Consider the following 72089-nt stretch of genomic DNA (forward strand, 5'->3'; position numbering starts at 1 on the left):
GAATCCACAACATCTATGTCGAATCAACGACTGCGCACAACTTTGAACTCCTTCAAATACTCCATGCTTGAATCTTCAGTTCCCATTAAAGAAGAACACTCTTGAAGTAGAACACTCAAACAACCAAACTCTTTAATGTATGTTTGTCAAACCATGTGAGTTTAATACTCAATCAAACATCAAAGACAACTTGCAAAATAGCCCTAGAAGAAAACCCTAAAATCCTCAAAGAAGATCTAGGAGCCGTACCCTAAAATCTGATTGAACCGCTTCTTTTATAACAAATAGATCCATGATCTCCACTCAAGCGCAAGATTGGCCGCTCGAGTGGAGTGATTAAAATATATAAAATATATTATGAACAATTGAATTTTTTTTCGTATAATAATTTATAAAAATAAAAATAAAAAGATTTATTTGTTAATATTAAAATTTGATATAATGTAGTAATAATTTTTAAAACAAAATATAACTTTTTGATAATTTTTCATTATGATTTATGATTTTTTTAATACAATATCATAATTTTTATAATTAAAAAAACATTATTTTACTTAGATTAAAAAGATTTTCATATTAATTGAGGGAAAAAATTGAGATAACATCCATTATGGAACAATGAACTTTTTGGAAATATATTATGAAAAATAGGACTTAATTGTCCGTATTGAAACTTTATAAGACTTTATAGTAATAAACAAGACTTATTGGTTATTTTTTCAAAAAAAATAAGATACGAGTACGACTAGGGTACGTCAAATATTTATTTTTTTCTAAAATTTGTAGCTAACCATCTTACCTACAAATCAAAATTCAAAAATAATATCTATAAAGAGAAATTACAAAACCAAAAATACATCAATATTTAACAATATCAATACATTACTAAAGTAAAATCTTGATGAACTCATATTCATAACCATTAAGATAATAATTTGTGAATTCTTTCATTTCATTTAAGTATATAATTTTTAAATATTTAAATAACAATTTAAAAATATCAATATTATGAAAGTAATAATGAAAATCAATATAACTTTTAATATTTTTATAAACATCAAATTTTTTTTTTTAAAATTTTGTATAATTATAATTACCTACTAAGTATACAACAATAAGTAGAAGAGGACAAAGCTACTCAATAACAGTCTAAAGAGTTGGTGGCTCTAAATTACATAAATTTTTTGAAGATAATTAAAGAGAAATAATATTGTAGATTTGCATCAAATTCCAACTTTTGGAAAATAAATAAATAAATAAAAATAAATCTACTGTTGTAGAGTACCCATGGTGTACCCACCGTGTACTCATGGCATACCCAACTTCCCGAGACCATATACAATGTATCCGGTACACATACTCACACCCAATAAATACTCGGTACTTGTACAATAATATTTTTGGAATACTCGGGTTTCATAGAATAAAACCCACTTACATATTTGATGATGAAGACAATCTACCAAAAGGAAAAGTCTGGGATCCCAGAATTAGGATCCCAAAATTTACCCAAGATGGGCATGTGTGAAGAAAATTGAATTGATGAAGTATAAGGTCCACGAATGAAATGAATTTAAAATATTAATTGTTGTTTTTGGATAAATTCTAGGTAGATAATTCTACGTAGATAATTCTGAGTTTGTAGTATATATTGCTGCCTACCAAAAAATAAATTAATAAATAAAAATTAAACTAACTTTCTTTAAATTAAAATTTAGAGAAAATACATAAAGTTTAAATAATTTGGACAAATATGTTCAAATATGAAGACAGGTAAAATAATTTAGACAAATGGATACTAGTTTGTTTTGGACAACTTTTTTTTATTTCATATATTTTGTTTTTGAGATTTGTTCACTTGAAATTGCCGAAGACAGTTTCCAGTACTTATTCTCACAACAAACACACAAACAAACAAACAAACAAACAAACAAAAATTGTTTTTCATTGTTTTAATTGACCGAAAAATTAATTTATTCACTTTTCTTTTTTTTATTATTTAAATTTCATATTTAATATTAATTTTATTCGAAATATCTCGAAAAGACGAATCTCCATATATCAATTTTGTTAAAAACGAATTTGTAGAACTCAAGTTCAAAATTTTTTAACATAAAGCAAACGCAATGGTAAGTATGTGCGTCTAATATAAAATGCATGTCCTTGAGGGTTTAGCGCCTGGAGTGATTGCCAAATAAATTTAAAAATTAGATTTATGATTTCACTCATTTGTTGGTTGTTTAGGGTATGGGTTGTGCTAATTTAGTTCATAAAAGACAAAATAAATTAAAAAATTAAAACAAAATAAAATATCACATTTAAATTATAATTATTTTATTTTTCTCTCATAACAATCACATCTAAACAACAACAAAAAAAAAAGGTCAAAAAATTATCTCAAATGAAACTCTTTTAACTAGGCTAAAATAGTCAAAAAAATCAAACTAAAAAAATTTATCCCAAACAAATCCTAAATTGAAATATGAAGAATTATTAGTAGTCCGAAATTAGAACAACCATGAAAATATGAGAAAGTCTAAGTGCATAGAGAATCAATCACAGATATTTCATAAGGGTGGGACCCACCTCTTATTAGACATCCGTGTTCATTTTGTATTTACTCCCATGTGTTCCTAACATTGTTGCAAAAAGATTTAAAATTAATTGCATTTACCCTTTAAATGATCCATCATTTACCATTTTCATTCACTTTCTCTTCTCTCTCTTTTCTTCTTGTCTCTTAAGAAAAAAGTCTTTTCCTTCCCTTCCGCTACCATCGCTAGCCATTACTCTCTAGACTATCACATTTTTCTCCATCATCTTCCGACCACCATTCACAACCACCACAATTATCATTACTGTTGTCAATTACCTTATCTGCAGCCAAACGGGAACTGACCACTACATCAACATCGCCGTTCACCACTCCTCATTTCTTTGCGACCCCAGGTCTTGTTCGATCTCATTTATCAGAAATTGAATGGTTCAGATTTGTTCCGATCTCCTAAATCTGGTTTGATATCTCTCTCCCTCTCTCTCTCTCTCTCTCTCTCTCTCGATTTTGTCTAAAGTGATGAGATCGCGAAAATGGCAGGGACAGATTAGAAAAGGACTTATTTGAGTGACATTTGGCGACAAGTACCGGCCACCAGAATTTGCAAAAGGTATATAGAAAGTTAATTATGAATAAGATAATATAGAATGGTTATTTTGCCTTCTCAATTAAAAATTCACCATTTCAACCATTCAATTTATGTTGCAATTATAGCTAACGTTTCACGGATTTATAATTAGGGTTTAGCTTATCTCAAGTTGGTCGTTTTAACTTGAGAGAACATTTAGACTTGGTAGGCCCATTTTGAGACCTATTTTAATGATCCACACCGTTCATTCTTTAGGACTCATTGAATAGAATATTCATGCAAAAAATCAAGAAGATCAGATATCGATAGCTATATATTTAAATCAAATTTATATTATAAAAAATGGATGGCTATTCTTAAATATATTTGTTGTTCATTTTTTTTAAAACAAATATAATTCAAATTTATAGTTACTGATGTCCAATCATCTTCATTTTTTGCATTATTATTATACTTAATGAGTCTTACAAATTAAACGGTTCGACTCATTAAAATTTGTCCCAAAATAAGCTTATCAAATTCAAACTTTTTTCAAGTTGATAGGACAACTTGAGCAAAACCCAACTCTCATGATTATTTTTTGTCTTTGCAAACTGATGTGAATTACCATTAGCATGAATATTTATACTTTATTGAATAAAAAATGTAAATTTTTGGAAAATATGAAACTTGTAAGTACGAATATTTTTATTTAAAGCCATGACATGGACATTGTAAGTACGAAATTTCATATTTTTAATCAATAATTTTATTAAAACATTATAACATCTTTAAATCATTTAATAAAAAAATACGAACATTCAAATTGAAATTGCAAAAATATTCAATAAAAAGTTTGAACATTTAAAAATTTTACACAAAAATTGTAAAAATCATCTAATGAAAAATATGAACATTTAAAGTTTTTGATTTTGAAAATATAAAAATCATCGGGTAAAATTACATTAACCCTTGAGATTTGAAAAAAATATAAGAAGTCTTATAGTCAGTTATATGAATGAAAAAATGATATTGTTGTATGTTTTATACTAAAATGTATATTTTCTTTTAATTATATTTGTATTTTATACTATTTGCATTAGTTTTGATCACTTTAATTCTACTACAATAAAGTTATTGTATTTAAAAAAAAAAAAAATTCATGAGAGAGTTCACTGTAATTGATGTGAAGGAACAAAATTCACATATCTTAGGGGTGAAAGTGTAAAATAAGGGTAAATTATATTTAGCATCCATGCACTTCCATTAAAATCTCATTTTGACTTCTTCATTTTCAATTGTAATAGTTAAATCCCTACACTTTTAGTCAAGTTATAATATCATTCTTTCATTCACCTACCGTTAACAAAGTTAACAGAACTTGTCATCTAAAAGATGTGACATTTTTTTTTTGTCTTGTTGTATCCTTACACTTTTGCTAAAACCTTACTTTAGTTCTTACATTTTCACAAAAATTTTACTTTAATCTCTCAACTTTTAATTTCTGTTTAGCTTTATTAACGATAAATAGACCGGAGGGTGAGATTGCAACTTGAATGAATTGTAAGAGGTTGACTATTACAACTAAAAGTAAAGAGACCAAAGTGAAAGTTTGGTAAAAATGCATAGTGTAATTTACAAAAAAGGGACAATTACCCCCTCCCCCCAAAAAAAAAGAAAAAAAACTAAAGATTTGAGTCTTGTGACAAGACAAACATTGAGTTTTAAATTTTATCAATTTAAATCCTAATATTTTGATTTGTTTTTAATTTAAACCATCCACCTATTTTCGTTTAGTAAAATCGATAAAAAAAAGATATTTTAACCATTAAACTCAATATAAGTATACATTACAAAATGCCTAAAATATCATTTCTATTGAGTTTAATGACTAAAATACTCATTTTTCATTGATTTTAATTAATGAAAATAGGAAAATGGTTTAGATTGAAAATAAATAAATAAAAATTTAAGGTTTAAATTGATGAAATTAAAAGCTTAAGAGAAGTTTTTGGGTGTGCAAGGTGCATACTATATGCACTTGCATAAACTCTTATAAATATACATAAGTTAACTCATAAAATTGTGTAAATTTTCATAAATATTTGTAAGTTGTGATTTTTTAAGTTTTTATGAGCTAATTTATATATGTTTGTAAAAACTTCTATAATTTTGTGAGGTAACTAACGTATATTTATAAGACCTTACGCAAGTATATATAATATGTACGTACACACTTAAAAATTATCCAAAACGTAATATTTATTTTGTTAAAAGAATCAAATTTTAGAATTTTTTTTTTTTTGGGTTGTAATTTTTTTTTTTTTTAAAAAAAAAACTTGCTTCCCAACCAAAAAAAAGGGAGTAGGGGGCTTCATCTGTCATATAGGCTTCATCTGACAAAAAGGTTGGTTATTTTAGTCAAAACAATAAAATAAAATAAGTTAAAAAATTAATAAAATAAAATGTAATATTTAAATCATAATTATTTATTTTTTCTTTCATAAAAATCAAAAAAGTTAAAAATTCTATTCTAAACGAGGCCTTTTAGCCCTGATTTAGCTATCATTTTGAGGGTTAAAAAAAGCACAAAATGACAAAATAAATTAAATAAGTTAATAAGATAAAATATTGCATCAAATTCATAATCATTATACTTTTTGTTTCACAAAGATCAAAAAAGTCAAAAAATCCAAACCAAACGAGGCTAAAAAAACTAGGCTAAAAAAATCTCAACACAAAAAATTTGGCTATATTAGCCAATACCAAACGAAACTTTAGTAACTTTTTGATTTTCTGATTAAAATATGAGGTAAAACAATTAGTATATTTAGAAAGTCTTTTTAATTTTTTACGAAAAAGATGTAAAAAAAAAAAAAATCTTTGACTTTCTATATAAATTATAAATTTTTAATTTTTTTTAATAATTATTTAACTTTTACACTAAATTTATTGCATACCAAACGAAACCTAACGTAGCAAAAAGTTAAAAAGTCAAGCCACACTCCAAACGAAGACATATATAATATACAAATCTGCCTCTTGCGGCGTTACGGTTGCTGCTGCAGAGTCCGCAGTATGTGAATCAAACTCTCGCAGTGGCGCTCCTTTGCCACCTCTCTCTCTCTCTCTCTCTCTCTCTGGTGCTTCTCTTTTCACTCTCTGCAATGCATTTTCTTCAGTGGTAATTTTTCCACTCAGTTTGCTGTACTTAATGACTCCTTAAAGCCCTATTACTTGCTAAAAAAGAAAAGTTGAAAACTACATTGAAATCCCATTTTTGTGAGCAAAACCCAACTACATTCTTCAACTGTGTTGATTTCTCTTCAAAGTTCTTTCATTTTCTCACCATTTCCTCTGTTTAATATTTCTTGTCTAATGCTTATTATTCATGCTATCTCTGTAGATACTCTGTTTTTGGGAATTTCAAAAACCCTATTAATTGCTAAAAAAAGAAAATTTGAAAACTACAATTTGTGAGCAACCCAGGTACATTTCTTTGACTATGTTGATTTGTCTTCAAATTTCTTTCATTTTTCTCACTATTTTTTAGCATAAACAATGCCATTTTCTTTGTTTTATGTATATACATGTAAATTTTATTGTATAATGTTTATTCATGCCATCTCTTACTCTGGGTATTCTGTTTTTTGGGGAGTTCAAAACCCTATTACTTGCTAAAAAAGAAAAGTCGAAAACTACATTAAAAGCCCATTTTTGTGAGCAACCCATGTACAGTTCTTCATCTATGTTGATTTGTCTTGCATTTTCTTTCATTCTATTGCTATTTTTCAGCATTAAGAATGCCATTTTCTCTGTTTTATGTAAATAGGTGTAAATTTTACTGCATAATGTCTATTCATGCTATCTCTTACTCTGGGTACTCCGTTTTTGGGAAGTTCAAAACCCTATTACGTGCTAAAAATGGAAAGTTAAAAACCCATTTTTGTGAGCAACCCAAGTATATGTTGATTTGTCTCACAATTGCTTTCATTTTTTCGGTATTTTTAAGCACAAGCAATGCCATTTTCTGTGTTATAGGTATTGTATAAGTGAAATTATTCTTGTATAATGTTTATTCATGCTGTCTCTCACTTTGGGTACTCTGTTTTTGGGAAGTTCTCTGTTGTTTACAGGCAAGTTATTTGTTTTGTTCTTGACATTATAATTGAATGGTTCGATTGTCTTACAGGTTACTAATTGTAAAATGGGTCATCTACGAATTTGACAATGTGATTTTAAAAAAAGGGAAAAAGAAAATACGAGGAATTAGCCACTAAAGGAGTGTTTGGTTGAGTTTCAAGAACTTTTTCTGATTTTTTTTTTTTTTTTTTTTTTTTTTTTTTTGAAAAATTGGAAACTAGGTTGACAAAAATAAACACCCAAAAAATATTTTTGATTTTTCAAAAATTATTTCGGCCCTGAAAAAGAGAAAATATTTGAAAATAATAGTGTTTTATTTATTTATTTATTATTTACTAAACTAGTGTTTAAATTATTATTATTAGTTTTTCAGGAAGCAGATTCTCAAAATCAACCAAACATAGATGAGATAAATTATGTTTAAAACCTTTTTTCATGTTCATTTTGTAGTTTAAGTTGTAAAACTTCTATATTATCAACCATCTGATATGGTTCTAATTACACGGCGCATATGTACACACTGATGTTTTATTATGACATTGTCATGCGTTAATCTACAATGTGGTGTTTGAAGGGTCTTGTTAATGAGTGCCCTAAGGCTTTGGTTAAGAATGCTTTAAATAGTTGTACATTTTGTACGGTATGCACTTTCATAAAGAATGTGCAACAATTTCAAGTTTCTTAACAAGTGCCCTTAGGACACTCGTTAACAATATTTTTACTTGAACTAGCCACTTGCTCCAACCTCAAGGCATGATGACTAGTAAACTAGCCACTTGTTCTGTGCTCCTATTTTAGTAAACTAGTAAACTTTTAGTATGCACAATCACAGAATGACTAGTTTTCATATAGTATCTCCACTGCTTTGGCAATTAAGATTTCATTATAAAGCTGCCTTTAGTCTATACTTACATTTTTTAATGTGTTTTTTTTTTTTAAACAGGTTAAGAATCATTGATTTGAGGAAACTAAAACCTGTTGAGAAATGGTAACAACCCTTTCTACTTTTGTTTTTATGTTGCAAAGATATGTTGTTGCTGAGGACACTTAAGTTTAACTGAAGTTTAATATCTTCCAATGTAATAGTTTTTATTTATTATTTTTTTTATAATACTGGAAACTGGTTATTAGACCATGGTATTTATCATTAATGTGCATATCTTTGCTGGAGCTTTTTCAGAATGGTAATTTCTGTAGGGTTGTAACCCTTTAGGCATTTGAGGTTGAAGTTGGTAGTAATGATAAAGTGTTCCTGTTAAAGTTTGTGAATTACTAGATGATGTTTCTGCCTATGGTATGATCAATTTTATACAAGATCACAACTTATCATTGAATAGGATTGAAGGTTGGTGTAGTTAATGATAAAGTGTTCCTATTATGGTTTGTGAACAACTAGATGGTGTTTCTGCCTATGGCAGAGTGTCACACACCGGTAATGCGGAAGCCTTGTCAAAGATATGTAAGTGTGTGTGGCGCTAGTTAACTCTCTTCACTAGCCCGCCAATAAAGCTCAAAAGGTTTGCAAAGACAAGCAAACACAATATTAGTTAAGTTGATGAGCCACAAATAGCAAGCAACAAGCTAAAATTAAAGCAAGCAACAATGGAAAAACTTTGCACAATTTAAAGGCGAGATGAACTTTTTATTGATCAAAAGTAGGCATTACAATAGTTGAACAATGCACCAAAAATGCTATAAGAGTTGCCTTACCATTGGCTATGTTGGGGTACTTTAAAGGCACAAGTGGTTTGGTTCAACACTTGGGTACCCCCTCCTTAATATAGCTTGTTATGCCTTTTCCTACTAGCAAGAGAAAACATCCATTATGTTTGAGAGTCATAATGGATTTTCAAAAATTCTACAAAAAGAGAAAATTATAATAGTTGGTCCCAAAACACCATTAATACTAAGGCATTTACATAAAAATTTACAAGACAAAAGTGCTACATTTGACCCTCTAAAATGTGCTTCAAAGCTGCTGTTGGACTAGCAAGGCTGTGGCCTGCTGTGGTTGGGGCTGTGGCCTAGCACTGCTGCTGGGTTGCTGGCAAGGCTGCAAGCTGCTGCTGGCCTGCTGACACTGCTGCAGCCTGGTTGGTTGCTGGCTGTTGCTGGCTACTGCCACTGCTACGGGCTGCTGGCTGCTGCTGTTGCTGTTGCTGTTGCTGCTGCTACAGCTGCTGTTAGCTATTGGCATGGACTGCTTCATGGCATGTCGTGGGCTGTCTTGCATTATGTCTTGGGCGTTGGCTTGCACTTGCTCTAACAACTTCTTGGGCATGATTTTGGCTCTCCAAAGGGTACAAATGACTGTGGCATCAAGGTAGTGACCCTTGGATGGGTGCACCTTGATAGTCTCCCCCAGTTGAACGTTCAACGCCCTCGACGACTTTGCCCAATAAGCATCAATCTCGTCTTGAAAAGCCAACAAGTCCGTCTCCCGTTCCTAGCTAATTTCGTCATCTCCAAGGCCTCTCCATTTTACCAAGTATTGCCTTTGTTTCTTCTTGGAAACCATTTTCATCCGATTGACCAACATAGATTCAGCAGACTTTTTCCCTGCTTTGGTGGTGATGGTTTGGCGTTTTAGCTCATTTCAGTTTGGATCTTCCTTGTCTGGATAGTAAGGCTTCAAATAACTCACATGGAAACCAGATGCACTTTTAACCGAGATGGAGCATCTATCTTGTAAGCACATTTGCTAATTCTCTTTAGAATGGTGACTGGTCCCGCATACTTGCGCACTAGCTTTTTGTCTCTTCTCGTGAACTTGCGTTGTGCAGGGTTGAGTTTGACAAGAACTTGATCTCCAACTCTAAACTCAAGTGGCCTCCTCTTTTTATCAGCCCATTTCTTCATTTTATTTGCTTCTTTTTCGAGATAGGCACGAGTAATGTCATGGTTTCTCTTCCATTCCTTAGCAAATTGATAAGCCCTGGGTGACTTTCCTTCATAAGCTCCATCCACTGTGTGGGGTAACAATGGCTGCTGTCCATTCACTATCTTAAAAGCACTCTTGCCTGTAGAGCTATTATTTTGAGAGTTGAAGCATAACTGTGCTACATCAAGAAGTTGCACCCAATTTCGTTGATTAACATTGACAAAATGGCGCAAATACTCCTCGAGCATACAGTTAAAACGTTCGGTTTGCTCATCCGTCTCCGGATGGTAGCTTAATGAAGTATTAAGTTGTGATCCAAGAAGCTTGAATAACTTCGTCCAGAAATTGCCAACAAAATGCGAATCTCGATCACTAACAATACTGTTAGGCACACCCTAATATTTAATAATTTGCTTGAAGAAGAGTTGGGCGGTCTCCTTCGCTGAAACATACTTTGGGGCAGTTACAAAGGTGGCATACTTGGAGAACCGGTCCACAATAGTCAAGATAGTCAAGATGTCTCCCACTTTAGGCAGTCCAGTGATGAAGTCAAGTGATACACTTTACTATGGACGTTTAGGCATGGGCAAAGGTTCAAGCAAGCCTGCTTTCTTCTTATGTTCAACCTTATCTTGCTGGCAAGTGAGACAAGTGCAAACATATTCTTCCACATCATCATGCATCTGGGGCCAATAATATCCTTGCTTTGCCAAGGCCAATGTTCGCTCCCAACCCGGATGTCCTGTCCAAAGTGTATCATGGCACGCCCTAAGAAGTCTTTCTTAAATCACCAGCCCTAGGTACAAAGATGAGGTTGCTTGTTGTCATTAATAGTCCATCTTGCACCCAAAATTGGCGAGTCTTGCCCATTTTGACAAGGTTCATAGGATTCTCTGCTATATCATCCTTGTCTAGATGAGCCTTGATTTTCTCCTTGATGCTAGTTGAAATGGAAGTAAGTAAACATACATGATGGCACACGGCAAGCTCCGCCTTCCTACTTAGTGCATCAGCAACGTGGTTGGTGGCACTAGCCTGGTATTCTAAGGCAAAATCAAACTCTGCCAACCTCTCTTGCCACCATGCTTGTCGTGCGCTTAACTTGGGCTGTGTTAAGAAATGGCTAAGCGCCGTGTTGTCAATCATTACAACAAACCGTGAGCCCAAGATGTGGTGCCTCCAAGTCCTCAGACAATGCACTACTGCAGGCAACTTTTTCTCATGAGCCGGATATCTCCGCTCGGCATCATTGAACTTCTTACTCTCATAGGCAATTGGGTGACCATCCTGCAAAAGAATACCACCCAAAGAAAATCAGATGCATCAATTTGTATCTCAAAAGCTTTACCTAAGTCTGGTAGAGCAAGAACAGGGTCTTTAGACATAGCTTCTTTCAAGGTTTGAAAGGCTTGTTGGCACTCTTCCGCCCAAACATATGGCTTGCCTTTCTTTAGTAACTCTATCAATGGGGAAGCTTGTCTTGAGTAGCCTTCAACAAACTTGCGATAATAATTAGCTAACCCAAGGAATGACCGCAACTTTGAGACATTGGTGGGTGCAACTTTGAGACATTGGTGGGTGGCTGCCCTTGACCTTTTCTTGGTCCATTTTGATGCATCCATGCTCAACAATGTGCCTTAGGAACTTAATTCTCTCTTGGGCAAAAGAACACTTTTCTAGCTTGACATAAAGCTTGTGCTCCCTTGACTTGTTGGATAGTGCTTTCCTAAGATGTTCCACGTCCTCTTCTAAAGTAGAGCTATAAATGACAATGTCATCCAAATGTACTACCACGAATTGATCCAAGTACTCTTGAAAAACTTCATTCATCATGATGCAAAATGTTGCTGGGGCATTGGTCAAGCCAAATGGCATGACTAAGAACTCATAGGAACTATAGCGAGTAACACATGTAGTTTTGGGCTCGTCCCCCTCGGCAATTCTTACTTGATAGTACTCCGATCGAAGATCTAGCTTTGTGAAATATCTCGCTTTGCTTAATTGATCAAATGAGTCTGTAATTAGGGGAAGGGGATACTTGTTCTTGATGGTCAGCTTGTTGAGTGCCCGATAATCCACACATAAGCGAAGACTACCATCATGCTTCTTTTGGAACAAGACAGGTGCACCAAATGGGGCCTTGGATGGCCTAATAAAGCCTGCTTCCAATAACTCTGTAAGCAATCTCCTTAATTCATTTAACTCAGGAATAGCCATTCTATAGAGTGCACGAGCTGGTGGCTTTGCCCTTGGCACCAACTCAATAGCATGATCTACACGTCGGCGTGGAGGCAACATCTGCAAATTGCCTTAAGACCTTCTTGACTGCGGCTGGGATAGGAGTAGATTCAAGAGCTTCATTCAATTTCAATGCGGCAACCCAAGTTTGTTCACCATGCCTAACACCCCTCTTGAGTTGCATAGCTGAGACAAACCGGTCAATGTTGTTGGTGGCCATAGCAGGAATAAGACATTGCTTATCCCCCATAACACACATACTATTAGAATAAGGCATGACTGTTGTCTTTGTGCTTCTCAAGAAATCCAACCCAAGGATGGCTTGGAAGTCATCCATGGATACTGCGGTGAAATCTACTATTCCTTTCCAAGTGATGACCTTCAAATGAACAGATTTTGCAACCCCATAGATGGGCTGCGCTGCCGAGTTAACTGCCTTGATGCAGTTGCCATCCTTCTCTAAAGATAGCCCAAGTCTTTCAACTTCGGTCCCAGCAACAAAATTGTGGGTGGCCCCAGTGTCAATCAAAGCACAAAGGGGCTTCCCATTGAGCTTTACATCCATAAACATCAAACCTTTGTTGGATGACTTGCTCTTGTTCAACTTGCCTGATGATTCCCCACTATACATGGGTTTCTTTTCTTTGCCTTCATCTTTGGACTCCACAAGTTGTTTACAATCTGAATGCTTGCCCACTTTGCCACTCTTGGCATTCTTCTTAGGCCTCCTTGTAGAAGCCTTCTTCTCCATGGCATTCATTATATGAACGGCTCTCACTCTAGAGCCAGCTGCCTTAGAACCCTTGCCACTTTGCTTAGATTACACGTCCTCTTCTTTGCTATCATCGTCACTTGGTTGAGAGACATGGTCAGACATTGCTGCAAGAGCATTCAAGGCACGCTTTTGTGGACATTTAGATAACCGATGTGGCCCATCGCATAAGAAACAAGAGATAGGGCCTTTTGCTTTGCTTGTAGAGAATTGTTGAGGGCCTTTTGCCTTGTCACCATGGCTCTTCTGTTGCCATTGTCCTCCACCCGAATGGGTTTTGGATGTAGAAGTGTTGGCTTCCCCACTCTTAGGTTTTCCATGGCCTTGGGACTTTCCACCTCCCCTACTCTTACGCGGGGAACCACTGTCCCATTGCTTAGGTTCAGTGTAGTCCGTAAGGCACTCAACTACTGCTTGTGCATGAGCTAAGTCTTGCACTCTTTGCCTTTGAAGTTCAACTTTGGCCCATGGCTTCAATCCCTCAAGGAAGAAGAAGAGCTTGTCTTTCTCTGACATGTCTTTGATGTCTAGCATAAGCCCAGAGAATTGTTTCACATAATCTCTTATAGTACCGGTGTGCTTGAGATCTCGCAAAGCACGCCGGGCATTTTACTCAACATTTTCGGGGAAGGATTTTTAAGCATGAACTTAAGCTCCAATTCTTATAGTACTGGACAAATACATTGTGGCCATAAAAATCCTTGTCTCCTCAGCATCGGTTTTCACAGCTTTGAAATATTGCTCCATAGCAAGGAGAAAGTTGCCTAACTCTTTAGCATCTCGGGCGCCACCGTAGGCATGGGGCTCAAGCACACGCACCCTAGTGAATTCCATGCCACCACCAGGTGCGTTGCCAAAGGCACGGGTAAGAACACCAACCCGGCCACCAAGGTCTTCAATCTCTAGCCTGAGTTCAGTGACAATATCCTCAAAATCTTGGCCTTGAGTAGGGCCATGAGTTTGCTCAAGATCATGAAACCGTTGCTCAAGGTTGGCCAATGAAGCTGCCATGACATCCATGTGGTCCATATGTTGCTCAAAGAGCTCAATTCTCTCCCTTTGCGTTGGTTGACGGTTGCCAGGAGCATCCATTTAGAAAGCCAGGAATAGAGAAAGCCAAATGGACTTGGCTCTGATACCAACTGTCACACACCGGCAATGCGGAAGCCTTGTCAAAGTCATGCAAGTGTGTGTGGCGCTAGTTAACTCTCTTCACTAGCCCGCCAATAAAGCTCAAAAGGTTTGTGAAGATGAGCAAACACAATATTAGTTAAGTTGATGAGCCACAAGATTGGAGACAAGCCACAAAATAGCAACCAACAAGCTAAAATTAAAGCAAGCAACAATGGAAAAGCTTTGCAAAATTTAAAGGCTAAATGAACTTTTCATTGATCAAAAGTAGGCATTACAATAGTTGAACAATGCACCAAAAATGCTACAAGAGTTGCTTTACCATTGGCTAGGTTGGGGAACTTTAAAGACAAATGGTTTGGTTGAACACTTGGGTACCCCCTCCTTAATATAGCTTGTTAAGTCTTTTCCTAGCTAGCAAGAGGAAACATCCACTATGTTTGAGGAAGTCATAATGGATTTTTAAAATTCTACAAAAAGAGAAAAATTACAATACTTGGTCCCAAAACACCTTTAATACTAAGGTATTTACATAAAAATTTATAAGACAAAAGTACTACATTTGACCCTCTAAAATGTGCTTCAAAGCTGCTGCTGGACTGGCAAGGCTGTGGCCTGCTGTGGCTGGGGCCACGGCCTGCTGTGGCCTGGCACTGCTGCGGGGTTGTTGGCTGGCAAGGCTGCAAGCTGCTGCTGGCCTGCTGGCACTGCTGTGGCCTGGCTGCTGCCACTGCTGCTGGCTGCTGGCTGCTGCTACAGCTACTGTTAGCTATTTGCATGGGCTGCTTCATGGCATGCCGTGGGCTGTCTTGCACCATGCCTTGGGTCTTGTCTTGCACTTGCTCCAACAACTTCTTGGGCATGATTTTGGCTCTCCAAAGGGCACAAATGAGTGTGTCATCAAGGTGGCGACCCTTGGATGGGCGCACCTGGACACAGAGCCAAGATTTTAGTTGAGACTTGAGAGGGGGCAAATACTGAGACAAATTATTGGGTTAGGTTGGTTTGAAACACAAAGTTTAGTTTGGTAAAAAAATTATGACTACAATAAAACAGTCTTAATCTATAGAACTGTCAAGTAATTTAAATTTGAAAAAAGGAATGTCAATTAAATACACATAATAAAAGGAAATGTTTTCTTAGATTCATTTGTGAATTAAAGGAGTCAATCTATGTCCATGTTTTAATTAATGGTGTGTTGAGTTTGTTGGAAAAAGAATGAGAAAAACAAAGGGTATATATATAATTTTAGAGGGAAAAAAAATTGAAAACATTTTCAAAACCTTAGCATAAAATGTAATTTCCTAATACTGTGTTTGGTTAGGGGATTTGGGGAGGGATTTGGCAAATGAAAGGGAAAAGGTGTGTGAAACTAGGTGAAATATAAGTATATTTTATTCACATTTCACCTACCTTTTTCATTTTCCTTTCCAAATCTCTCCCCAAATCCCCCAACCGAACACAACATAAAAGTTGAGGAGGGGCACGTGCCCCTCCTAGTCTCTTAGTGGCTTCATCGCTAATGCCATATATTATTAGGAAGGTTGTAATTCACAATGGGAAAACAAATGTTTATACATTTTTGAAGGCTAAGGTGAAGATAAATTCGGGTCCAACGTAGGAGAAATTGAGTCAAACCTTAATTACCAAATTTTTTCCTATGGCAATGTTTGTTCAAGAGTTGTGTTTTTATTTTTTATTTTTATCTGCAAAAGAAACCTTTATTGAAAAGGAATCAAGAATGAACCATCATACATCAATAAAGGAAAATGATAAGTAAACAAAACAAGAATCATGCTATAAGCATCATAGCAAATAGCTTTGATCCCAACTAAGCTGGCACTGAAGAATTTGCACAATCATATGCAGCACAATACAATGGTTAAAGAGAGATCAACCATAATAGAATCCAAAAACAAAGCATAGAAACAGAACAAAACACAGCAGCACCAAGATCTAGCCCCTAGTAGACTTGAAATTATGGACTAGATCATGAACTGAGTAATCCAGCTTCTGCCACTTGTATTTAGCCCATGTAAGAAATAATGTATAGAGAAAGAGAGAGAATAAATTGTATGTATTATTATTGATTGATATATATTGATATCTATTACAATGATTCATGATTCCTATATATAGAAGAGGGTGAGTGTGTAGTAGGTAAGGAGTAGGTGAAGTGGAGGTGGTAGTGGTGTAGTGGGTTAGGTTTAGTGGAGTAGGTGAGGTGGTAGTGGTGTAGTGGGTTAGGTTTAGTGGAGTAGGTGAGGTGGTAGTGGTGTAGTGGGTTAGGTTTAGTGGAGTAGGTTTAAGTGGGTGAAGTAGGTGGAGAGTAGGTGGATTTTAACAGCCCCCCGCAAACTCAAGGGGGATAGGAACTAACCAACTTGAGTTTGGAGAGAGTAACAAAACAAGAAAATACATAAAAATAAAAGAGGATAAGAGACACTGAATGGTCGTGTCAGACCATTGGTGAAGACACTGGATGGTGGTGTCATAACGTTGTAGAGGACACTGTATGGGGGTGTCATAACCATGTAGAAGACAGTTTATGGGGTCATGTCGGACCGTTGTAGCAGACAATGTGGTGACAGTTGTTGTGACAGTTTACGGAGTCTTGCTGGACCCTTGTAGAAACTAACCGGAATCAATGTCGAGACAGTTTACAGAGTCTTGTCGGACCCTTGGAAAAGCTAACCGGAATCAAATGTCGGGACAGTTTACAGAGTCTTGTCGGACCCATATAGAAACTAACCGGAATCAATGTCGGGACAGTTTACAGAGTCTTGTCGGACCCATGTAGAAACTAACCGGAATCAATGTCGGGACAGTTTACAGAGTCTTGTCGGACCCTTGGAAAAGCTAACCGGAATCAAATGTCGGGACAGTTTACAGAGTCTTGTCGGACCCCTAAAAAGTCGCACCCTCAAAAGGTGTGCCCAATCTTTCAAAAGGCGTGCCATCAAAAGGCGTGCCCAATCCATAAAAAGGCGTGCCATCAAAAGGCGTGTCCACTTTATCAAAAGATGTGCCATGAAAAGGCGTGCCAGTTTGTCGGGCGTCAAGAGGCGCGCGATGCGCGTGGCCGCCTTGGCTATATAACCAAGACGAAGGCAGAGGCTGAGGCAGAGAAAAACTGAGAGAAACCTCTGAAAAATCCTTCGTGTTGCTGAGAAAGAGAGTTCCTTGTGCTGAGAGAGAAACTCTGTAATACTCTGTTGCGAGAGATATTCTGTAACACTCTGTTGCCCAGAAAATGGCCTCGTCTTCCCGGAGTCTGCTCACTCTCTTTCCAGACCTCAACGAGTCAACAAGAGAGAAAACTGGTGCGGTGGCACTGGAACCTCAACCAAGCGCCCCGGAGTTTGCTCCGTTGAACTTTCCGATGCGGTCGGTGGAGCAAAAAATGGCAGTGCAAACGGATGTGGAGGCTAATCAGTATACTTTGAAGGCATGTGTGGAGTCCATGACGGCGGTCACAAACTTGTCGCACCGGCTGCAGAGTAGGACAAATGAGGTGCAGCAATTAAACTCCCAGCTGGCTCTGCTCCAACGCATGTATAAGGATGCGCGAGCAGAGATAAGTGTGCTAAAGGCGGAAAACAAGGAGCTAAAGCGGAAGGCCAGTTTTATGTTCCGATTTGGAGGGCCGCCATATGCTGCAGTGGAGGAGCAGGGAGTAGTGATCATGCCCAGTGGAGTGGGAAACACGGAGGCAACACCGGCAAGGGCCGCCCAGGATGGAGGCAAGAAGAAAAGACCGGCGGCAGAGTAGAGAAGAAAAAATCCCACCTGTGAATGTGGTTGTTTGTTTGTTTGTTTTTTTTTTGTTTTTTTTTTTTTTGTAAAATTGTGATCGGGGTTGATCCCTGAGATGAATAAAATATGGTTTGGTGTGCAAAGCTAGATGGTATGAATGGAATTGGAAAAAGATTAAAAATAAGGTGAAAGAAAAATAAAGAAAGAAATAATAAAAATATATTTGAAATCAAAAATGAAAGATGGGGAAATAAGGAAAGTGGTTTGGAGAAAATAAATAAAAATAATGGAGTTTGAAATCAAACGGAGGAGAGATGATGTTTTTTTTTTTTTTTTTTTTTTTTATAATAAAAAAAAGAGATATATATATATATATATATAAAATAAAGAAAGTGGGGAAAGTGGCGGTGGATGCAAAGTGGGTTGGAAAGTGAAAAGATGAGAGAGAGAAGGCATGTGGGTGGTTGTCCATTGTGGAGGACAAACATAGTGGGTTATATTATATTCAGAAAGTTGTCCATTGTGAATGATGGTTTTGATGATGGTGATGGAGGAGTGAGTGTGGAGAGTGAAGGGTATTGAAGAAGAGTGAGGAACGATGGGTCTGTGAGACATATGCTTGTGAGAGAAAAGGAATCTGAAAGAAAGAAGAGATGGGTGTTGTAGCTTTCTCTCTCATCCTGGCATTACCGTAAGGGATGAGCTCGGAAAATGGAAGACATGAACACGAATGGACATTCAGCACTCCACATGTCAACCTTGGCATCATATTGCTGAAATTGCAGAATTTCTGGGGCCATATACAGTGGAGACCTGCAAACTGTCTCTGCGTGATCATTAGGATGTAAAATTCTTGAGAGACCAAAAACAGCAATCTTTAGCACTGCATCACTGTGAGGGCTTGAAAGCAAAATGTTCTCTGGTTTCAAAGTGAAGGTATGTGTTGTGTAGAAAATAAGCGGAATAGGTTGAGGTCCGGCGGGCGGCTAAGGTGAGGTTGCCGCCCGCCGGGGAAGCGAAAATACTAGGTTTTAAACCAGCTCTGATACCATGTAAGAAATAATGTATAGAGAAAGAGAGAGAATAAATTGTATGTATTATTATTGATTGATATATATTGATATCTATTACAATGATTCATGATTCCTATATATAGAAGAGGGTGAGTGTGTAGTAGGTAAGGAGTAGGTGAAGTGGAGGTGGTAGTGGTGTAGTGGGTTAGGTTTAGTGGAGTAGGTGAGGTGGTAGTGGTGTAGTGGGTTAGGTTTAGTGGAGTAGGTGAGGTGGTAGTGGTGTAGTGGGTTAGGTTTAGTGGAGTAGGTTTAAGTGGGTGAAGTAGGTGGAGAGTAGGTGGATTTTAACAGCCCACAAAGTTAGCCTTAACTTCTCCAAATCCACCAAATCCTCTTTGGTCACAGAGGTACCTTGGAACCTGAGATCATTCCTTGCCTTCCACACAGACCACATAACAGCACATGGTACTGCCTTCCACATCTTCTCATGGATCTGTTTGAAGTTGAATCCACACCACTACTTCAGCAGCAAATCAATAGATCTAGGAATAACCCACTGAACTCCCCACCATGACATCAAATCAAACCAAATTCTCCATACAAAGGGGCAGTGCAGCATCACATGCAAGGCAGTTTCATCCTCAGACTCACAAAAAACACGAGATGTTGGTGGTCTGATCCAAAACTCCCACTCTTTGAAGAAAAACAGATGTTTTTAGCCTATTTTCCCAAGCTAGCCATCCAAGAATTGGGCCTTATAGGGGGCAATATTCTTCCAGATAATAGGGTGAACCTTATTGATGGCACCATTTTGCAGTTCAAACCAATTAAAAACAGAGTTAACTGAGAACTGACCTGATGACTGGCCATTCCAAAGCAACCTGTTATTGACATCAAATCTTAACACAGGTGACTGATCCAGCAGATCAGAAAGCAGAGCAAATTGATCCAATTCCCATGATATCAGTTCCCTCCTAAAGGCCAGGTCCCACCTAGCTGAAGAAGGAGAACTTCTGAGATAAAAATCAAACACACTTCCATTCTTATCCAATGAAAGCTGGTACAATCTGGGAAAGAGGTTCTTGAAGCAGTCTTCCCCAAACCAATTAGCAGACCAAAACAAGCTTCTGAGGCCATTGCCAATATGAATTGTGATGTTGCCTTCTAGAAAATGAATCAGATCTGGAGCAGACGAAGCATCTGACAGAATGTCCAGCCAAACTCTAGAACCCCTGAGATGGTCACTTAGAGGAGGCAGCCAATTGCTACCCAAGTACTGATATTTGCTGCGGATGACCTCTTTCCGTAGGGCTTTGTCCACACTTCCAAACTTCCACCACCATTTCACAAGAAGGCACTTATTCACCACTCTCAGATCTCTAATGCCTAGCCCACCCATATCCACACCCTTTGTTACCTCATTCCATTTAACCATGTGAATTTTCTTTTTCAAGTCATTACCACCCCAGAGAAAGGAGGATTACTTAATTTATGCTTTGTTGGATAAGGTCTTGCTAGTTAGTACCTAAACAATTTTGGATTAATGCTTTTGCCTTTATTATCTTTGCTAAGCTTCAAACTTATACTCATACAAGTTCGTTTTCTGCATACACTTCATGATGCATGCCATCGAGAAATGTCCTCTTTACATCCATTTGATAAAGCTTGAATCCCAAACTACAAGCTATGGCAACACAACTGTATGGATTCAAGTCTCACCACAGAGGCAATTTCTCATCAAAGTCTATCCCTTCAATTTGGGTATAGTCTTTAGCAACAAGCATAGTCTTATTTCTTTAGAATGTGGTATAACAAGGGTAGGCTTATATAAGACTACATTATTGGCATATCTCAAGGTACTCTAAAATGTGAGAGTGATTAGTTTGAAGAATTTGACATTTAAAGATACATAAATCTATTGTAGTGCCTTTCTTATATTTTACATTCTAAGTATTCTTATATTCAAATTAATCCAGTAAATTCAAATTTCTTTGCACCTTCTGTATAAATTAAGCTATTGATGCATTATGACCTCTTTTTGGATCTTCTCTTGCCAAAACCCTACTCCTAGATTTTGATTCATTGTACTTGATGTTTATATTTTTCATGGGAAGTAAATAGGTAAACTGTTTGGATGAGAACCATTTTGGAAGGTATGTTCCAAAATGTGGATCATTAGGTATTAGTTTTTTCTACTACCAAAGGCGTAGATATGTTGGGTTTACTTGGAAATGCCAAAAAGGATGACATTATATTTTTAACCCCCTCCCCCTGATGCATATTTGATGTCTTAATTTTGTGTATAGGATGGTAATACGGATAGCAAAGACAGCCTCAGTATTGATTGGGACACTGAAGATGAGCTTGAGATTGAGAGCATCCCCTATTCTTCTAGTTTGGGTTCGGCAATTCCTGGTCAAGAAGTTTTCTCAGGCTCTGGGGAGGTAAATCTAGACCTTGTTCAAAGATGTTTTTTATATTTTTATTATTTTCCAAAAGAATAGAATATAAAATATGAACCACACTATCATCTGGAAGTTGGTGATTTTGTGTCTGTTTCTGCTTCTATCTATCTATCTATCTATCTATCTATATATATATATGTCCAAGGTGTCATTTTAATGTAATTTTTGTCAACTTACGAGTCATATATAATTCTTCATGATTTAAAATTATTACTTTTTAAATAGGACTATACATAATGGTTAATTCAATAGAGCACTAAATTGCATATAAATTATAATACACAATTTTGTTTTGAGAAGGAAGAAAAAATATTGGCTAGAGAAATGGTTGGCACTGATAACCAGGGCCTAATTTTTTGCTCCATTTGTTTTTTGCTCTGTCTTACATATATTTTACGGTAAATGGCACTGATAACCAGGGCCTAATTTTTGACTTAAACTTGCTATAACTGTCCGTTTTCTGTATCCAGGCAAGTTCTTCTAATGGTTCTTCGAGCTCCAGGGTGATCCATCACTTTCTGGGAATGGGATTTTCTAAGGATATGATAGTTAGAGCAATGAAAGAAAATGGTAAATTAGCACTCAAATAACATTACTCTTGTATTTTTGCCTTGTGATTTGCAAGTTGAACTCGTATTTGTTCCAATACTTTGTAGGTGAAAATAATATAGAAGCAATACTGGAAGCTCTTCTCACATACTCGGTGGGTAACTCTTTCCTTTTTCTCAATTACCATTTGTTTTATTTTAAGTTAATTCTATAGCCTACCTATGTTCTTGTGCTTTCTTGTTTCATCATAGGAATGCATGACAAGCACTTTTTCTAGGAATCTCAGCCATTTGTTTCCCTTTTCTGTGGAATCATCCTTAATTGTATGTGAAAAGAAATTACAGAATAGACTGCAATGGCACGGTTGTGTGAGAAGTGGGACTTGGTTTGCACTTTTAAACTGTTGTGGTTCTATCAAAAAAGACAAAAAGACAAAAAGAGAAGCTAACTAATATTGGTTCATTTATGATTATTAATATTCAATTTCTAGACAAATGATGGAAGTTCATTGCAATAGCTTTCAGAGATATTCGATCAATGCCTCAGTACACAAGCAATATGTTATTTTCTCAAGCAGGAAAAATGTGTCAATAGCAATGACTACAGTTGAAGTATTTTTTTCCCGGGAGTTCACATATTATCGATTGCACTATGATGGCATTTCATGGAATCCACATTACATTTTGCATATGGAAGTAATTTTTCCAAATGTCAGCTTTGTGCTTGATTATCATCTTGATGGACTGCTTTTAGATTATTGGTTATCGCAAACCACACCAACTTGTCCAATTCATTCTCAAACTCGAATTCCAATAGCATGTGCACTAGACAAATGATAAGCAAATTACATTTTAATGCCTTCTGTTGAAAAAATTTATTCTTCTTTACTCAAATAGTTTTGAGTGTTGCAGGTTGTTGAGAACCTCCCCCAGGAAGAGGAACGCATTTCTGATGATCCAAGCATTTCCAATTCTGAAAGAAATGGCCTGGATGACCTCTCAGGCGAGGATAGCTTCCCTGAAGATGAGGTATTTTCTTTATTATTTCAAAAAAAAAAAAAAAAATCCCATAATTTACTGTGGCGTTTTGCCTAAATGCTTTTACCATGTTCATTTATCATGTACACTTCTTTACCAACTTTACCTGTTGTTTGACTTATATTTGCAGCACATGTGAAAACTATTTCTTTCTTTTCCTTTTCTTGGTAAGAGGCCCAGAAAAACTATTAACAGCTTACGTGGAACTATAATGACATTTAATGGGAACAATGACGAACTATTTATGGACAAAGGAAAGAAAAACAGATACAATTTGATGCACTAACTGAAGAAGATGAAAGCAAGAGAAACATGATAACAACCAATTACCAAGAACCTCAATGGGCAATATGGCCTTTTATGGGATCAGCAAGAGAAGCCCAATTCTCATTTTTTCCTTTTATGGGACCAGAGTTGGGTTTCACTCACTCTTACACGGACACTTCTACGGAGGAAGTGTGCCATGTCCGACATGACACTCTATGGACACTCTAAAAAGTGTGTCCGACACTCATTCAACATGTCTTGATTAAAAATTCAAATTTATAACATTGGACACAATAGTGACATTTCACGGACATTTCTTGAACCCTCCAAATACGTCCTATATTATGATGAATTCCGTCATTAAAACAATGGTTTCCATTATTCATAACACAACTTATGCATTCTAAATATGTTTTGAAATATTTATATGATGAATACATTATGTATAATTCAATGTCACATAATTGTTTTGCATTGTTTAGAATGTGATTACTATGTAAATAATATCTTACTATTTAATTTATGAAATATATAGCTTTTTAATGTAACAAATGTGTCGTGCTACATTTTTTTATTATCTTCGAATAAATTGTTCATATATCTAATATATAATAAAAAAAAAAATAACGCCCAATTAGTACACATTAATGTGTGTTTGGGAGGGAAAAGATTGAGTGCACACCTAACCTTTGGCATAGCGTGTCAATATCGTGCCGATGTCGTGTTGTGTGTCCGTATATGTGCCACGTCTAATTATTTGTCAAAATTAAGTTTCAACAACATGCATTTCAATTTTTTGGAATTTCCTGAAAGTTCTTGTGAACTATTTCTAAAGACAGCAGCTACTCATTTTTCAAAGAATTATTTCAGAGTTTTTGGTAATGTCTTCTGTGATTGAATTAATTGTGTTTTCGTTTGATTTACTTATTTGTCCAGGAAAGCACAAATGATTCATTAGAGAAGGACGGCACAGTGTCACTTCTAGTGGAAATGGGTTACGAAGCCGATGAGGTTTTGACAGCAATTGATAGATGTGGTTTGTATCTAGCTCTACAAAGATATGTAATTGCTTGTAAATAGTGTGTCAATACGGTGGTTAATTCTGAGGTGCTAGCTTATATACAACATGTTGATATGTTGTATTGATTTGTGCAATGCTTAAATTATGGAAAGTTTTTTTTTGTGACGTTCGCTCTATTTTTGATGATTTTGAATGGGATCCATATTTTTATTTTTCAAAACATTCAAAAGTAACATTCGCCTTTTCTTTTACTCATCTTTTCACAGTCATCTCTGCTAAATATAATTAGACCAAAATATAAATGTAGTTAATTACTATCATGGTTAGAATGGTCGTGCACATCAAGATTTTTTATTTTATATTTAAATTCGTATCAAAATAAATTTTTTCCCCTCCATATCCTAATACTATTTCACTTAAAATTGCAGGTCTAGGTACCCCAATTGCAGAGCTTTCAGATTTCATCTGTGCTGCCCAAATGGCAAAGGAAGCTGATTTTCTTCATCATAGAGAACTACCTCGTGAAGACGTTGAATTCTCTTCACATCGAAAGGTTAGTGTATGAATCCTCATAATGAATCCAAGTTCTTCTCTCTCTCTCTCTCTCTCTCTTTCTTTTTTTTCTTTCTTTGTTTCTTTCTATTTATTTATTATTATTTGGACAGCCAAAAAATGCTTTGCTTCTGAAAGACAAGAGGAAACTTCAGAGCAATGAAGCATGGAAAGGTAAACGGCAAAGGGGAAATGAGAAGAAGCCAATGGATCAAGAAGACGACACGGTGTGCCATCTTCCAAATCCAATGATAGGATTTGGAGTTCCCAGTGAGCCATGGCGCATACTTTGTAGAACACTTCCAAAGGCAGCTGTTGGTCCCCCCTTTTTTTATTACGAAAATGTGGCACTCACCCCCAAAGGGGTTTGGAGCACAATTTCCCGCTTCTTATATGATATTGAGCCAGAGTTCGTAGACTCCAAATTCTTCTGTGCTGCTGCCAGAAAACGAGGATATATTCATAACTTGCCAATTGACAACCGATTCCAACTTCTTCCAGTCCCACCACTAACCATACATGAAGCTTTTCCTTCAACCAAAAAATGGTGGCCTAAATGGGACAAAAGATCAAAGTTGAATTGCCTTCTGACTTGTGTGGGAAGTGCAAAACTCACCGAGAGGATACGAAAGGCGGTTGAAAATTCAGACGGAGAACCTCCTCTAGACGTCCAGAAATACGTGCTTGAACAGTGCAGAAAATGGAACTTGGTTTGGGTTGGGAAGAACAAGGTTGCTCCGGTTGAACCTGATGAGATGGAGATAGTGATGGGGTTTCCAAGAAACCACACGAGGGGAGTCAGTAGAACCGAAAGATACAAAGCGCTTGGCAACACTTTTCAGGTTTGACTCAATAGCATCATGATCGTATATTCTATACTGGTTTTTCCTTAAACTGTGTTTGAATTACTATTTGAGGCAAGATTTGTGGAGGGAAAGGATAGAGAAAAGTGAATGAAACAGATATTAGAAATTGAACTTTTGTTACGTTTCCTTTCCTTTTCCTTTCCCTCCATGGATCGTAACTAGAGAAAAGTGAATGAAATAGAAACTAGAAACTAAATTTTTTTCACGTGCGTATGATATAGAAACTAGAAATAATTTTTTTTTCACGTGCGAATGATATAGAAACTAGAAACTATTTTTTTTTCACGTTTCCCTTTCCTTTTCCTTTTCCTTTCCATCCACCGATATTGGTAAAGAAAAGCAAATGAAATAGAAACTTGAAATTATATTTTTGTCACGTGTGAATGAAATATAAACTAATTTTTATTACATTCCCCTTTCATTTCCTTTCCTTTCTCAAATGAATTTGTTGCAGGTTGATACAGTGGGATACCATCTTTCAGTCTTGAGGACTTTGTTCCCTGCTGGCATTAACGTCCTTTCGCTTTTCTCTGGAATTGGTGGAGCTGAAGTTGCATTGCACAAGCTTGGGATTCCTCTAAAGAATGTAGTTTCTGTTGAGAAATCAGAGATATGTCAAACCATTCTCCAGAGTTGGTGGGATCAAACGAACCAGAAAGGCAATCTAATTCACATTGAAGACGTGCAAGATGTGGATGCTCATAGCATCGCACAATGGGTTAAGTTATTTGGTGGGTTTGATCTCGTGATTGGTGGGAGCCCTTGCAATAACCTTGCTGGGGGCAACCGTGTCAGCAGAGACGGGCTTGAGGGAAAGCAGTCTTCTTTGTTCTTTGATTATTTCCGCATTTTAGACCTTGTCAAGTCTATGATGAATCAACATTGATTGTATATGAAGACGCTTCTGCATTCATTCAACAATTTATACCATTTTGTTTGTTATTTTGTTTAGTAATGATAGTTTAGTTTACATAGTAATGATAGTTTAATTTACAGATAATTTTTTTTTTTTGATCAGTTTTTGCAGACATTTTGAATCTCAAAATTGTTGTTTATGTATTTTTTTTGTAGGGTTCTGGCAATCATGATACTCTCTTTGCAGTATATTGTTTTATGAAGTTTGTAAGTGTTTATAAATTTTTGTACAATTTTATTTTATTTTTCAATATAAAGTCATGGATTGTTTTCAATACCATGCGGAAGCTTATAGCTAAGATTTCTTGGGAATTTGAAATTTAGGTTCTTAACATTTTACATGCATGATATACAATATGTCGCATTGTTTGGTTCAAGTCTAAATCATTTACTTTGTTTACAAGTAGTAGTGATAAAAGGTTGTAAATTGAGATAAGGTTTGAAACACATAACGCACAGTTATGACACATTAAATGCACAGATATAACACAAATATCAATAATCCTTCCTAGCTCGAAAAAAAATTGGCCCGAGTGGCTTGAATCCTCAAACCGACGTCATTTTGAGGATTTTTTTTTTCCCTCGTGTATCGTTGAAATAGAAGGAGAAGAGAGAAGAGAAAGAGGAAGAGAGAGAGAGAGAGGGAGAGGGAGAGGGAGAGGGAGAGGGGGGAAGAGAGAGGAGCACCCATCACCGACGCCATCACTGGCGTTGCCATCGTTTTGGGTACAAATCTGTGTATAATGATGATGATGTGTTGATTTTGATTTTTGATTTTTGGGTTTGAATCTCTCTGATTTTTGGGTTTAATTTTTTAGATTTTTGGGTTTGATTTTTGATCTTCAAAGTGGTGTTGTTTGTTGTTGATGATGATATGTTGTTGATGCCAAGATGATTTGGTGTTGTTTGTTGTTGTTGTTGATGAGGATATGTTGTACACAGTTCTCTCCTTTCTTCCTCCTCCTTCTTCATCTGCAGAGAGAAAAGGACAAAAAAAAAAAAAAAAAAACTACCTAAAATGACGTCGTTTTGGGCAATCAAGCCACTCGGGCCAGAAGAAATTCGAGCTACAAAACGGAACTGCACAAATATATATTTTCAGAAAAATGTTTGAGGGCCACAAAAACAGTGGCTCAAATAGTTCAAAACTGTCAAAACGACGTCGTTTTGGCAGATTTTGCGCCCAAAACGACGTAGTTTTGACAGTTTTGAGCTATTTGAGCCACTATTTTTGTGACCCTCTACCATTACTGATATTTTCAAACCTTCTGTGCACCTAGACTTTTTCTTGACAGAATGATTGAATTATGTGTTCTTCTTATTATGTGGTCATTTTAATTTTATTTTTTTGAAAAATTGTCACATGCTTCTTATTATTGGGTGAGTTGGCCCAGGTTTTATTCTAGCCTCAATAATTCTATTACAAACACAAAAATAAAGGAAAATCCCTCCCTTGGACCTTTGTTCGATGAAAATGACAATTTAATTTTTTTTTTTTCATAAACTCTTTAAGAAAAAAAATACATAATTGGATAAGGACAAAATAATATATATATATATATATATATTTTTTTTTTCTTTTGGACAATATTGTCAGAGTAACATATTACTGTAAAACAGGGTAACGGTAACATGTTACCGTTTACATCAATTTCACCTGTAATACTTTTTTTTTAAAAAAGAATTTCACAGTCAACATGGATCATTTGATAGACCTTGATGAGAGAATTCTAAAAATATTAATTTTTAAAAAAATTGATATCTACATTAAAAGTTATATTATTTTAAAATTTGATATTTTAATAATAGTGATATTTGTTCGACTTTTCAAGAATTTTTTTTTGTAATTTTCCTTAATACATTAAAATTTTATTATGAGGGAATTTTGACAAAATCCTTCAAAAATAAACACAAAACATAGGGGTGTAAGGCCTCGTTTGGGAACATGTTATTTTAGTAACTTTTTGACTTTTTGGCTAATATATGAAGTAAAAAAAACTAATATATTTGGGGTGACTTTTTGACTTTTTACGAAAAGATGTGCAAAAAATAGAGAGAAAAGGGAATCTTTGACTTTTTGGTATAGGTTATAGGTTTTTTTACTTTTTTAGTAACTTTTTGACTTTTTTGCTAAAATGTTAACTTGTCAAACGAGGCCTAAATTTGGCCCGGCCCGGCCACGTTGGACCTCGTGGGCTTTTGCCAAAATTCGAGCCAGGCCGAGCCGGCCCACAGGCCAAAAAATTAGATCCAGGGGATATTCAGGCCTTGGGCAAGGCGGTGGGCCTCCTGGCCTGGGCTCGAGCTTGGGTGAGTCTAAACAAATTTTTTTATGTTTATTTTTTTCACCAAAATTTTATTATTTTTCACTAAAAAAAACACTGGGTCTCTGCGCGGGCCAGGCCTCAGGCCGGGCCTTAAGTGGGCCTTAAGCGGGCCAGGCCCACAGGTTGAGCCGAGCTTCAAAATGATAGTCTAGACCCTGGCCTAAGGTCTTAGGCTGGGCCGGGGCCCAAATGGGCCTAAACGAGCTAGCTCCACCCCAGACTGTGAGCAGTTTTCGGGCTGCCCACAGATTGCGGGTCATTTTTGCACTTCTATACTTTTTTTAAAATGTTTTTTTTTGTGTCGAGAATCACACATTTTGTGTCGCGTTCCGTAATTAAATTTTGCATTCTAAAATATATTGGGCCCAACCCAAGGGGCCCATGTTCTGTATCCATAGCTAGACAGTGATCAAACATTAACAAGCCCAAAACAAGACCCAAAGTTGAGGCCCATGCTGGCATTTGCTAACTTGCGCGCCTTCGTCTTCTCATAACAAATGTGTTTCATGTCACAGAGAGAGAGTTCAGCAATCGGACATGTCTCGATACAGAGACGACTCACCTGCAGTTCGAGTGTATACAGTTTGCGACGAATCAAAGTTTGTTTCTCTCTATATATCTAGTCTATATCTATATCAATCTTGTTTGTTGGCAAAGCAACCCTAATTCGTTGTATAAATTTGAATTTTCCATTGCAACTTGGTTGTTTTTGAACGATTGAATTGTGTTCATCACAGATATTTGATCGTGAGGAACGTTCCGGCATTGGGATGCGGTGATGAATTGTCTAAATTGTTTGGATCTTATGGAGAGATTGAAGAGTAAGCTCTCTCTCTCTCTCTCTCTCTCTCTATATATATATATATATATATAGATACATGATACGTATCAAATTTAAACCAAATTCACAATTCATAATTTACAATTTACCTAATGTATGAAATGACGTTGATTTTTTTATATATATTATGCTAAATATAGAGAATCTTACAATTCATAATTTACTATTTTAGTAAAATGATTCAGGATTCGATTTGACATATATTACACACATGTTTCCTTGCTCTTGCTTTTAAATCAAATTATTATTATTATTTTCCTTTTGATTATGCCAGAATTGTAGAATTGGGGTGATATAATGTGATTCATTTATGAAATCCAAGGGTTGACCTAGGCTGTGCTCTCTCCAAGGTCTCAGGACTTTGCCCCGACTTTAATCAGGTCCTCTGGTAGTGGAGGGTGTGATTTGTCCTCTGGATTAGGCGGTCCAATGGGCCAGAAGATACTAGGTTATCAAAAAAAATAATGTGATTCATTTCTGTATATTTGTCTTCTTGACTCTGTCAGAATTTATTTGCAATTTCTTTAGTTGAGAGGAGTTATCATCATTTTCAGAATATTGCACTTCTAGTGCTTTGGAAAGTTGTGTTCAAACCTTATACTTATTAGACATAATTGTTATATTAGTGTTATTTGAGAGGTGGGTTACATTACATTGATTCATTTATTTGCCTTCTTCAGATGCAAACCAAAGGATGATGAAGACTGCGAACCATTCACCGATGTTTACTGGATCAAATTTTATGTAGTCAACAATGCAAGGTGCTTAAAATTCTTTGATGTGTCATCTGTGTATAAACCTCTAAATTTTGTGTCTAATATATTGATGTTAATACTTATTCTTATTCGAATTTAGTGGTGTTTGAAGCTTTAATTCTTTCTGGTTATAGGTTTGCAAAAAGGAAATTGGATGAGTTTGTTTTCCTTGGGAATCGACTTCAGGTCTCATATGCACCTCATTACGAGAGCCTGTCAGACACCAAGGATAAATTAGAAGGCCGTAGAAAGGAAGTTCTAGCACGCTTGAATCGTAAGGTTCTTTTCTTGATATTTGCATAATCCTGATTTATGATATTTTCAGGTAGATAAGAGGAAAATGTTCTTCAGTTGTTGAATTGAAAAACTAAGCGTTTTTTTTTTTTTTGGTTGTTTTGCCAATATCTCAATGATTTCAGCTGGAAGATCCAAACCATCCGTGGTTGCATCTCCACCAGAAACACGCAGCACTTCCCAATTGATAAACTCTAGCCAAAGGTATAGTATGCGATTCAGTTCAAATTTGCAGTTGTTCTGTCAATAAAGCTCCGTGGACGCTCTTTTATTGTAATATAAGAGATGAGTTTTTTTGTTCTTACCGTAGGGATACTGGAGAGTCGCAACATATTTCTCACAGTAAAGATTCTTCAATGACAAGGGTTACTTCTGACAAGGTTTGCTACTATTTTATAAAATGACATCTGCCTGTTTAATTTCCACCTGACTACTTACATGAATTGAATCGGAGCACTTGCCCAATTTTTTTAAAGTAGATATTTTTCCATCATATATATATATATATATATTCACACTTACACGGGCCCTTTGGATTAAATGAATCAAAGTTGTAATTTCGATGTACTTTGTGATGACTAGCAGTTTCAAATATATATGCTAACTTTGTCATACGACAGCACTATTTAAGTATTTGAGTTGTTAAAAAAAAAACTTCAAAATGACAAGATTGGTAAATAGCTAGACATTTCTCATTAACTCACTCTGTTCCAAAAATCATGACATTTTCCACAGGATTTGATTCCAAAAACCATGCCCCCTCATTTTCCAAAAGTTATCTGTAGCATAGATTCATATCTTGCATCTCATACATTCATTGTGGCAGAAAAAAAATATAGCCTTATCGTCCTGGTGTAGTTTATCACTTGTTAGCCAGCAGAATCTCAAAATGTAGAAGCACTCCAAATGATGTTGGCTTTGAGGCTTATTTCAGTAGCAGTGTCGTATAAAAAAAACATGCTTTCTTTTATTGGCGATTGTTCAATTCTTCTAGTGAATTTGCCCCAAACAGCACTGATTCAGTGCTCTAAAATGATAGCACTAATGCTAGCTCTAATGAGCTGGCAGTGCAAAAATATAAAATAAAATAAAAATAAAAAAACCAAACTATCACATCAGTCCACATGGTGCCACGTCATTAGTGGTTTGAAGTATTTTTTTTTATGCTTCAGCACTGATTCAGTGCTCTAAAATGATAGTACTAATGCCAGCTCTAATGAGTTGGTAGTGCAAAAATAAAAAAAAAGAAAGACCAAATGGTTGTTTGACCTCCTCATTCATAAATTTCAAATTTACTACTTACATATGTTTTCAGTTTTTCTGGGCCAACAAATGCTTTTTTGCTATTTCCGAATGTCAGGATTATTTTCCATCTCAATCAATGAATCAAACGGTTCAGTTGGTCAGAGAGAAGCTTAATAAGGTACGGTTAATGTGTACTGCATGATTCTCTTCAAGAGTGTTTTAAAATGGGCTTTAATTCAACATTATGTTTTCCTTCCCTTGTTTTAGATTCAATCAAATGTCGAGCATTTTGAAGCTGCGCCTTCCAAGAAAACACGAGTGGACAACAGACGAAGAATCTAATGAACTTTGACATTGGAAAACAACTATAATTAACAAGCTGGTCTTTTGCTTTCTTATTACTTGGCTTCCGTTTACCTTAATGTCTGCCAGCCGCCTTGGTTCAGAAGATTTGCATATGGACAATGTGTGTCATTTTTACCTGCAGATTAGCCCATTAATCTTTTGATGATGTAATTTTGATTTCTAGTTTTGTTTTAAGTTCTCATTGTTTCATTGCATATTCTACATTGTATAGTTGTGTATCATATAGACAAGTATTCTTATTTTATATTGCATATTATGGTTTATAATTACAAGAATACCAATGTCACATCATTGTAAATCATTTTTCAACAAAAAACTGAACTCATTTCCATGAGATCCCATATATCCAAATAAATAACCTGAATCATAAAGGTATTTTAAGATCAAACTGTTTTACAGACATTTCAACAAAACAGCTTGAAAGGAAGCAAAACAGAATGCGGACTCGTTGTACACCAGAGCAGCAGCGGTAACTCAATTCCATTTGATTTCATGAATATAATTAGTCATCCACATACATTCCCAAAAGTTCAAAGAGAGAGACGATAACTTCAATAAAACACAGATTGTGGAGAATATTTTCAATTTTAAGTTATTTGATCACTAATTTACGACAAGTACACAGGGACACTGGCAGTTTTCACCAATTGGCATATAGGGCAAACACCAATTAACCCATCACAATCCTTACACAAACACAAGTGCCTACAAGGCATCAACAAGATGGTTACCTCTTTAGACCTGCATGCTCTGCACATCAAGGAAGCAGACTTCCCTGACCCACCTGGAACACCGAGGTATTTGTTTGGATCGATATAAGAGGCAGCATCATCAATTTCACTGTCTCCAAATCCTTCCTTGCCTTGATCAGGACCCTGTGAAATTGCCTGCTGGAGGTTGTTCTTCAGGACATTAACCACTGATTCATTGTACTTTGCTCGGTAGTGCCAGTTCTGGGCTTCGATTGCCACCTGCTTAATTCTCTCAACGAGTTCTTTGTTCTTACGGTTTATGTTCTCCATCTCGAGATCTTTCTCATGTAACTTCTGACTCATACCTTTCTCTATAGCAGTCAGGAATGATGCCATGTGTCTCTGCTTCATGTCCCTTACCCCCTTTGCCAGATTTTCTTCCTGTTTACACGGTTATATATGTTCAGTTGCAAAGAGCAAGACGAAAATCATCATAAATTATCTGCAATGAAGCTTACACACTATTGTAGAGCAAATAATCATAATATGGTGTTCTGAGAACAAAATAAGAAACCCTAGAAGATCCCACGGTTCAACATTAACGAACAATAGTTTTTCCATATAGAGATTTAACATTTTATAATTTGTTTCTTCACTGAAACTCTAGTAGGAATATTAATTATGAACTCTTTCGCAAGATCAGAGTTGGTCATCTGTGATTTAAAATTTGTTAAACCTAAAAGAAAATTGGCACAACAGCTACCAAACCAAAGACTTCATTATGGACACCATATCAATGATTGGTCTCATTATGATTCAATATACCTGAATTTTAATATACTGATCAAATTCTTCTTTCTGCCGATCAAGTTCAGTCCTAATGTTGTCACCAAGAGACAAAATGATTGGTGGTGCTGCTGTCATACTTCCACTTGCAGAAGTAACAGAGGAGTTGCGTTCATCATCATCATACGACAGCCTTAACCCAGTTGATACAGGGTTTTGGTTTGGTATGCTTGCCGCTTGATCAGCTTCATCATGAAACAAATTGTAATTCAGAGAAATCTGACGCTTTTGTTGCCTTGAGATATTTTCTGCTCCCCTGCTTTGTTTATTAGGCTGGAGCATAGGGGGGTTATGCTCGTTCCCAAAATAATTTACTGGATCAACATTACATCCAACTGGCACTGTAGCAAAAATTGCGCAGTGGTTACATAAAAGTCAGTCCAACTATAAGAAAGGTAACAAGATTGAACAAAGTAAAAACATATGTTTGGTTTGTGTTTGAGAGATGTGTTTTAGAGATAAAAAGTACGAAAACATGTTTGGTTTGGTTTTTTTTAAAAGATGTTTTGGAAAATTATTTTGAGATAGAGTTTTGGAAAAAGTGATTGATTTGATATGTGTGAGAGAGAGATTTGTTTGGAAAACTTGTTTGGTTTACAAGTTTTGAGAAATTTTTTTGGGAAAATTTGTTTGGTTTAATTATTTTTGAAAACTTGTTTGTAGAGAAAATTTCCCAAATTTTTTTCAGAAAATCAAACCAAACGAGCCCATGTCTTCAACCCCCATCCACAAAAAACATAAAAAACAAAAAGAATTAGGGCAAATTACATATACCTCCCTTGAGGTTTGGCTAAATTACAGATACCCCTGAGGTTTCGGAAATTACATCCCGCCCCATAAGGTTTGTATTTTCATAACAATTTGCCCCCTGAGGTTTAAATTTCATAACAAATTACCCGCTAATTTGTTATGCAAATATAGTATTCAGGGAGAAATTTGTAATTTCTCAAACCTCAGGGGGTATTTGTAATTTAGCCAAACCTTGAGAGGGGTATATGTAATTTGCCCAAAGAATTACAAAGCTCAGTCCAGAACCCTAAAGATGTAGCCATAACCTTCTTTTTTCCCTTTAATTAGAGGATTACAAAATAATTTCCACGCAACCAGAATAATTCAAAGTTCAATTAAATATAAGTGAAGCACAGTGACCCAACTTAAAGGAATGATCAACTAAGTTGTATGCACATGGGAAGAGGATAAATTCTTCTCAACAGGGTCGTGCCTATTTAGCAAATGTCCAATGCAATAGCCTGCCTAAAGAGTTTCTAAGCCAGAAAGCAAACACTTAAAAACGTATCATTTCAATTCCAAGAATAGAGTCCTATAATAGTAAATTTCACCATTTCAGTACCCAACCAGCAGTTTGGATGAGCGAGGGTCCTCATATGTACAGTTCAAGTAGGGAGGATGCACTATTGTCACTAAACAGAAGCAACTATCAATTGGTCCAAGCATATCAGGTTTCTATTAATCAATAACCAGCAGGAGCAAAACAATACATCCATTAGAGCAGACTAGCAAAACCCAAAAGATAAAAGGCCAACCAAATAGACATCCTAGTGAAATAACATACAAGAAAAACAACTAGTAAGTGGATACATCCACCAAGTTAAGGGCATTCAAATACCAAGGATAAATATATACACAAACACAACCTGAATGAAAACAGAACTCACAGTTTCCAAATAACTGTAGCTGATTCGATGCATTAGCATGATATTGCAAATGATTCTCATCAATAAAAACAGGAAGCACAGTATTGTTGTTGTTTCCTCCCAACATTTTCAAAGATTGAAATCAAATTGGCTGCAAATCTTATTGCTTCTGAAAAGTGCAAATAGAATGACCAGCAACAGTTCACCTGTAAAAGATGAGCAGCAGTCAAATTATAAAATATCACAAGCTGCCAATTCAAAAGATATTAATTCCTATGTAACACCATATGCAATTAATGCAGTCCAAATAGAATCGCGTCAGAATAACAGTGATCAGAGGGCATGCTCGGCTGGAGATCTAACTTGACCGAGTGTGCTTAGCTTCCGGGAGAAGTGCCTCAATTCAAGGCTAAGGCACCATGTATGTCAACCTCGGCCGATTTACATGGCAAGGTGACACCTCACGAGATGTGTGATTAAACATCAACGTATAAGTTCAAATTGACAAGTGAACCCATGCATCAACAAATTCTATGTAAAAGCCTAAAAGTTCAAATTTGAAACTTCAAATTTTTTCTTTATGCATCAAAGTTGGCACATACAAATACAATACCATATACATCATTTTGGTCTTCCAGGAATGTCTCTAAATGCATTATTCAGATTAGAAAGGGTTTTCTTCTTTCCCTTGCCACGGCATTAGAAAACTACATTTGATCAAACTTGTTAGTTATAGATTTAGGTACCTTTAATCCTTTTCAATTCTCTATTCCTGATTGAGGAACCACCGGCTCATTATTGAAGAGATATGATGCATTGTTAATTTGTATCAAATATGGGTAACAAATAAGACTACTTTGCAGTCGAAGGCAATAAAAAAGACTAAGACTTTCATCATAGAGGGAAACAATTTCTAACAAATTAGAACCTTAATGAAAAGAGTAAAAACTTCTGTAAGTGTGATGAAATGTATGGTACAAACTAAAATTTCTTAGTGTTATGTGAATATTGCTTCAAAAGAAGCATTCCACATATCTTCCATAAGCATCATCACAACTTAAAGATGAAATATTTCACAGCCAAAATGCAATACACTGATGTAGCTTTATACTTCTTTTTGATATATAACATGTGAATTGGTGCCCAAATTAGTTGTTTTACTAATTTCATATAGCATTTATGGGAGAGAATTTAAATTGCCAAATATTGTTGTATCTATTAACTTGAATTAGCATGTGTATATTGTATCTATTAACTTGAATTAGCATGTGTATATTCTTTAAAATGTCCGTATCGTATTCTACATGCACATGCAGACACATAAACCTACGTGTGCGTGCAGGTGCACGTGCATGTGCATACAGGCATGCATGCAAACCTGACATACTAACCAGCTTCTTCACATAAGTTCTGAATCTATTAAATGGAAATGAATTTTCTGCCAAAATATATGCATCTGAAAAAAAGAAGGCGGACTTGGTATGCCACGGAACTGGAGGTCAAAAAAACCTCTGAAGTCTGAAACGTCATCTTAAACACTGTCCTACACATACGCCGAGGGGCAAGCCTAGTAGGTCAGTGGGTATGCTCCCCACATGCCTAACTCAGGTTCGAGTCTTGCCAGACCCTCCCGTTCGCCCGGATAATGTGATTACGGGGTGTTGCTTGATCCTTGGGTTTACTCTCCTGGGATGGGTCCAAAGGGCCTACAACACGGTTCCGGTTATCAAAAAAATAAAAAATAAACACTGTCCTATGCAGTGAGATTAAAAGAAACAACAAAAAAATTAGGAAAAGAAAACAAGTAATTAGTTTCCTCTCCAAACTCAAATCAAAAGTAATAAATGAACAGTCACAACTAAAAACAACATTAGTACAATCGTGTGAAGTGATGCAACTAAAAAATTAAAAAAAAAAAAAAGAAAAAGTTGTAGAAATGAGATGATCAATGCATATGCATGTGATCTGATAAATATAAAGAAAATTACAAATGAAATGACAAAAAAGATCAATGCATCTGGTTATGAATTAATGAATGCATCAGTCTCATAAGACACTCCCTAACCTATTATCAGAAGTTCAGGCTCTATGAGACTCACTCAGTACATTGGACAATCTTTGATGATTGTGAATTGTTCTTTCAGATTTGCTTTCTTGTTTTGATCTTTAGTGAACTTCTTCATCACATTCACACACACACATGTTAGGTATTGATTTAGGTATTGTTACCGGAAAAATCTACTTTGGTCTTTAACCAACGAATTCATGTTTAACAGCCTCACAAACCAAAACTACACCTAAGAATCGATCAATTTCTAGACCTAGATCAGACAGAACTCATCAACATAAACTACAATTTGCAAAAAAAAAAAAAAAACAAACTTGAATATATATATATATATATATATGCAAAAATTACCTGAAAATAGAATGGATTGACTGTGTCAGATCCTGTAAATCCCACAGTGCAGAGTTATGAATCATAGAAAGAATACATAAACGCGTAGAAGAGATAAATCAGAGAAAAATACCTGAAAATGAAGGATCATTTTGGAGAATCCATGGGGGCGATCTGAGTGAAAATGAATGAAAAATGGAGAGATTTGAGAAGGAGAAGCATAAGGAAAGCGTAACTGAAACGAAAAATAGGGAATCGAAAGGTGCCAAGTTATTGAAGATCGGTGATGCTAGTGGTGGTGGTCGTGGTGGTGGTTACGGAAAAAGGAATTGGGAAGAGAGAGAGAGAGAATACGTCAGAAGGAAGAGAGGGGCCCACGGAGCTCCACCATCCGCCCCACCATCCCCCGCATGTCAGCAAATTTCTGGATTCACGCTCATCTTCATACTCTCTCTCTCTCTCTCTATATATATATAAAGTCATATATATATATATATATAGTTAATAATCTAGTATTTTTTTTTTTAAACACAACGATCTAGTATTTGATTCTTGTTTTCTCAACCAACAATTTTTGAATTTTGGTATTAATATATTAATCAATGCCGGCCTTTTAGTCTACTGCCCCTTATTTACCCTGTTTTTAACAACAATTTATCAAAAAAAATACAAAACATAAAATTAACCACATAAGTCAATAAGACGAAATCCCTGTTTGGTAAGACTTATTTTCAGTTTATTTAAGTTTTTAATTTAATTTAAGTTATTTTAATATATTTGGTTCAGCTTAACAATACAGCTTATAACTTTTTGTAAGTCAAAAATCAACTTATTCTTTGAGTGGGGGAGGATAAACTTAATTTATAAGTCAAAAATCAGCTTATGTTCACAGTTATAAGTTATAAGTTGTTAGGCTATAAGTTATAATCACTTTTCCACAGCTCTACCAAACGGGCTTAGGAAGCTGGTAAAAAGTTAGCCTTTTAATTTTTTAAACTTTTTTGAGTCATATCACCTCTCTACTTTTTTACACAAAAAACTCACAAGGAAATCAAAAAATTAATTTTTTACCAACTTTTCAAAACACTACAAAATGTCATATATAAACTATAATCATTACACTTTTTCTCTAATCAAAGTAAAAAAAAGCCAAATCAAACGAGGCTAAAAAAACTAAACTAAAAAAGTCTCGACACAAAAAAATAACTAAAAAAACTAATGCCAAACGAAGACTAAATATGTGTATTAAAAAAACACGGGGAGAAAAGAACGTATTTATGCTCCAAAAATATAAAATAAATTGATTTGACAAAAACAAATACTAAAAACTATATATTTATTTTAAAAGTTATTTCTGCTCTAAACAAGAAAATCATATGAAAATAATAATTCTTTACTCTATTTATTTATTTATTTATTATTTTTTTTTTGACTAAACTAATTTTTAGTTTTTATAGGAAATAAAATTTGAAAACTCAACCAAATATGGTGACTATATTAAAAAGGGGTAAAGCACTAATAAATCCCAAGTTAGGAAATTGTGCACCAAGTAATACTGTGTTTTTTCTGTCAAACCCATAAGTCCCAATGCAATGTTAATGACCTATTTGTACACATTTTGACAGGGTGGCAACCAAATGAGAGGGGGTATATAGGGCTTTTTGGTGATGTGGAAATTACTGGATTGTCCTAATAGGGTTTTGGGTTTCCCGCACTGATTGAAATGGAAGGGTTGATTATGGAAGGTTGGAGCCTGTTGTAATGCTCATGTTTGTTGAGTTTGGTAATGTTGGAGGACCAATTGTGCAATCAAAGGTAACATTCACATTTGTTAGGAAACCCTAAAATTGCGAGATACCATTTGGGAGGTACCAATCGTCCCTTCCATAGCGAACACTGCATCCTTTGACGTGTGGAGCAACGCTAGGTGTGTGTATGGAATAACATTTCTCATACGATCGTCCACATTGATCGCCGGTTGTGTTTGTTAATGCATGGTGTCAGGTATATGTTTGTGGATGCTGTTTTGTAGTTTTCATATTATGTTGATGTTACATGCTTGGTATTACAGTTTTTTTTACATTTGAATACGGGTTGGGGTTAGTGTTTGAATTCAACATACATCGATTGGGGTGAGTATTATTTGATAATAGGCCCTAATGTTGGGAAGGTGGTACAGGATATGTTGTGTTGTTGTGATGTATTGACAGGGGTGTCTGTGGTCCCAATGTTATTGTGGGTGTGTTTAGAGTGGAATGGTTACTAACAACGCAAATGTGGGTTTTGTGGGCTGGATTGCTGTGGGTAATGTGGGTTTTTGGAATTGTTAAACCATGAGCCCCAGCGTAATGTGGACCAATTAGTCCCAAGTTAGGATTTTATGAACCAATTAGGCCCCTGTTTTTTTTAAACATGTAAGTCATAATGTAATGTTAAATGGCGTATTTGTACACATTTTTGGCGAGAGGCAACCAAATGGGAGGGATATATGGGGCTTTTTTGGTGATGTGGAAATTGCTAGGTTGTCCCAATAAGGTTTTGAGCTTCCTCCACTGATTGAGGTTCACATACATGGTCGTAAATTTTTGTACATTTGGAATGGGTGGAGGGTAGTGCTTGTTGTGGAACATCAGGTTGGGTTGTTTTTGTTTTTGCACTGATAACACATTACACATTCAAGCATTACCATGTATGTAACCTTAATGTACAAAAATTTGTTGTAATGTGTTGACATGGGTGTCTGTAGTTCCAATATTGTTGTGGGTGTGCTCATTGTTGAAAGTTGGCACACAATAGAAATGTGTTTTTAGTGGGCTGGTTTGCTGTGGGTAATGTGAATTGTTGGGAAGGTGGTACGTGTGTTAGATGTGGTAAGAAATATAACATTATTAACATACGATAATTATGAAAAAAAATGTTTCAATGGTGTTGCAAATAGGTTTGACACCTAAGATACATGTTATTGGTTGAACTGTATTACGTCCTTGGTTTAGAGCCCATTTGAGTACCCCCCTTGTCGTTGGGCTTGAGTTGTTGGAATGGGTTGTTGTGACGGATTGAATTAATTGTGTAATGGTGGCTCTGTACATTTTCTCGGATTAATTATTGTCTTGACAATTGCTGCTTGATATGTGGTGTCCATTTATCACATAGTGTGGGCTTTGGTTTTTGTGTATTTTTTAAGTTGCGATGTAATTGTAAGGCTGATAGCTGAACCTATAAGAACACACTACCAACGTCTTGGATGCAAGAACGACACGAGTGTGCTGGTCGTAAATAGTCTGCATTTTATTGTTTTGAGATACTCAACAAGAGGACGTTTAGGGGAAATACCATTTCCCCAACCTACATTTGTGCAGCGACATTGAATGTATGTAACTTCTAATTCGTTACGTGGTGAAATGCGTATATGTTTCCACTTGTATTGTATGTTGGTATTTGACTTATCGTACTTGTATGATATGGACCGTAGCATTATAACCCATCAAGCAAGTATTTATGTTAGCGACACAACTGATTGTATGTTTTGATTGGGTACATTTTGCCAATGTTATATTCTCATAGCTGTATGAAATGTATGCGAAGATGGTAACTAATATTATTTGTTGGATTTGGCAGGCAGTGCGGGACGACGTAGCGCGAAGCGTAGTCCTCCAGTTAGAACAACCCAACAACGGTCACCTGGGCAAACGTCAATCAGATTATCCCCGAAGAGACAAACCCAGCTTGTTTTCAAGAAGAATAAAACATTTGGCAGTGTTAGGAAAACAGTGGTTGACCCATCGCGCCTGATGTACTGATCCAATGTGGCTGGGGTGATCAAGACTGTGATTGAGTTACAATTGGATGAGGGTCATATTTGACAGTTGCAGAAGACACCTTTTTGGCTTATGATTGAGGCAATTCGGGTTCATAATTTGGATCTGAAAGCGTACAAAAAGTGTAATGCGACAGTGTGCAAGATTATTCAAACATACAACCCTGTCGATGAGAAGTTTTCATTGGGGGGAGTGCCCTACCTTTGAGAAATAGTGACATACGGATGATCTTTGGCATTCAATGTGGCAAAGAGAAGTTAGATTTAACGCACAGGGTGAAAGCACCATCAGATTTTATACAATGACGCAGTCAAAACGTTGGTCGAATATCGTCCAAAGTCATAAAGGATTTTTTGGTTGTAGCGCTACAAGGGGATACGGAATGTGATGAGGAGGATGTGACAAAGTTATTGTGCTTATACATATGTGCGAAATTGTTTTTTGCTATAACGGGCTAATCGATTAGGTGGGCTTTCGTGCGTGTGATTGATAAATTAGAGACTTTACGTGCGTATGATTGGACTACAAGCATCCGGAACGCATTAATTTGCTCGCTGAATGAGTTGCACAGTAGGCTTGAAACATTGACTGGTTGGGTAGTCGCGTTGTTGGTACGTAAGGCTGGCCCAATGCTGAATTTAATTGTTGCATGCAAAAGGAAGTTAATCTATTGTGCTTGGATGTTGACATTGTTATGTTTTTGGTTTTGGTATGCAGTTCCTTATTTGCAAGCACACGTCAATTGTTGCGTCAGAGCAATATAATGTATCCCCAAGATTTTGCAAATGAAACATTGGGACGCTAATAACAAAGCTGAAAGCGGTGGACTTAGGGGCCGAGGGTTCCATGCAGGTATGAACAATCGTAACTCTGCTGTGGTGTTAGTATCACTTACACCCGGTGGCCTAATGTTTTAACACTGGCAATTTAATGCAGGTGAACTGTTGTAAACTTAATGAGACGATCATCGAGCGCTATTTTGTGAATGGCACATCGCCGGGCTTAAGGCAGAACCCGTTTGAGAGGGAAGTGTTGGACGTTAACCCAGTGAGCGTAAGTGTTAAGCATTGAGCTAGTGTGGATTTGGATATTGTGGAAGATATAGAACCGAGTCTGAATTGTTGGCAACCGGATTCACCCTATGGTGGTGAGGTTGAGTGTAACATAGTTGACGGCAATGCAAAACAACTCATTGGGACACCGCAAGGGGGAAAAAGGAGGGACCAACAGTAGCGGCATGCAAAGAAGTATGGCCACACTTATTCCCAGATCTATTGGACCAGTCGAGCATGTAGGAAGGTGATCCTATGCGAAATAACCCAGAGGGTCCAGAAGAACAATTAGCAGCAGCACTGAAAAAAATTACTGAGTTGGATAGCAAAATTTATGCGAAATCAGAAAGAGTGCGCGAATTGGATGGACGAGTTGCATCCATGGAGATGATGGTGGGAGAGCAGTTTGCCACCATTTTTATTGGATTCGATAGTGTTATTATGTCGAAAGATACTGAAATTACGTGCCTCACCAAACTCGTTGAGCAGCTGCAACAAATAGTAACAAAATTTGATGACCACGTTTACGACCGTGAGGCATATGTAATCACGCAAGCAGTTGGGCACGATGGTGGAGCTCACTGTACGCCGTCAGGCAGCCTTTCAAAAAAAAATACTAGGTCAGGCATAGGTAAAAGAAGCGATAGTGCGAACCGATCTGTTTCAACTCCTACCAGAACGCATAAAGCAGCAACGCGTCCTACAGATCATGTAGCTGACATGCAAAAAGTCAAAGATTTAACCACTGATTGGTGGAGCATTTTGATAATACGTTAGATGGAAGGATGGACATAAACGACAGCACCCCCGGATTGCAAGCCGTGGTAGACAACGTCCTGGTTGTTGACGAGGTTGATTACGCACAGAATGACAACACAACTGGTAGCAGTCCAGGGATGAAAATGGAGTCTATGGTGCGGTGTGTGAAAAACAACCCACGCCGTGAATTGAGGTTATCCGATTACGAGTATGAGGGGATGGGTAGGCGTATTAAGCAAAGACGCAAAGTAGTGGTGACCAAGGGAACTGAGCCTGGGGTTATTTATAATATAGAGGACGTAGACGTGGATAGAAAGACATGGAAAGGGTTTGGCATGAGTAGGAAGCACGTTGTGTGGCACATGCTGACCGATAATGAAAAGAGATTACTGGAAATCACGTACATCTTCGATGGCGATGGGTAATACGTCATTAACACATGCAACTGTATTTTGTTCCTCTTAAATCGCTTGTAATTTTGTAGTTTGATTGTTAAGAAAATAAAGTAATGTATTGTAGGTCCATAATATGGGATGATGGTGACACCAGGGTACAAGTGCATTTCACAGATATCCAGGCGTTGGTTCAACAAAGTTCAATACATGGGAATGTATGTACAACATATCATTTTGTTTAATGTCGTGACTCTATTATTGTATAGTTAATTAGTAATATTAATTTGTGTTTGTTTTTTGGTTGGTGTTGTGACGTTGATCACGTGTAGGTGATTGATGCATATGGTGCTATGATCGTGGAGATGCAGAAGAAGGCAAATATTCTAAGCAAAAGTGGTGAAACAGTGTACATGTACAGTAGCGTATGCACGGTATATGGACACTGTACTAACAAGCCACATGACAAACCAAATTAAAAAGAATTTGCGCTGTCATAGTTACTAATTCAAATGATATGTACTTGTCTTAATCACATATACAAGACATGATGAGGAATGCGAGTTCGCTGTCATGGACAAGGTATCTCAATGTACACACAAAAACAGCTTGAGGGCACAGGTACATCATTTTCCTGATTTACCATGCTAGCCATTGGACTGTCATGGTTCACGATACGGAGACGGGGGCGTGGAAGCATTATAATTCCATGCGGCAGAGAATAGGAATGCACGATGACCACTACAACGAAGCGCTGAAAGTGGTAAACACCATTAATTGTGTTTTATTTAAGTGTTGTAGTGGTGATGTTATTCGGTACTATCTTGACCGATTATGTGCGATACGTCCTTGTTTGCTGCTTAGTTAATGTTAATTGTTAAATGGGTACATAGCTGTGGTGTGTAACTAATTAAGGGTGTATGGTGATATGATAGAAAGAGTGGGTTGTTACACACCATAAAAATTTTGTGAACCCAAGGGTGGCGGACGAGAATGTAAGGGCCCAAAATTTTGATGGAACGCTTATGCAGGTCGTGGACTCCCCACAGCAGGGGCCAGATTCGTAAGTGTGTTTTGTCCCGCTTTTTCATTTTTAAAGAACATAAATAGTGTGGGTCAACCTTAAAACTCCAATGTGATGTTTGTGAGATTACTTCATAGTTGCTTACTATGAAGCTAACACTTCATTAGCGTATTTCCCGATGCTGTTTTGTGCTTGGTTTGAGGTCTGTTTGACGTGATGTGTAATGGAAATTACGTGGCCTATGGCGTCATACATTGTAGGCCAAATTGTGCAATTTTTGTTTGTTACGTACTTTGGTAATATGTACATGGCGTCGAGGTGGACAACAGGATGTATGGAACATCGCCATAAGTGTTTCACTCATCGATGGTCAAAATGTTCATAAATGACTCTGTCAAAGGGCTACGTGCGGGGATGGCAGGAGGTGTTTGATAGAGACTATCGTACCTGAAATGTCGAAGCCGGTGTGACTGGCTGCTATTCATTTTATTTGGGTTCAGAAACTAGGTTAGTGATTTTTTACGGACGAGACTGAATGTTTTGGTTGATATTGTTTATTACACCGTGAGAATGGTGTGATTAGATTGATGATGTTTTGGTTTTGTATGATAATGGTTTGGGTTGGTACAGGTTTAGTCGTTATTATATGAGATAAAAATTCCGTACGTTCATGATCTGTGTGTTGGCGATTACATTCATGTGCTACACCTTAATTGATGCTACATACGTAGATGTGCTATCAATTGTTGTTGCGTGATATATAATGTGACATTACATTACACAAGCATCTAAACATTGCTTTAAAAAAAATTACACATATATCGGACAGTTTGTTTGGCAAGGTCTCTACCCTGATGGGGATTCCAAAGGGGAAATGATAACTTCAAACATAGTTTTTTGAAAAAACATTGGTAAGTTGAAAATTAATTGAAAACATCAATCCTGCCTGCGACTTGATGAATGGGTTCAACAAAAACATGACATACACTTCCTATTGTAATTCAGAAACCGATGTCTATTAGATGGTTAGATTGGCATTGAACTCCAAAAACAACGTCAAAAAATGCATAACATAAATGTGACCATGAAGATTAATGTATCTCAGCTTATTTGTGTATAAAACACCCAATCCCACGTCAAACATGGTCATTCATTTGAACAAAAAAATAGTAGCGCAATGTTGAACTCGACGTTAGTAAATTAATACATTGATGTCAATGTACTTCCTGTGTTGGTTGGCATTACAACCCAAAGAATATACAATTAAAAGAGGAAACAAATGGGGACCTTTACTCCATTTCCCACAAAACTGTAGACGCGTCCCGCGGAGGGGGGGGCCTTATGCTACTACAGTTCGGACTCGCGATTTTGTTGTCGCGGTTCTTAATCTGAACCAAAGAGTCCAAATCTGGCAAATCGTTTTGAGAAACAGATTTTTGAAAAAGTAGTGCCAAACATGGACTGCTTTGCCAGATATAGAGTCGCCACCTAAATATTTTTTTAAATGGGGAAATTTAGGAAACCCTGACTCGGTGCCGAAGGCCACATGTCCGTCATCACCGGAGTTGTCTCGGCTCGGGAGCTTGGGTACGATCGGGGAAGGTCAGCTATGAGCACCCCCTTTCGCCCGGTCCGAAGACCGGCCTCTACTAACCATGATATCCGATTTTGAAAACGTTATGTGTTCTTATTCCATTTATTAGCCTAGAATTACTATGTTATGCGCGCAACAAACAAGTATAGACTAGATTGCCTAATTTGGAAAGAAACATTACATATCCGTTTGTTTTGAAAATGCTTTGGAATTTGCTACTCGCAAGTAGGCTAAAACACGGATTTCAATGAGTTTTTCCAACTCAAACAATCCAACCTCCACCCACAGGCATTCAAACAGTTTAACACATAAGCATTTAGCCGCATGGCAGGCATACTGTCATGGCAACACTCACACGCATGCGGGATGCTAAAGCGTAAATACTTACATCGTACTCCGTGCCAAAACAATAAACTAGTTAGCAAACATGCGTGTCCTAGTTCATGTTAAATTGCCTAATGCAACACATACAGGATGCAATTAGATAGGCTCGGCTAATCTAAGCATGGCATATGAAATGCGATCAACTATCACATATTCAATTTTCTTGAATTGAAGTACAAATGCAGTTAGCGTGATGTACCGAGCCTAATGCATGCAATACAAATGGATGCACACATGCATAGCATAAGGTATGCTAATTTTAAAGATGCCCTAATCTACCATCATAAGCAGGTAAATAAAAGGGAAGAAAGAAGTGGGGATTGGAAGACATACACACCACCCACACACACTTATTACAGATTTGCCCTCACTCGGAGGGACCAAATAAATATTACAAATTAATTAACTACGCAAGCTAATTAATATTACAAATTGCCTAATCAACTAAGCAAAATAACTTAAGCTAAGAAAACAGGAAAATCGCCTCGAGAAACGCGCCGCCATGCATGAGCTGCCTCTGTTTTCCTTCCTTCAATTCTCTGGAGGCTGCCAAAACCTCAGGACTGCTTCCTTGGATGCTGGGGGACATCACCGGCTGCATGGAATTGCCACCGGCAGTGGGATATGGCCACCGGCACAAAGTTAAGCTGTCGGCAGGGAAATGATTGCCGGTCGGCACCTTACACTGCCGGTCGGCAGAGTGTTCCTGCAGAATCTGCAAATGACAGCAACAGAGGGCAAGGCAAAGCATGGCAGCACAATTCAAGACATATATGCACCAACCGTGTCCCTTATCATGATAATGACTCAAAGGGGCATGTGCCTCGATTCTCGGACCACCAATCACACATTTCCATGCATGATGGCCCAAAGAACCAAGTATGTAACTTTCATGTCAAATGAAATGCAAACCAATCAAACAAACTAAGGCCCAATTCCTATCATCAAGTCAAGGAACAAGGCATGCATGCAAGATGCAATGCAACCTAAGCATGCAAGCTAAGGATGCAACATGGCATGGCGATACACTTATGCAAGCATGCAAGCAAATACGAGGCAATGCTAGCCAATGAAAAGGTGGTCTTAGGCATGGTTAGGCAGCTCCAATAAGGCCTAAAACAAGGGCCAAAGTACTACAATGAGGGACCAAATACACATGCACACATACATATGTTGAAAGGCTAACACTTAAGCACAAATTGAACAACTCTCAAACACATTTGAAAGGGGGTAATCATGGACACATAGCATGCAACATAAGCATTGAAATCATGCTAAAACATGGTGCCAAACCAAGCAATAAATCAAGCCAAGCATGCAACAAATGGCCCAAACGCTCAAAGCAAACCAATAGAGTATTGAACTACACTTAGCAAGACCAAACATGGCATGAACTCATTGACCAAAAACAGAGTTTTGGGACATTAATACAAGGCCTAAGGACCACTTAGATGGCATCCAAATGACTCAAAAACAAAGGCATGCATAAACACCAAAACATGGAGCATTGCTACACAAGCTTATGAGGCATTAAAGATGCATCCAAGGTAAACATATAGGCATGCAAATAGGACTGAAATGACATGGTGGATGATCCCAAATCACCAAATCAATGCAAAGATGTCATGCTATACATTCATATGCTCAAGGCCAACAAGCCCAAATACAAAGGAGCTATACCAAGCATGCCAAAATCAACCCAAACACTTATGGACAGACCTAAAACATGTCAAGATAAGCACAAAATCTTCACAAATGTAAGCCTAAAACATGCTAGAAACAAAGGCACACAACCTAAGGCATGTTAAGGCATAACAAGGCATTGCATGGCAACTATGCTAAGCATGCATGGAGTACCAAAACCAAGTAGAAACAGAGGCATAACATGACATATTAAGCATAAAAAGCAGCCAAGTCATGGTCAATACACCCTCTAACATGGTGCTCCCTCAAGAGGCCAAAACATGCCCTTTTCAAGGACAATAAGGAGAGGGGGTGGCCCACTCCTTCTTGGGACTTCAAGGCATCACCTTCACTACTGAAATCCCTCAAGATTTCAGTGGTGAAGAGACCCCAACACCAAAATCCCGGAGTTCACACAAAAGGGCACAAAACGAGGCCTTTCAAGGCCTAAGGGTATTCAAACTTACCCAAACCACAAAACACTCTTAACAAATAACCAAGAGGGCTTAAAAACAGAACTTTTTTTGTACTATACACTAAGCTCAAAAACGAATTTAAGATAGGTAGAAATACAATGCAAAAATGGGGTAAAAAGGGGTGAGATTCTTACCCTTGAAGCCTTCTTCAACAATGATGCTCCAATGGCCTTCCTTAGCTTGAATCCAACACCAAAACTTCAAAATCAGTCCCTTAGAACCTCAGTTCCAAGAGGAAGGTGAAACACTAGGTGCTTGTGTGCAATAGTATGGACTAAAACACACACAAGAGCACAAAAGAGAGGGAAAGAGAGATAGGATGTGTATCTAACCCTAACCCTAGAACTCAAACCCTAACAATGGCTGTCTAAGCTCTCAAAATATCTTAAGTGTCTAACCCCTTAAGCCAAGAGACCAACCTCTCTCTATATAGAAGCTTTTGTCTTGTAAAGCTTACAAGACCACCTTCCAAGAGAGAGATCCCTCCATACACGTGTATGGAGGGGAGCCAAAAGCAAGACAGCTGTCTTAAAATATCTGCAAAAGCAGATGCACAGTAGTTGGCCGGCCAAAAATGCCATCTTGGCCAAAAAGAGTGCCGACCGGCACTAAAAAGTGCCGACCAGCAAAAAACTATGCCGACCGGCAAACTACAGTGCCGGTGGAGGCAAAAACCAGCCGGTGGCCTCTAGCCACTGCCGGTGGTGGGTGGGGATGGTCTACAAGTCCTACCCTGCCTGTCCAAGGCAAAACACAAGTGTTCGGTGCAAAACCAGACACTAAACGGTGGAGTTCGGAGATCCTGAGGCAAGACACACGAGCCGAGGCCTCCGGGAACTCCAAACGAACACAAACATGGATAATCACCGAGTGTTCAAACGGTGACGTCCAAGTCTTGAGGACCGTCAAAAATGGGGTGTCTACAGTTGCCCCTCTTTGACAGAACTCGAAAGTCATAACAATGACGGGAGTGAATGTCAAAGCCCAGAGACGACCCATTTTTGACAAGGCCGAAGACTTAGACAAACATGCAAGACAAAAAAGGTATGCGCCCGAAGGCAGGGGCAAAATTCAAGACAATGCACAGAGCCGGACATAACTTATGATCATGCAAAGAAAGCTGTAACGAAGCATACATGCGACAGTTTTAAGCTAGCATACACCAAACTACATTACAATGCAGAAAGGATGTAAGAGAATTATGCAATTCTCAATACGTCTCACTCGGGAGATACAATACCTGTGCGGCTCGTCTGGTTGCACCAGCTTCAAATGAACCGTACATACAATATCGTGCCTGAAAAGAAAACACACTTAACAGGTACAATATCGTTAGCAACATGTATAGTAGTATACTCGAAATGCGTGACAGCGCAAAGCAAGTGGGGAGCATAACAATGCTGTGGGAATACAAACATGTAAGTGGAGCATGCGGTCTACGCCGGCAACGAAATTGATCATAAGCATGCGGTCTACGCAGGTAATGAAATCAACAAATTATGCGGTCTACGCAAGCAATACATGCGGTTTACGCAAGCAATGAAATTAATATGGGGTCTACCCAAACAAAACATGCGGTCTACGCAGGTAATGATATTAAACAATCATGCGGTCTACGCAAGCAAAACATGCGGTCTACGCAAGTAATGAAATTGAACAATGATGCGGTCTACGCAATCAAAGCATGCGGTCTACGCAGGTAAAGAAATTGAACAATTATGCGGTCTACGCAAGCAAAACATGCGGTCTACGCAGGTAATGAAATTAATAAAGATGCGGTCTACGCAATCAAAACATGCAGTCTACGCAGGTAATGAAAATAGTAATGCGGTCTACGCAATCAAAACATGCGATCTACGCAGGTAATGAAATTGAACAATTATGCGGTCTACGCAAGCAATACATGCGGTCTACGTAGGTAATGAAATTAATAAAGATGCGGTCTACGCAATCAAAACATGCGGTCTACGCAAGTAATGAAAATAATGCGGTCTACGCAATCAAAACATGCGGTCTACGCAAGTAATGAAATATAGTAATGCGGTCTACGCAATCAAAACATGCGGTCTACGCAGGTAATGATAGTAATGCGGTCTACGCAATCAAAACATGCGGTCTACGCAAGTAAAGAAATATAGTAATGCGGTCTACGCAGGTAATGAAATTGAACAATGATGCGGTCTACGCAAGCAATACATGCGGTCTACGCAGGTAATGAAATTAAAAAAGATGCGGTCTACGCAATCAAAACATGCGGTCTACGCAGGTAATGAAAATAATGCGGTCTACGCAATCAAAACATGCGGTCTACGCAAGTAAAGAAATATAGTAATGCGGTCTACGCAAGTAATGAAATGAGTACAAACATGCGGTCTACGCAAGTAATGAAATTAACATGCAGTCTACGCAAGTAAAGAATGATTACAAACATGCGGTTTACGCAGGTAATGTAATTAACATGCGGTCTACGCAAGTAAAGAAATGATTACAAACATGCGGTCTACGCAGGTAATGTAATTAACATGCGGTCTACGCAAGTAATGAAATGAGTACAAACATGCGGTCTACGCAAGTAATGAAATTAACATGCGGTCTACGCAAGTAAAGAATGATTACAAACATGCGGTCTACGCAGGTAATGTAATTAACATGCGGTCTACACAAGTAAAGAAATGATTACAAACATGCGGTCTACGCAGGTAATGTAATGAGATGCGCAAAACCGCGCAACGGAATGCAATGCACAAAACAGCGTGACGGTTTGAAATGCACAAAACAGTGCGATTGATATGCGATACACATGGGGCAACTTTTGGATCTTGTAAAAGTCAAAAGGATACGAAAAGGATACACCTTGTATGAATTGGAGTGCCACGCACAGAAAACACGACCCGAGGTCAAAACGGAGGCCGGTTGAGCGTCGGAAATGCACTTTCTTGCACCTTCTTGAGCTATGAAGACCCAAAACTTCTCACATGGCCTAAACAAGGCTGTGGAAACACCACCGGCCGGGAGGGGAGGCCACCGACTGTCCACCGGCTGCAAAATAAATCCATCGGCACAAAATACTGCCGGCCGGCACAAAATATTGCCGACCGGCAAACAGTTGCTGAGTCGAGGCAGATTCGACTTTTCACTTTGGGTGTTTTAAAATAGGGTTTCAAAACCCTATTTTCTCATTCCTCTTTCGCCGAATTCCTTCACACTCTCTCTCTAGAGCGTTTCCCTCTCATCGTTTCTCCGTTTCTTCGCGTTCTACGCCCGTTTCGTCGTAGGATTCGCGATTTTCTTCGCGTTTCGGACATTTTCCACCGATCACATTTTTGTTTTGGTGCCTCGTTTGGCGTTCCCGCCTTTTCGGGGTTTGTTCCCCTTGCTTTCCTCTTCATTTCCATGCCTTTTCACATCCCGGCCTTTCCGGCCGTTTCCGACCCTCTCGGGAGTTGACTTTTCGGTTGACTCTTCGTATTCCGGCCCGGTTTTCCTTCCTCCGGCCATTTTCTCATCATTTTCGATATGGCGGACAACATTCCACGTGGCGAGACTCCCCCGGACCACGAGATGGATCCCGGGGTCGAGCTCCTACCGTTGAGCGAGTGCTCGTTCGACCCGGCGACCTATCGACCGGCGATCCATGTTCTGCCCCCCGACGGCCTGCGTCAATTCCGGAGCTTCGAGAGGCACGTGGCACCTGAGCTACTACTGCGCGAGCCTACCTCCCACCTTTCATTCGGCACTTCCGAGGTAACTTTCTTTCTTCTGCTTTACTTTTCGCAATGTAGGATACAAAACTGTCATAGTTAGTTGTACTCTTTAATTGCTTGAATCTGATATACCGTAGACTGTAGTTGACTGTAAACATACATACAACTGATATCTGCTTGAGACTGACACATGCACACACACTGCACTAGCCCTGAATCACTCAAACACACTGCACTCACTGTATTTCGACTGCATACACACTGGCACCTAGTATTTGTCTGAATCTGTTAAATTTGCACATAATGCTATACCTGTTCTGAAACACCCAAACACGCTGACACATCACACGTATTATTTCATTGTAAGCACACCGGCACCCGGTATTCGTCTGAATCTGACAAACCTGCACACATGCTTTATCTGTTTTTTTTCAAAACTGCATTTTGAATGTTGTCTTGCAATTGTTATTTTCTGTTTACAGGAGGGTTCCCATACCATTTGCGGGTATGGGAATACTGGCGCTCGGGAGTGGTATGATGAGCTCCCTGACGCAGTCCGACGCATCGTGGATCGAGCGGGTTTCGGCGCCTTCTGCCGAGGACTCTCCAGGCTCTCCACATGCAGACCTCTCCTTGCCGCTCTGGCGGAGAGGTGGTGGGACACCACGGATTCTTTTCACTTTTCCACTGCAGGGGACATGACGATGACCCCTTACGATTTCTCGATGCTCACTGGCATCGGGGTAGGGGGTGATCCGATCCCATTTGATATCGACATGGATGAGTGGACCGCCGCTCAGGTCCATCTACTGGGGGAGGCCCCACCTCTTGCTCGTCCAGGCTTCGTGCGGTACTCCTGGTTCGAGGTACAGTTTCGGGTTCAGCCCGTGTTGGAGGAGGAGGCGCAGATGACCCAGGAGGATGTGGAGAGGTATGCTCGCGGCTTCCTCATGTTCCTGTTCGGGACTACCATCTTCGCCGACCGGGTGAACACCGTGCCTCTCTGTCTTCTCAGCGCACTGGTGGACGTCCGGGACATTTTGCACTACGACTGGGGTGGCGCCGCTCTGGCCACTCTCTACGGGTACATGAGCTCGGCTTCGCGCGGCAGTGGCCAGTTGCTCGGGGGCTATTGGCGGGCTTGGGAGGTACATTTCTTCTCCGCTTTTCATTTCTGCCCTATATTTTCTGTACTCTGTACACTGCACACACTGTAGTCTGCTCTATACTTGCTGTATACTGTACACACGGCACACACATACATTCTGCTTCACACTGACTGTACACTGCTCACACTGTACACTGCACACAATACACTGCACAACACACGGCTCTGCCATTTCTGCTTTATTCCGTATATTCTGTTTTTTCTGATAAATGCACCGGTATTTACCTTGCAGCTGTGGGTTTACGCCTACTTTCCTAGGCTTGCCCCCGTACCAGTCACAGAGACTCCCCTGGTCGTCCCCTTCTCACAGCGCTTTGACGGGAGATGCTCTCGGCGGCCGCGAGAGACTTTCGGGTTTTTCCGCCGGTACTTCGACACCATTACCCCGGCCGAGGTATGTTTTACTTGCAGTTCATTTAAGCTTCGCTTTCCCACTGCATATTTCAATAACAGTAGATAACAATCTGTCTGTCACTTTCAGATCACTTGGCGGCCGTGGGCTCTGTTGCCAGCTGTGACTCGAGATCGGTTTGCCGGTGTCGATGAGACCTCTCGTTTCCGGGTCTTGCTGGAGGGCCCGGTCTGTCGGGCTTGGTACCTGGGGGAGCGTTTCCTACGCCAGACCCTGGGGTTACCTGAGCAGATAGTCCCGGTTCACCCTCCTGCGGATATGAGGGAGACCGAGAGGCTCACCAGCGAGCAGATGGATGACTACACCATTGGCTGGGAGGAGGCCGGCTTCAGAGGCACCGGAGATTATCGGGAGTATGTGCAGACGTACCTGATGCGACCCCTGAGCGGCCGTCGAGCAGAGGGGGGCCAGGCCTGTGGCATCGGCAGCTGGGGCCGGAGCGGGAGTTGGAGTAGGGGCTGCGAGGAGGGCCCGAGTCCGTGGCAGGGGCGGAGTTCAGGGAGGACGGGGGACTGGCTGGCCCGCCCTGCCTGCTGTACTGACTTTCCGGGGCAGGGTGGGGGGACCTATCAGATCCCCTTCGCCCCTCCGCCAGCTGATCATGAGTTCATCGATGTCCCCGACTTACCTCCGGTATGTATTACTGCCTTTCGTACAGTCATTCATTTCAGTTTACTTGGTATTCCACAGAATATTAATGCATCTGACACTTTTGCAGGCTTCTTCTGAGTATACCCGTCAGTCGTTGGCGATGAATGCCTCGATGATGGGGATGCTTCAGCGGACATTTGACCTCCTAGCCCTCTACAGCATACCGGTATGTCCTTCTGACACTGGCCTCAAACCATTCATACACTGCTTTACATAATCTGATGCACGGCACAACACCTGATACACTGATCTCACAGTATCTGATACACTGCATACACTGCATTCTGCACCGTACTCTGTGATGATAAACTGCTCACGGCATTCTCATACTGTACTCATACACTGCATTCTGCACTGATAGACTGCTCACGGCATTCTCATACTGTACTCATACACTGCATTCTGCACTAATAAACTGTCTACAGCATACTAATGCATTTCCCTTTTTACGTACTTTTTCAGCCTCCTTTCCAGATTCCTATGGCAGGAGGTGCTCCAGCTGGACCTTCTGTCCCGGCTCGAGGGAGAGATGAGGAGGGCCGAGTATTCCCCCGCTCCAAGGCGAGGCGCACTCATGTCGGGAGCAGCTCGCGAGCTCCAGTCCCGGATGATGATGACGACGAGGAGTCAGAGGCGGAGGCAGAAGCGGAGTCCGAGTCATCGGAGGAGGAGTCCGGAGGCGGTTCTAGCTCGGGCTTTGACGATGATGCTGATGATGCCCCTGGACCCTCGTCCAGGAAGAGGACCAGGACAGACTGACGGCCCTTGGAGTGCTCGACACAGATGCAGATTTTTGTCATTTTTCTTCTTTCTTGTACTTTTCCTCTTTTCCTTGGTAGTTAGATTACCTTGTACTGCCGCAGGCAGATTTTTATTTCCAAAACTTGTACATTTGAAAAGATGATGAAATGAAACAGGCTTTTTATCTAAAAAAGTGTTTACATCCATATGTCTTTACATTTCATACGGTGTATCGCATCGCGTCATATTACACCTCAATGAAAATGAAATTGATTGGTTGTACATTTGAAAATTGAACACTTGCACTGTAGTAATCAGATAACTGAACAACCAACAGCAAAATAAACCTAAGCAACCCACTGCCTGATTCTGGACACGTAGTCCTTACTCTGTTGGGGATTAATCTGCATACAGCCCATAACACAGCATTCGATTCATTCTGCACATAGCACACCCCGAACAAACAGCCCAATCTGACAAGACGGACCTCAAAGATGGAACTGGTTGGAGTCGAAACACGTTCAAATGTAGAGAATGGCACAGCATTCCGAGTGTAAATGATTTTTGAAATCGAATGAGGGTTTTTCAAATCGGGATATCGAGCCTACAACTGAACACAGCGGGGAGGACTCAAATATAGGTACACGACCTAAACACAACGAGACACGCTCGAAAAAGATCTAAAGCAAAGGTTGAGGTAAACAAAACCAAAGACACGACATACAGACGCGCTGACGAAGACAGGGGACCTCAGATCACGAGGAGCCAGTTTCTCTAGGCATTGTTTCCCACCTCCTTCTTATTTGTGATTCTCACATCACTCGGCTCTCGAGCTCGGATTTTTTTCTCAAAACCCTTTTCCTCACTTTTCTCTCAACTTACACCTCTCTATTCTTCATTCTCTCATTTTTCATCCCTCCCCGGGGTGATTGATGGATAAATAGAACGGTGTGGGTTCATGCTCAACACCGTTAGCTCACGGCCATTTCTTCTGACGGGTAGAGCGCTCTTCTGGCAAGTACGTTGATGACGGGGGAAACAGAGCGCCTGACTCAACTGTGCCCCTAATTCATCATTTTAACCATTTTTTGTTTTTGCTTTCTACTAAAACAGTTTTGATCAAAATGAGAGTCGGATTAACGCACTTGTTCGATTTTTGATTTGAAAAGTATGCGAGTCAGGCTGCAAGCACTGAAAATTTTCCTTTTTGGGTCCAAGACAATGGTCCAGTTTTGGAAAATGAAATAGTTTTCGAGAAAATAGTCAGCCTCAGTAAAAATTTCAAAAACTATTTTTCAAACAGCTGATGCTCAACAAGCATGGGACTTACTCTTCGAGATGCGCAACCTCGGATCGGAGGCAATGGAAAATTGCCCCTGGTTTGAAGGGGGGTGGGAGGCAACGGAAAGTTGCCCCTAGTTTGAATGGCGGCTCACGGCGGCTCGTGGCAACGGAAAGTTGCCCCTTGTTTGGGTGGTGCCGCAGTAGTCTGCAAACAGTCTTCATTGGCGGTGGTCGAGCTCTTGGACACAGCGATAACGAAGACGGTCACAACAAATATATGGACACAGTCGCCTTGGAAGCGTTGGCGACTAGACTTTGGGATGAAATCGAAACCATTGCATGGACTGAGACGCTATGAAAGCGTTGGGGGCTGGACTTCATGATGAAGTTGCCTACGTATCCCAAACATGGGAATCAAGCCTCACGTAGTTCCGGTTAAGGTACACTCGGGTATTTTAACCTTCACTTTTTTAGGCTCTCACTTTTGCCAAGGCGCCCAATGCGGGTTTTCGACCTTGCGAGCTTCCTTTCTTTTTCTTTTTAAAAATTTTTATTTCTTTTTTTTCTCTTCTTTTTTTTTCATCTTTTCTTTTTTCATTTCTTTTCTTTTCTTCTTTTTTGTATTTTTGCTTCTTCTTTTTTTTTCTTTTTCCTGTATTTTTCTCTTGCTCTAACTTTTGCCTGGGCCGCCCTTCCGGGTTTTCGGCCCAGCGAGCCTCTCAAAGGGTAAAAGTGTAGCAAGTCCATGCCAAATGGTTCCTGAACTGGAAGCCCCTCTGTGTCTAGGAGAACGGTTGTTGCAATGATTTGCAGAAGAATCCATCCCGGTTGCTCCACGAGCTTCTTCCGGCGAGATCTACTCCTTCCGATTCGGCTTTGGTGCCTCTTCCTCGAGGGCTGCTTCGAAACTGGCCATATAGACCATTCATGGCGTTTGACCGTTGAACTTCTGAACGTTCTGAACGGGTTCAAAGTTTGAAATGGATGGGTTGAATTTTGAGGCTGAGAGCGATCCTAGGCTGCGCAATCTCAAGAGCGATTCCACACAGGTCTTCGCAGGGCCGCGTAAAACATTTGTTTTTGAAAGTTTTTAAGAAAGTGACAAATCGCTCGCGCCGAAGATAGTGTGGAACCAATCTGGATCAGGCCAGGATCCTTCTCAGTACTCACGCCGACAAGCATGATTTCATTCATAAGAAGGCTTAGCACGCCTCTCTTTCTCTCAAAATGATCAAAATTTTGCAAAACCCGAGGAATTCCTTCCTCTTTGTTTTCATCACCGCAGTGTTCAAAAGGTTTGTTTTTGAAAAACTTAGGTTAATGCAATGAGTTTGGCGCGCAGGAGAGCAGGCGAGATGTACTGTCAGCCCAATCAAATTCTCTGGCACTTATGCTGAAAGCAAGCATGAAGTTGAGATAGCAACAGTTATTCCGTTCAGATTTGTTGGTGTAACTGGCTCCTTGGCAGAAACAGACTCAAAACAAAAACGGATAATTACAAAACAAAACGGTGTTCGAGGCAATAACCTACAAAATTACCTGGTATTATATACAAAGGGGACTGACTCGATACAACAAGACAGACCCTTAAGCAAAAAGACTGACTCAAGACAAAGAGACAGACTCAAAACAAAAGACTGACTCGATATCCAAGCCAGGATTTACAAAACTCGGTTTCACCGATGCTCAAAAATGCGTGCCAGACGCTACATCCAAAATATACCGAATGTCGCCCGCAGGCGGTTCACTTTACATACTCGCAGTATCTGAGCCCTCGAAATCCAACAACTGGGTGGTAACGGACTTGGCTGAGGTAGGTGGGAGGATAACCTTGTTGTCGATCAAATCTTGCACTTCATGACGAAGGCGGGAACAACCAACGGTACTGTGACCGGACTGTTGGTGGTACGCGCAGTACAAGGTAGCATCATGCGTGGCGGGGAGATTCTTCGGTAGTGGCCGAGGCTCCAAAGGTTTAAGATGCCCATTCTTCGCCAATATTAGTAATGCCCTAGACAAAGGCATGTGGAGGTCGTGAAAGACCCTGCGCCCTCGGGGCAGGTACTTTGAAGTTTGAGGATTCTTGCCAGATGCGCTAGCGAAAGGGTCGGCTGGCACTGCCTTGGCTTTTTGACCCTTTCCCGGTACAGGATTGGGAAAGACAGGAATTGTCTGGGCATGACGGGGCCCATCCCGATTTTCTACCTGGCTTGAACTGCCTTTGATTGGAGCGGGGAAAGCATCATCCACAGCTTTGGTCACGATCGCAGATGTTTGTTGCTTGTTCATCCCTCTGACTTTCAGAGCCTCGACTGCCCACAGCAGTTGTTCAATAGGATCGGTGTCTACCTTTGCCTTGTCTTTTCCTCTGGCCTCAGCCTGATCAAGGGTCTGGGTCGGTGCTGGTATGTCGCGGCTGTAGCTGGAAGCCACCTCTGGCTGGCTGAGCTCTATCACAATCCGCCCCAGTAGCGGGGGCTCTTGTGGTATGAAATTCCCGGCATATGGCGCCGCTGGCGGCGAAGCCGACATTCCATAGGCCAGATCGGCCACGGACCTCTGGAGGTCACCTATCATCCCCATCAATTCAAAGGTGGTGGGCTCACAAGCCTGATATAACTGGGGAGCCCAGACCGGGTGCACAACGGGCGACCTGGGTGGATGTGACATATTGATGCTGGTCTCACTCTGTGGAGCGGTCCCCTGCTCCAATGCAGCCGTCATAACCACAATTTCTTCTGAATTTTGTGCCGCCATAAATCCTGCCTCAGCAAGGGGAGACACTGGCTATTCTGTATCAACTCTGCCACTCTCTGAACTGAAAGGAAAAACAGACAGCATTTCAGCCCAAACTGATCGAACACGGGTGTAGCCAAACAACTGTACCCTACTGCTGATCACTGTTCCCAGAAATCACTGTCCCCCAAAACTGAACCCGATATCCGCAGATAACTGATTCTCATAACTGATACTGATACTGGTGTCCTCAGGTTTGATACTCAAACTTGAAAACTGACATGTACTTTCCCTGTAGAAATACATTCTAAAAGCATATAGCAAGTAAAGAGAACCAAAACACCCCTATGTTGGGGTAGGGTTTCCCTGTCCTATTTTGTCAGGAGGTAGGGCTTCACTACGCACGCAGCAGTTTTCAAACAACCTAACATCGGGTAAGCAACCTGTCCTAGTTTGGAATGGTCACTATGGATCCGGATATGCACTAGGTCGAATGGTCGAAAAGGGTGCCTCGGTAAAAACCGGGGTTTGTGTTCCCATGCTGTCAGAGCCCATAGCCGGTCAGCCTTATGGACATGTCTTGACAAGACAAGCCTCCGGCAAACAGTTCAGGAATGGCAGATGGCAAACACTGTGTTCCTAGGCGCACCAATGCACATGCAATGCAAAGAAACACATAAATGAAATCAAAATAAGATATCATGAGTTCGAGTCAAGCTCTCTACAATTCCCCAGCAGAGTCGCCAGAAACTGTAGACGCGTCCCGCGGAGGGGGGGCCTTATGCTACTACAGTTCGGACTCGCGATTTTGTTGTCACGGTTCTTAATCTGAACCAAAGAGTCCAAATCTGGCAAATCGTTTTGAGAAACAGATTTTTGAAAAAATAGTGCCAAACATGGACTGCTTTGCCAGATATAGAGTCGCCACCTAAATATTTTTTTAAATGGGGAAATTTAGGAAACCCTGACTCGGTGCTGAAGGCCACATGTCCGTCATCACCGGAGTTGTCTCGGCTCGGGAGCTTGGGTACGATCGGGGAAGGTCAGCTATGAGCACCCCCTTTCGCTCGGTCCGAAGACCGGCCTCTACTAACCATGATATCCGATTTTGAAAACGTTATGTGTTCTTATTCCATTTATTAGCCTAGAATTACTATGTTATGCGCGCAGCAAACAAGTATAGACTAGATTGCCTAATTTGGAAAGAAACATTGCATATCCGTTTGTTTTGAAAATGCTTTGGAATTTGCTACTCGCAAGTAGGCTAAAACACGGATTTCAATGAGTTTTTCCAACTCAAACAATCCAACCTCCACCCACAGGCATTCAAACAGTTTAACACATAAGCATTTAGCCGCATGGCAGGCATACTGTCATGGCAACACTCACACGCATGCGGGATGCTAAAGCGTAAATACTTACATCGTACTCCGTGCCAAAACAATAAACTAGTTAGCAAACATGCGTGTCCTAGTTCATGTTAAATTGCCTAATGCAACACACACAGGATGCAATTAGATAGGCTCGGCTAATCTAAGCATGGCATATGAAATGCGATCAACTATCACATATTCAATTTTCTTGAATTGAAGTACAAATGCAGTTAGCGTGATGTACCGAGCCTAATGCATGCAATACAAATGGATGCACACATGCATAGCATAAGGTATGCTAATTTTAAAGATGCCCTAATCTACCATCATAAGCAGGTAAATAAAAGGGAAGAAAGAAGTGGGGATTGGAAGACATACACACCACCCACACACACTTATTACAGATTTGCCCTCACTCGGAGGGACCAAATAAATATTACAAATTAATTAACTACGCAAGCTAATTAATATTACAAATTGCCTAATCAACTAAGCAAAATAACTTAAGCTAAGAAAACAGGAAAATCGCCTCGAGAAACGCGCCGCCATGCATGAGCTGCCTCTGTTTTCCTTCCTTCAATTCTCTGGAGGCTGCCAAAACCTCAGGACTGCTTCCTTGGATGCTGGGGGACATCACCGGCTGCATGGAATTGCCACCGGCAGTGAGATGTGGCCACCGGCACAAAGTTAAGCTGTCGGCAGGGAAATGATTGCCGGTCGGCACCTTACACTGCCGGTCGGCAGAGTGTTCCTGCAGAATCTGCAAATGACAGCAACAGAGGGCAAGGCAAAGCATGGCAGCACAATTCAAGACATATATGCACCAACCGTGTCCCTTATCATGATAATGACTCAAAGGGGCATGTGCCTCGATTCTCGGATCACCAATCACGCATTTCCATGCATGATGGCCCAAAGAACCAAGTATGCAACTTTCATGTCAAATGAAATGCAAACCAATCAAACAAACTAAGGCCCAATTCCTATCATCAAGTCAAGGAACAAGGCATGCATGCAAGATGCAATGCAACCTAAGCATGCAAGCTAAGGATGCAACATGGCATGGCGATACACTTATGCAAGCATGCAAGCAAATACGAGGCAATGCTAGCCAATGAAAAGGTGGTCTTAGGCATGGTTTAGGCAGCTCCAATAAGGCCTAAAACAAGGGCCAAAGTACTACAATGAGGGACCAAATACACATGCACACATACATATGTTGAAAGGCTAACACTTAAGCACAAATTGAACAACTCTCAAACACATTTGAAAGGGGGTAATCATGGACACATAGCATGCAACATAAGCATTGAAATCATGCTAAAACATGGTGCCAAACCAAGCAATAAATCAAGCCAAGCATGCAACAAATGGCCCAAACGCTCAAAGCAAACCAATAGAGTATTGAACTACACTTAGCAAGACCAAACATGGCATGAACTCATTGACCAAAAACAGAGTTTTGGGACATTAATACAAGGCCTAAGGACCACTTAGATGGCATCCAAATGACTCAAAAACAAAGGCATGCATAAACACCAAAACATGGAGCATTGCTACACAAGCTTATGAGGCATTAAAGATGCATCCAAGGTAAACATATAGGCATGCAAATAGGACTGAAATGACATGGTGGATGATCCCAAATCACCAAATCAATGCAAAGATGTCATGCTATACATTCATATGCTCAAGGCCAACAAGCCCAAATACAAAGGAGCTATACCAAGCATGCCAAAATCAACCCAAACACTTATGGACAGACCTAAAACATGTCAAGATAAGCACAAAATCTTCACAAATGTAAGCCTAAAATATGCTAGAAACAAAGGCACACAACCTAAGGCATGTTAAGGCATAACAAGGCATTACATGGCAACTATGCTAAGCATGCATGGAGTACCAAAACCAAGTAGAAACAGAGGCATAACATGACATATTAAGCATAAAAAGCAGCCAAGTCATGGTCAATACACCCTCTAACACGGTGCTCCCTCAAGAGGCCAAAACATGCCCTTTTCAAGGACAATAAGGAGAGGGGGTGGCCCACTCCTTCTTGGGACTTCAAGGCATCACCTTCACCACTGAAATCCCTCAAGATTTCAGTGGTGAAGAGACCCCAACACTAAAATCCCGGAGTTCACACAAAATGGCACAAAACGAGGCCTTTCAAGGCCTAAGGGTATTCAAACTTACCCAAACCACAAAACACTTTGAACAAACAACCAAGAGGGATTAAAAAAAGAACTTTTTTTGTATTATACACTAAGCTCAAAAACAAATTTAAGATAGGTAGAAATACAATGCAAAAATGGGGTAAAAAGGGGTGAGATTCTTACCCTTGAAGCCTTCTTCAACAATGATGCTCCAATGGCCTTCCTTAGCTTGAATCCAATACCAAAACTTCAAAATCAGTCCCTTAGAACCTCAGTTCCAAGAAGAAGGTGAAACACTAGGTGCTTGTGTGCAATAGTATGGACTAAAACACACACAAGAGCACAAAAGAGAGGGAAAGAGAGATAGGATGTGTATCTAACCCTAACCCTAGAACTCAAACCCTAACAATGGCTGTCTAAGCTCTCAAAATATCTTAAGTGTCTAACCCCTTAAGCCAAGAGACCAACCTCTCTCTATATAGAAGCTTTTGTCTTGTAAAGCTTACAAGACAAGCTTCCAAGAGAGAGATCCCTCCATACACGTGTATGGAGGGGAGCCAAAAGCAAGACAGCTGTCTTAAAATATCTGCAAAAGCAGATGCACAGTAGTCAGCCGGCCAAAAATGCCATCTTGGCCAAAAAGAGTGCCGACAGCACTAAAAAGTGCCGACCAGCAAAAAACTATGCCGACCGGCAAACTACAGTGCCGGCGGAGGCAAAAACCAGCCGGTGGCCTCTAGCCACTGCCGGTGGTGGGTGGGGATGGTCTACAAGCCCTACCCTGCCTCTCCAAGGCAAAACACAAGTGTTCGGTGCAAAACCAGACACTAAACGGCGGAGTTCGGAGATCCTGAGGCAAGGCACGCGAGCCGAGGCCTCCGGGAACTCCAAACGAACACAAACATGGATAATTACCGAGTGTTCAAACGGTGACGTCCAAGTCTTGAGGACGGTCAAAAATGGGGTGTCTACAATAACAGATTGTGCATATCAGCATAATGTTCCATTAACTGGCCACAACACTGCTAATATGATTACCATGTTGACATCCTAAACACAATAAGCATATGTTAAAAAACCCAAGATCCCTTTGCATTTATTCGGTAGTGTGCAAACCCATAAAATGAGCAACAAACAGATTGATAATATGAAACAACAGTATGAACTTGCCATGTAAAAATACCATAGCATTTGTTTAGTAATGTGTACCACTTGCACACGGATAAAAAACATAGTGCCAAAATGAACAAATATCATAAACTTCCAATATTACGAACTCAAACAATGTCATCGAACGTGACAAACGTGAGCACTTGACTGTGCTACATTGGTTCCTTGCATGTTTTCCTATCATGATTTCCCATTTTGCCGCAACGGCCACAATGAATTCGTGAGACGACCTCACCCTTCGATGGAATCCTTTTCCGTGTGGGCCTACCGGGTGGCCGCTTAACAATAAGTGGTGTAATAGGTAATCTACTGGTGTGAACTTGGGTTTTCCAACAAAAGGTACTGGGTGAATAACCCCGCAGTATGTTGCCATGAACTCCTTCACATAGTAAAATAGATCAACATATTCGTATATATCCCTGCCACTATTATGAAATGTAACCACCGCATGTGGGCATGGAAAACCATTCAACTACCACTGAAAACAAGAACATGTCCGTGCACCGACATTGACCAATACAGACGGGTTCGACCGAACCTCAAACACATTCTCATTGGCCTGACTAACAATCCATGATCTGCTAGTTTTAAATGCCGAGTCCAAACTCTTTTCCATCTTCGGGCAAAGCTCCCCCGACCAAGCACTACATTTGGCTTTACGCTTCACCATTTGCTCCATGATTTGACCCTTAATTACATTGACCAACAACGTGATGGGCAGATGATGAGATTTCCATATCCAATTGTTGAATGACTCAACAGCGTTAGACCACATTTCGCCATATCTATGACCCTTGCAAGTAAAGGCAATTAATAGGCATACGGAATGAACGAACTTTAATTTAACCAAACTATACATTTGACAACCCAATAGCACTACCTGAAATACGCAGTCGCCTAATGTTCCGGATGCAAATCTTGCAAAAAATTACCCACCACCACTGGACTACACTATTTTAAAATCTCAATCTTCTAGTTGAAGCATGTTACAGTAGGCGCGTAAGCACATTCCTGTAACTTGCGCATCAACCCAATTTTTTGCTCTGTATTCACATATCTCATCTGGTCTCTCAAGTTTATTTGGAGATGTAACAAGCAGAATCCATGGTGTGCCAACAGGAATACGGAGGGCATCGACTACAACAATCCAACATTACGATCAAACACAAACGTCAATGTCCTATCACCGTCCACAACTTCCGCCAAATGCCGCAAGAACCACTCCCCGTTACATGCATTCTCATAATCAACTATAGCAAAAGCGACCGAGAACAACCTTGTTGAGTGGACATTTAATAAAGTGCAACCCACAAACATTACATTATGGAAATTACAATTAAAAAACATATTGAAACCAGAGCAACTTACATATGTACAAAAATACATAGAAACTTACAAACTTGATTAGTGTGCCACATATGACAATGTGTTGGTATTGGAAAAAATTGTAACACCACAATGGAAAAAATAAACCCATACCTTGGTTGTCATCCTTGGTCGTCACGGCAAGCAGATTCCCCTTGAACCTATCCTTCAAGAATGTTCCATTGAGAAACAAAAGTGGGAGGCAATGGTTGAACCCATCTATGCATGTGCGAAAAGAAATAGATATCTGACAAACTTACCTATTTTTTTGATTGAAATCCAAATTGATGTAGCTATGTGGGTTGTTCTCCATAACAGCGTTGCTATACCACCTGAGTTGGTCGAACGACATTGCGTGATCACCATATACCTCACCCCCTGCCTTCTTCACCCCCAACCAAGCAACACGTTAACTAACGTCTAGTCCATATGCATTTTTCATATCAAAAACCACGTCAGTAGAATGGGTAAGCGGTTGCTCCATCACACGATCCGCAATGACATCAAACACCAACCCCGACCCCATACGCGGGTTCCTGAATGTTCGTGCAACAGCACCGCACGAATGTATGCTATTAAATCTCTTTAAACAAAAAACCCCATTTGAAACCCAACCCTACCATGAACCGACCACAAACACCCCGATAACGTTGCGAACTGACACACAACTGTGACATGAACTGAATCATTCTTCATGTACTTGAACTGAAACCCACATTCGACGGCATATTTGCAAAGTATAGACCGAAATTCGTGTGCACCGCCCCAAAACGATTGGCCAACATGTTTAGTACCATACGCCCACCTAACGGACAAAAACATTTTCGACTTATGAGGACAATATAACGGAAACAAATCTGACCTATCATCCATATCACACATCCGCCCCCTTATGAACTCACACCCATCTACATTGGCAGAATCCTCTCCCCCCCTCCCGCGTTGGTCTTCGGTCCCATCACACTCATTTCAACAATCACATCAATATGTCCAATATTGAACGATTTCACATGCCCTAACATGTTTTTACCATCATCATCACAAACAATTCTGTACCTGAGTATATTAAACAAGAAAAACACCAACCCTAGAACCAAATCGTCAAACTTCCCACACACATCATCAACCAACTGTGCAAAAGTGGAATCTTGATTAAGAAGAAGCACCACATTCGTCTGCCTATATGTACACAACAACAGCACAATGAACTCCATTCCTGCAATTTGAAAAAATAATGGGTTACACTAGAATGAACACTTACCATTACGTTACAACCCACATCACCCCCGCCCACACCATCCAACAAAAGAAACGCCATGAAAAACACCTTAAACCTTAAAATAAACAACATCAACATTCGACCATGAGACACCACTGCCCCCACCAAAACCAAATGAAACCTCATACAACATATGTGATGACCAGTTTCATTTCGTGTCGTTTCTTTTTTTGTCCTTTTTGAGTTTGTGGTGTTCGAGGGCTTTATTTCAAACTCTGGTTCTTGTCTAATTCCAGGTTGAGTGTCACTTGTTTCGGAGGGTGCACGGCAGAGTCCGGAGTGCCTAGGAGTGAACTAGAAAAGTTCTGGGCTGCAGGGCCAGGGCCGCACTTGCGGGATGGAGCCGCATGTGCAGAGGATGAGGCCGCACGTGCGGGGAAGGGTGAGTTGAGAGGGTTGTACACTGCACAATATGTAGGTGCGGAGTGAGGGGCAGAAGGAGATGGTAGCACGTGCGGGGATGAAGGCCACACGTGCGGGAAGTAGGCTTCGTACGTGCGGGGACACGTGCGGGACGCTGGCAGTCTGAATCTCTGTTTTTTTTCTCTATTTGGCTGTGTATGTATCACTTTTGGGACATTTCTCTCTCACTCTAAACATCATTTTACTCCTCATTCTCTCTAAAAGCCCTCACCAAACTCCAAGAACCTTTGATTTCTTGCAATCCATTGAGTTTTGATCCACATTTTTTCATAAATCTTGGTGAGCAAAGCAAGAACTCCACCTTGTACGGTGGAGACCAAATTTCTTCACCTTTGGATTCTAGGGTTTCATCAAATCTCTTCAACAAGCTTGAGGTAGGGACTTCCTTGAGTTATATATACATGTTTTGCAATATTGATTTTGATTTAAAGGTTTTCTTGAAGTTATTATGTTGGCTTTGATTTTGTGGCCCAAAATGTAGAGATTTTCAAAAATGGGTTTTAAAAGTCTTAAATCTTTCTAAGATAGCACCTTGCGGGTTGAAATTATCTTAGGCAAGAAAATGGTGTATTCTTGAGGTTCCCTTTCAAGTGTTTAGAGTGTGTGTGTGTGTTGCTTATAAAGAAGAAAATCTAGAACTTTTGGGGGTTTCCTTGAATAAAGGAAGATGAGGGTTTATGGGTGATATTATATATACATATATATATATATATATATATATATATATAAGTTCATAGTTGTGAGCCATAATTGGTAAAGAAAGTGGAGAGTTTTCTTGTTTGATTACAAATGCATATATATTGATGATGGGTTTCTCTACACATAAGAATTATTGAGATTGATTTGAAATGATGAAAATGATGGAAGTGCATGAATTGTGGACATGTTATTATATTTATTGATAAATGGTAGCAAACTTTTGGTTATTTGTGGAATGGCATTGAAAGGAGAAAAAAAAAGAAATTTTGATCGTCATAGAATATTTGTTGAAATTATGTTGAAAGTGGAGAAATATGACGTAGTATAGATAATTGTTGCATTGGCTTCTCTAAAACCTTGTATGTCATGAACATTGGATTGGGAATTGAAATTTTCATTAAAATGAAATATTGTTTATGGGGTAAATACGTTGGTAAGTCTGCATAGGAAGTGTAGATGAAATTGATAAGTTGGTCTGAGTGTCCGGGGTGAAAGACCGAAAACATACACGGAGGAGGTACCACTTCCCTTCTGGTTAGCAATCGGTAAAGTGAGGTTTTTGGTAGTGCTAGTTGAGCCTACTTGCAGACACCAACATAGGGATTACCTGAGTCGTATTTACCGCCCCCATTGAATAAAATTGTAAGTTTCAGAATTGTTGAGATTTCAAACTATTGTTGAACATGGTGATTTTCAAAAAAGCATGTAAATAAAATTCTCTTTAAATTGGCATTGCATGGCATTTGCATTTAATATTGGAAATCTTGCATTACTGTATATACTTTGTAAGGGTTCTCTACTGGGTTTTATGCTCACCCCTATGGAATTTTGGTGCAGGAAAAGATGTGGTGATCCCGCCGAGTTGAAGGCGTGGACATATTTTTGTGAAGAGTAAAATGACCCTATTTTGTTGTGAATTATTTGCTAGCCAAGGGCTTTAAACGTATGGGTTCGTGAAACCATTTTTGTGTAACCGGGCTCAAGCCTTGGAATATGTAAGCCCTTAAGGGCATTTTATTTATTTTGGGATTTGATGCTCTACATGCTATAGATTCATGCGTTTTCATACCGTTGACTGTATAATTCGCATGTAGAACTTTTGTACACACTTTATTGATTAATAATGAAAAGGGTGGAGATCTGTCTTTGTTCCTTAATGAATGTTGATTAATGTACCTCACTTGTGTTGGTTTATTTCGAGGCATTACAACTATAATAGCCCAATAAAACTCACATTCAACCAGTCGCATAGCAGTTCGAAACCCTACACCCTCGAAACAACAATATGAAAAAAAATAAATAAATAAATAAACCAAACCCTATTAGCAACACACAACATTCCACATCAACATCAACATCAACAAACCCATATATGGAACATTCACAAACCCACCCCCGATAAAAAAATAGAAATTCCCATCCATACCTTACGCACACTCTGTTAACATCAATACACAATCGATACAAATTCAAAACCAAGGGCAAACAAGCCATACCATAACCCTTAAATCAAATTAAATATAACATATCAAAAATAAAAAGGGCTAAATGGTTTGAAAGAAAATCTCTATGACTACATGGACAAACATTTTTTGAAATGGGATTTATGGGTAATTTTCTCTATTAAAAAAGTGTCCACAAAATGAGATATGTAGTGTTGGTGTGAGTTACACTTACACTTTTATATAAACTAAGGCCCCGTTTATTTTCAGATGTAGAATGGAGGTGATTTATAATGAGGGGATTAATAGTGAGGGGATTGTTAGTGAGGGGCTTGATAGTGAGGAGATTAAGTAAAATTGTGTTTGTTTTGATAATAGTTGTTGGTGTAGGGATTGTTAAATTATTTTTATATAAAATAAATATAAAAAAATAAAAATACAAAAACATTAAACATTAATGTTAAAAAAGAATGACCATCATGTAAAAAATTAAAAAAATAAATAAAATTATGATTTTTACTTAACAAAAAATACAAAAATATTAAGCATTAATGTTAAAAAAAAAATGCCCAATATGTAAAAAACAAAAAAATATAAAAAAAAAATAGTTTGGCGGACTATTTTCTAATATCAAGTGCTGGAGGCCCATCTGAATCCCCTTGCCATCTCTCAAAACCAACACAAAGATAATGAGTCCCACCTCATTATCAATTCCAATCCCCTCTCTATAACTCCAAACAAACGGGGTCTAAGATCTTTTATACTTTTAGGATTTGTTTGGAAAGTAAGTTGGCTTTTTGGCTTTTTAATTTTTTGGCTATTTTAACCTGGGGCTATAAAGCCTCGTTTGGGAAGGACTTTTTGACTTTTTGTGAGAGAAAGAATGTAATGATTATAGGTTAGATATGGTGTTTTGTTTTATTGGGTTAAAAAGCTTATTTTGTCATTTTGTGACTAAAATGGCTCCAACCTTACTTCCCAAACGAAGCCTTAATCACGTTTTTATATACACTGAGATCTTTTTTAAAAATTTTAGTCCTGTTTGTTTTCAGAAGTAGAATAGAGGGGATTGATAGTGAGGGAATTGATAGTGAGGGGATTAAGTAAAATTGTATTTGTTTTAATGGTAGTTGTTAATGTGGAGATTGTTAAATTATTACCCTATAAAAGAAATATAAAATATTAAAACAAATAAAATTATGATTTTTACTTAACAAAAAATACAAAAACATTAAACATTAATGTTAAAAAAAAATGCCCAACATGTAAATAAAAAAATAAAAAATAAAAAAACCTAATCCCATGGGACTAATTTTCTAATACCCGTTTGTTTGGAGAGTTAGAGGGTGGATTGAGATTGGTAGTGAGGTGGGACCCACTAATATTGTGTTTGTTTTGTGAGATGGGAAGGGGATTGATAGTGAGCTCCGGATTAGGATGGGCCTCCCCAAGGGGATTTGGATGGGCCTCTAGGACTTGGTATTAGAAAAATAGTCCGGCGGACTAGAAATTATTTATTTATTATTTTATTTTTTACATGTCGGGCATTTTTTTTAACATTAATGTTTAATTTTTTATATTTTTTGTTAAGTAAAAATCATTATTTTATTTGTTTTATTTTTTTCTGGAAATTTTTTTATTTTATTTTGATTTTTTAAATTTTTTTTACATATTGGGTATTTTTTTAAAAACATTGTTTAATGTTTTTGTATTTTTTTATTTGTTTTTTTATTTTATATTTATTTTATATAAAAATAATTTAACAATCTCTACACTAACAACCATCATCAAAACAAACACAATTTTACTTAATCCCCTCACTATCAATCCCCCCACTAACAGTCCCCTCACTATTAATCCTCCAACTATCAATCCCTTCCATTCTACATCTAAAAACAAATGGGGTCTTTCCACATCCTCCATCTCAATCTCAACACAAAGGCTCCATTTGTTTTGGGGTGTAATGGATGGGTGTGGATTACGATGGAGGTGGGGTTATTTAGTATTGTGTTTGTTTGTGGAGTTGGAGAAGGGATTAGGATGGAGGAGGGGATACAGATAGATGTTGGAAGGGGGATTGAGACGGAGAAGGTGGAGGTGGTATTAGAAAAATAGTGAGGGGATTGAAATTTTTTTTTATTTTTTATATATTGGGAA

At 38.8% G+C, this 72089-nt stretch overlaps 3 protein-coding genes and 1 long non-coding RNA gene across 13 annotated transcripts; 3 read left to right on the top strand and 1 right to left on the bottom strand.

Annotated features, from left to right (window-relative positions):
- The first annotated feature begins 8234 nt into the window (after window positions 1-8234).
- Window positions 8235-27003, top strand: LOC114306382 (DNA (cytosine-5)-methyltransferase DRM2). Of its 5 annotated transcripts, XM_082893321.1 has the most exons (10): window positions 18786-19242; window positions 19285-20817; window positions 21363-21500; window positions 21992-22091; window positions 22178-22224; window positions 22982-23098; window positions 24311-24410; window positions 24824-24948; window positions 25061-25789; window positions 26268-27003. In XM_082893321.1, exons 2-10 carry the CDS (start codon window positions 20743-20745, stop codon window positions 26697-26699), a joined length of 1863 nt encoding a protein of 620 aa, XP_082749447.1. In that variant the 5' UTR covers window positions 18786-19242; window positions 19285-20742; the 3' UTR covers window positions 26700-27003. The 5 variants fall into 5 exon arrangements, with proteins under 5 accessions (XP_082749448.1, XP_082749447.1, XP_028107400.1 ...); XM_082893322.1 differs by lacking the exons at window positions 18786-19242; window positions 19285-20817 and adding an exon at window positions 8235-8253; XM_028251599.2 differs by having other exon boundaries at window positions 18786-20817.
- LOC145801544 (uncharacterized) lies at window positions 16138-18700 on the top strand. Its single transcript, XR_014343153.1, has 2 exons — window positions 16138-16469; window positions 16512-18700. It is a non-coding gene; the product is annotated as an uncharacterized LOC145801544 (long non-coding RNA).
- A 2472-nt stretch (window positions 27004-29475) lies between the features above and the next one.
- LOC114306381 (RNA-binding (RRM/RBD/RNP motifs) family protein) lies at window positions 29476-32831 on the top strand. 2 transcript variants are annotated; one of them, XM_028251598.2, is made up of 8 exons: window positions 29476-29654; window positions 29793-29876; window positions 30577-30657; window positions 30786-30925; window positions 31071-31149; window positions 31256-31325; window positions 32306-32368; window positions 32458-32831. In XM_028251598.2, exons 1-8 carry the CDS (start codon window positions 29593-29595, stop codon window positions 32530-32532), a joined length of 654 nt encoding a protein of 217 aa, XP_028107399.2. In that variant the 5' UTR covers window positions 29476-29592; the 3' UTR covers window positions 32533-32831. The 2 variants fall into 2 exon arrangements, with proteins under 2 accessions (XP_028107399.2, XP_028107398.2); XM_028251597.2 differs by having other exon boundaries at window positions 29497-29654; window positions 32261-32368.
- Window positions 32832-33019: 188 nt separating this feature from the next.
- Window positions 33020-38719, bottom strand: LOC114306380 (SBP (S-ribonuclease binding protein) family protein). 5 transcript variants are annotated; one of them, XM_028251594.2, is made up of 6 exons: window positions 38281-38609; window positions 38169-38200; window positions 37141-37455; window positions 35771-35955; window positions 34074-34435; window positions 33020-33689 (listed from the first exon to the last, which is right to left on the bottom strand). In XM_028251594.2, the coding sequence occupies exons 4-6, from the start codon at window positions 35874-35876 to the stop codon at window positions 33165-33167; spliced, it is 993 nt and encodes a 330-aa protein (XP_028107395.1). In that variant the 5' UTR covers window positions 35877-35955; window positions 37141-37455; window positions 38169-38200; window positions 38281-38609; the 3' UTR covers window positions 33020-33164. The 5 variants fall into 5 exon arrangements, with proteins under 5 accessions (XP_028107395.1, XP_082749452.1, XP_028107394.1 ...); XM_082893326.1 differs by having other exon boundaries at window positions 37303-37455; window positions 38281-38607; XM_028251593.2 differs by lacking the exon at window positions 37141-37455 and having other exon boundaries at window positions 38281-38719.
- Between the last annotated feature and the right edge of the window lie 33370 nt (window positions 38720-72089).

Source organism: Camellia sinensis, chromosome 10 (genome assembly GCF_055761805.1).
Source record: "Camellia sinensis isolate YWXY chromosome 10, ASM5576180v1, whole genome shotgun sequence".
Taxonomy (NCBI): domain Eukaryota; kingdom Viridiplantae; phylum Streptophyta; class Magnoliopsida; order Ericales; family Theaceae; genus Camellia; species Camellia sinensis.

Coding starts and splice junctions, on each gene's coding strand:
- LOC114306382 (XM_028251599.2), top strand. CDS start 20,743: ATGGCAACACAACTGTATGGATTCAAGTCTCACCACAGAGGCAATTTC. Junction 23,099..24,310: donor ATAGCTTCCCTGAAGATGAG/GTATTTTCTTTA, acceptor TTATTTGTCCAG/GAAAGCACAAATGATTCATT. Junction 24,949..25,060: donor AATTCTCTTCACATCGAAAG/GTTAGTGTATGA, acceptor TTATTTGGACAG/CCAAAAAATGCTTTGCTTCT.
- LOC114306381 (XM_028251597.2), top strand. CDS start 29,593: ATGTCTCGATACAGAGACGACTCACCTGCAGTTCGAGTGTATACAGTT. Junction 29,655..29,792: donor ACAGTTTGCGACGAATCAAA/GTTTGTTTCTCT, acceptor TGTTCATCACAG/ATATTTGATCGTGAGGAACG. Junction 29,877..30,576: donor TCTTATGGAGAGATTGAAGA/GTAAGCTCTCTC, acceptor TGCCTTCTTCAG/ATGCAAACCAAAGGATGATG.
- LOC114306380 (XM_028251593.2), bottom strand. CDS start 35,876: ATGTTGGGAGGAAACAACAACAATACTGTGCTTCCTGTTTTTATTGAT. Junction 34,436..35,770: donor GCTACAGTTATTTGGAAACT/GTGAGTTCTGTT, acceptor TTTTTGCTACAG/TGCCAGTTGGATGTAATGTT. Junction 33,690..34,073: donor ATCAGTATATTAAAATTCAG/GTATATTGAATC, acceptor CCGTGTAAACAG/GAAGAAAATCTGGCAAAGGG.